General features: G+C 45.9%; 2 protein-coding genes across 2 annotated transcripts in view; both read right to left on the reverse strand.

Moving 5' to 3' along the window:
• Positions 1-7,357: 7,357 nt before the first annotated feature.
• Positions 7,358-35,378, reverse strand: LOC109864993 (cysteine-rich and transmembrane domain-containing protein 1). The gene is made up of 3 exons (XM_020453102.2): positions 35,086-35,378; positions 27,864-28,199; positions 7,358-10,345 (listed from the first exon to the last, which is right to left on the reverse strand). The coding sequence occupies exons 2-3, from the start codon at positions 28,177-28,179 to the stop codon at positions 10,242-10,244; spliced, it is 420 nt and encodes a 139-aa protein (XP_020308691.1). The 5' UTR covers positions 28,180-28,199; positions 35,086-35,378; the 3' UTR covers positions 7,358-10,241.
• Positions 35,379-65,363: 29,985 nt separating this feature from the next.
• The window catches only part of LOC109864995 (eukaryotic translation initiation factor 4E-binding protein 3-like), an 11,268-nt gene continuing 4,542 nt past the window's right edge, over positions 65,364-72,089 (reverse strand). Inside the window, exons 2-3 of the mRNA XM_020453103.2 lie at positions 67,917-68,093; positions 65,364-65,924 (exon numbers count right to left, since the gene is read on the reverse strand). Coding sequence (XP_020308692.1) covers positions 65,896-65,924; positions 67,917-68,093 — 206 coding nt within the window. The 3' untranslated portion in view covers positions 65,364-65,895. The remainder of the gene's footprint in view (positions 65,925-67,916; positions 68,094-72,089) is intronic.

Below are 72,089 nucleotides of genomic sequence, written 5' to 3' on the forward strand. Positions count from 1 at the left end.
GGCTTGGGCGAGTAGCTGCGGGGGGGGCGGAGCTGTTGGCCGAGGTTGGAGTAGCCAGGTGGAAGGCATGGCCAGCTGTTGAGAAATGCTTGTTGAAGTTTTCGATAATCATGGATTTATCGGTGGTGACCGTGTTACCTAGCCTCAGTGCAGTGGGCAGCTGGGAGGAGGTGCTCTTGTTCTCCATGGACTTCACAGTGTCCCAGAACTTTTTGGAGTTGGAGCTACAGGATGCAAACTTCTGCCTGAAGAAGCTGCTTGAAGAAGCTGACTTCCCTGAACAGTTGCATATCGCGGGGTCGAGGGCAGTCAGGTCTGGAGTGAACCAAGGGCTATATCTGTTCTTAGTTCTGCATTTTTTTGAACGGAGCATGCTTATCTAAAATGGTGAGGAAGTTACTTTTAAAGAATGACCAGGCATCCTCAACTGACGGGATGATGTCAATGTATACCCGGGCCAGGTCGATTAGAAAGGCCTGCTCACAGAAGTGTTTTAGGGAGCGTTTCACAGTGATGAGGGGTGGTCGTTTGACTGCGGCTCCGTAGCGGATACAGGCAATGAGGCAGTGATCTCTGAGATCCAGGTTGAAGACAGCAAAGGTGTATTTGGAGGGCCAGTTGGTCAGGATGACGTCTATGAGGGTGCCCTTGTTTACAGATTTAGGGTTGTACCTGGTGGGTTCCTTGATGATTTGTGTGAGATTGAGGGCATCTAGCTTAGATTGTAGGACTGCCGGGGTGTTAACATATCCCAGTTTAGGTCACCTAACAGAACAAACTCTGAAGCTAGATGGGGGGCGATCGATTCACAAATGGTGTCCAGGGCACAGCTGGGAGCTGAGGGGGGTCGGTAGCAGGCGGCAACAGTGAGAGACTTATTTCTGGAGAGAGTAATTTTCAAAATTAGTAGTTCGAACTGTTTGGGTATGGACCTGGAAAGTATGACATTACTTTGCAGGCTATCTCTGCAGTAAACTGCAACTCCTCCCCCTTTGGCAGTTCTATCTTGACGGAAAATGTTATAGTTGGGTATGGAAATCTCAGAATTTTTGGTGGCCTTCCTGAGCCAGGATTCAGACACGGCAAGGACATCAGGGTTAGCAGAGTGTGCTAAAGCAGTGAGTAAAACAAACTTAGGGAGGAGGCTTCTGATGTTGACATGCATGAAACCAAGGCTTTTTCGATCACAGAAGTCAACAAATGAGGGTGCCTGGGGACATGCAGGGCCTGGGTTTACCTCCACATCACCCACGGAACAGAGGAGGAGTAGAATGAGGGTGTGGCTAAAGGCTGTCAAAACTGGTCGCCTAGAGCGTTGGGGACAGAGAATAAAAGGAGCAGATTTCTGGGCATGGTAGAATATATTCAGGGCATAATGCGCAGACAGGGGTATGGTGGGGTGCGGGTGCAGCGGAGGTAAGCCCAGGCACTGGGTGATGATGAGAGAGGTTGTATCTCTGGACATGCTGGTTGTAATGGGTGAGGTCACCGCATGTGTGGGAGGTGGGACAAAGGAGGTATCAGGGGTATGAAGAGTGGAACTAGGGGCTCCATTGTAAACTAAAACAATTATAACTAACCTGAACAACAGTATACAAGGCATATTGACATTTGAGAGACATATTGACATTTGAGAGAGACATACAGCGAGGCATACAGTAATCACAGGTGTTGAATTGGGAGAGCTAGCTAAAACAGTAGCTAAAACAGTAGGTGAGACAACAACAGCTAATCTGCTAGCACAACAACAGCAGGTAAAATGGCGTTGACTAGGCAGGGAGGGTCGGATTAACTACACACAGAGCCTGAGTGCGGCTGGGGCCGACAGGTAAAACATAAACAAGCAGAATGGAATACTGTGATTAATGGACAGTCCAGCATGCATCAGCTATGTAGCCAAGTGATCAGTGTCCAGGGGGCAGCGGTGGATGGGGCAGGGAAGCTGGACTGGCGAGTACAATGACTAAATAGCTTGTAGCTAGTTAGCTGGTTAGCTTCTGGAGGTTCTTGAGTGTGTTCTAAAAATTAAAAATAATAGCGATTCCGTATCACATTGGGTGAGGCAGGTTACTGGAAGGTATAAACAAATAAAAATCGAAAAGAGATTGAAAGTAAATATGTGTCCAGTGAGTGTTTGGGACGCGTCGATTCAGACGGTTAGCAGGCCTGTGCTAACAAGCTAACATTTAGTAGGCCGGGGCTAAACAAGCTAGCAGTTAGCAGGCCGAATTAGCAAGCAAGGAGATAGCAAGGGCTAGAAAGTTAGCCTTTGGGGGGCGTCACGATGGGGTGAGTCTGTTTATGCCTCTTCATGCGGTGACATCGATAGACCGGTCGTGGGTCCGGATATTGTAGCCCAGGAGTATGCTTCGGTGGTAGCACAGGAGCTCTGGCCGGGCTAGCTTCAAGCTAAGTGGGTGGAAACGCTAGCCAGGAGTAATCATCCGGGGTTGCGGTTAGCTAGTTAGCTAGTTGTGAAGATCCAGTTGAAAATGTTCCGTTTGCGGTGGGAATCCGGTGGGAATCCTGGGATAAAAAATAATAATAGGTCCGTTATGCTCTGGATAGAGTTGCGTTGTTCGAACTGGCGAGAGCTTTCCGAGCTAAAGGTTAGCTGATGACCGGTTAGCTGAAGACCGCTAGCAATGGTTTGCTGACTGATAGCTGGTAGTTAGCTGGCTAGCTTCAGTTGAGGGGATCCGGATCCGAAGTAAATATAAATACTTCCGAAAAAATAGCAACATTGGGTGAGGCGGGTTGCAGGAGAGTATTTGGAAGTTGAGGGTTAGCAAAATGTTTTAAAAGATATGTTTAAAAAAATACGATATATACGATATATACAAGGGACACGACACGACAAGACGTCCGACTGCTACGCCATCTTGGAGATCAGTGGAAAAGATTAGTTGATGTCCTTGATGATCTTTTTGGCCTTCCTGTGACATCGGGTGCTCTAGGTGTCCTGAAGGGAGGGTAGTGTGCCCCCAGTAATGCGTTGGCCACCCTCTGGAGAGCGTTGTGGTTGCGGGTAGTGCAGTTGCCGTACCAGGCAGTGATACAGCTCGACAGGATGCTTTCAATTGTACATCTGTAAAAATGTTTTAGGTGACAAGCCAAATTTCTTTAGCCTCCTGAGGTTGAAGAGGCTCTGTTGCGCCTTCTTCACCTGGCTGTCTGTGTGGGTGGAACATTTCAGTTTGTCTGTGATGTGTACGCCAAGGAACTTAAAACTTTCCACCTTCTCCACTACCGTCCCATTGATGTGGATAGGGGGATGCTCACTCTGCTGTTTCCTGAAGTCCACGATCATCTCCTTTGTTTTGTTGACGTTGAGTGAAATGTTGTTTTCCTGACACCACACTCTGAGGGCCCTCACCTCCTCCCTGTAGGCTGTCTCGTCGTTGTTGGTAATAAAGCCTACCACTGTAGTGTTATCTACAAACATGATGATCAAGTTGGAGGCCTGCATGGCCATGCAGTCATGGGTGAGCAGGGAGTACAGGAGAGGGCTGAGAACGCACCCTTGTGGGACCCCAGTGTTGAGGATCAGCGAGGTGGAGATGTTGTTTCCTACCCTCACCACCTGGGGCTGGCCGATCAGAAAGTCCAGGACCCAGTTGCACAGGGCGGGGGTCTCGAGCTTAATGACCCAGGACCCAGGGTCTCAAGCTTAATGACGAGTTTGGAGGGTACTATGTTGTTAAATGCTGAGCTGTAGTCAATGAACAGCATACTTACATAGGTATTCCTCTTGTCCAGATGGGATAGGGAAGTGTGCAGTGTGATAGCAATTGTGTCGTCTGTGGACCTATTGGGGCGGTAATCAAATTGGAGTGGGTCTAGGGTGTCAGGTAGAGTGGAGGTGATATGGTCCTTGACTAGCCTCTCAAAGCACTTCATGATGACAGAAGTGAGTGCTACGGGGCGAGAGTCATTTAGTTCAGTTACCTTTCTTTGGAACAGGAACAATGGTGGCCATCTGCAAGGCATGTGGGCACAGCAGACTGGGATAGGGATTGACTGAATATGTGCGTAAACACACCAGTCAGCTGGTCTGCGCATGCTCTGAGGAAGCGGCTGGGGATGCTGTCTGGGCCGGCAGCCTTGCGAGGGTTAACACCTTTATATGTTTTAAATCACACTGGCCACAGTGAAGGAGAGCCCACAGGCTTTGGTAGTGGGCCATGTCAGTGGCACTGTATTGTCGTCAAAACAAGCAAAGAAGTTGTTTAATTTGTCTGGGAGCAAGACGTCGATGTCCGCGACGGGCCTGGTTTTCCTTTTGTAATCCGTGATTGACTGTAGACCCTGTCACATACGTCTCGTGTTTGAGCCGTTGAATTGCGACTCTACTTTGTCTCTATACTGACGCTTCGCTTGTTTGATTGCCTTGCGGATGGAATAGCTACACTGTTATTTGGTCATGTTTCCAGTCGTCTTGCCATGATTAAAAGCAGTTGTTCACGCTTTCAGTTTTGTGTGAATGCTGCCATCAATCCACAGTTTCTGGTTAGGAAGGGTTTTAATAGTCACAACATCGACGATGCACTTGCTAATAAACTCGCTCACAGAGTCAGCGTATTCATCAATGTTATTGTCTGAGGCTACCCGGAACATATCCCAGTCCACGTGATCGAAGCAATCTTGAAGCGTGGAATCCGATTAGCCAGACCAGCGTTGGACCTGAAAACGGGGGTTTCCTGTTTTAGTTTCTGTCTATAGGCTGGGAGCAACAAAATGGAGTCATGTTCAGATTTGCCGAAGGGAGGTCGGGGGAGGGCTTTGTATGCATTGCGGAAGTTAGAGTAGCAATGGCACAGAATGCTATCAGCCCCTGTCGCGCATTCGATATGCTGATAGAATTTAGGAAGCCTTGTTCTCAGAATAGCTTTGTAAAAATCCCCAGCTACAACAAATGCCGGATATATGGTTTCCAGTTTACATAGAGTCCAGTGAAGTTCTTTCAGGGGCGTTGAGGTATCCAGTTGTCGGGGATATACACAGCTGTGACTATAATTGAAGAGAATTCTCTTGGTAAATAATGCGGTTGGAATTTGATTGTAAGGAATTCTAGGTCAGGTGAACAAAAGGACTTGAGTTCCTGTATGCTGTTATGATCACACCTTTGCAATCACCTGTCTGCCTCCCCACTGGAGTCCAATCCCTGCTATCACCTGTCTGCCTCCCCACTGGAGTCCAATCCCTGCTATCACCTGTCTGCCTCCCCACTGGAGTCCAATCCCTGCTATCACCTGTCTGCCTCCCCACTGGATTCCAATCCCTGCTATCACCTGTCTGCCTCCCCACTGGAGTCCAATCCCTGCTATCACCTTTCTGCCTACACACTGGAGTCCAATCCCTGCTATCACCTTTCTGCCTACACACTGGACTCCAATCCCTGCTACCACCTTTCTGCCTACACACTGGAGTCCAATCCCTGCTATCACCTTTCTGCCTCCCCACTGGAGTCCAATCCCTGCTATCACCTGTCTGCCTCCTCACTGGAGTCCAATCCCTGCTATCACCTGTCTGCCTCCCCACTGGAGTCCAATCCCTGCTATCACCTTTCTGCCTACACGCTTCAGTTAAATCCCTGCAATCACCCATCTGTCTTCCCACTTGAGTTAAATCCCTGCTATCACCTTTCTGCCTACACACTGGAGTTCCATCCCTGCTATCACCGGTCTCCCTCCCTACTGGAGACTGGGATTTAATCCCTGCCTCCCCCAGCTGTCTGCCTCCAACTGGGGTTTCATCCCAGCATCCACCTCCTGTCTGCCTCCCCACTGGGAGTCAATCCCTGCGTCCACCTCCCCACTGGGGGTCAATCCCTGCAACCACCTCTGCTCTGCCTCTCCACTGGGGGTCAATCCCTGCGTCCACCTCCCCACTGGGGTTCAATCCCTGCTTCCACCTCCCCACAGAGGTTCAATCCCTGCATCCACCTCCCCACAGAGGTTCAATTCCTCCATCCACCTCCCCACTGGGGTTCAATCCCTGTGTCCACATAACAAGGCTACAGTTGAAGTCAGTAGTTTACATACACCTAGGTCGGAGTCATTAAAACTCGTTTTTCAACCAACTCCACAAATTTCTTGTTAACAAACTATAGTTTTGGCAAGTCGGTTAGGACATGACACAAGTAATTGTTCCAACAATTGTTTATCACAATTCCAGTGGGTCAGAAGTTTACATCGCACTAAATTGACTGTGCCTTTAAACAGCTTGGAACGTTCCAGGAAATTATGTCATGGCTTTAGAAGCTTCTGATAGGCTAATTGACATTGACTAAAATAATTGGAGGTGTACCTGGGGATGTATTTGAAGGCCTACCTTCAAACTCAATGCCTCTTTGCTTAACATCATGGGAAAATCAAAACAAATCAGTCAAGACCTCAGAAAACCACAATTGAAGACATCCACAAGTCTGATTCATCCTTGGGAGCAATTTCCAAACACCTGAAGGTACCACGTTCATCTGTACAAGCAATAGTACACAAGTTGGGATATGAACGTACAGTCACTGTAGGGATGATGTTGTCGATGCACTTATTGATGAAGCCGGTGACTGCGGTGGTATACTCCTCAAGGCCATTGGATGAATCCCAGAACATATTCCAGTCTGTGCTAGTAAAACAGTCCTGTAGTGTAGCATCCGCGTCATCTGACCACTTCCGTATTGAGCGAGTCACTTCCGTATTGAGCGAGGATTTAAGTTTTGCCTGCATTAAACTTACCGGCCACTAGGAGCGCCACTTCTGGATGAGCATTTTCTTGTTTGCTTTTGGCCTTACACAGCTCGTTGAGTGTGGTCTTAGTGTCAGCATCTGTTTGTGGTGGCTACAAATAATACAGATGAGAACTCTCTTGGTAGATAGTGTGATCTACAGCTTATCATGAGGTATTCTACATCAGGCGGGCAATACCTCGAGACATCTTTAATACTAGACATCGCGCACCAGCAGTTACTGACACACATACCCCCGCCTTACCTGACGTAACTGCTCTGTCCTGCCGATGCACGGAGAAGCCAGACCGCTCTGTTATCCATGCCGTCATTTATCCTCATCTACTGCTGTAGTCTAAATCACGGTGGTTACACAAGACTCCCCAGCCAAGGTCACAGCAGTCCAGTGTGACTCTCCAGCCAAGGTCACAGCAGTCCAGTGTGACTCTCCAGCCAAGGTCACAGCACTCCAGTGGTATAAATAGACTCAGATCTATCCTGGAACCAATTACCAACCATAGAGATCTATAACACACTCAACTTCTGCTACAGCAAGCACAGTAAAACACACAGACATACCCACAACTGACTGCCTGAAACACAGACCAGAGTGAAAGACACCAGACAATGTTGACTCTTTTTGGGGAATAATTTATTCTTAACGCAAGATTCTCATGTCAGGCAAAGGCATCTATGTAACAAACATTCACTTTTTTTATGTTTCATGTTCTCTCCTTCAAGGAATGAGAATATTAAAAATAACATAGCGATCAAATCATATTCATCCAGAATCTAGAAATTAAACAGGGAAAAACGTTGCAAGCATTGAACAATAGTACATGTACTCAAACATTAAAATGTTCATTGTCATCGTCTTTTAAAAAATGCATTCGATGCCAGCTCATAGGATTCATCCTAAAACAAACAGGAAACCACAGTAGCTGTTGTGCAAACATAACGGAGAGGACAGTTCAAGCTTCAGCATGGTACAGCGGGGGCAGGGGGTTGGCAAGGGCCACTGTAGCTTACTGGCATCCAATGGTCTAGGTAGCCATGACAGATACGGTGTAGAGAGTCATTTGTTAGGGTGGTATAGGGTTTAGGGAATATGGGGTGGTATGACTAGAGGTTTGTTTGGGAGGATGGAGGGAGGCAGGAGAAGTACCTTACAGAGGTAAGATGTTAAAGTGCCCAGGAGAGAGAGAGAGAGAGAGAGAGTGAGTGCATGGTGTGTGTGTGTGTGTTCGTTCGTGTATATGTGTGTCATCTACAGTAGAACGCCTGAGATATGAGTGCATATTGTGTGTGTGGTGTTTGAGAATGAATTTGTGTTCCACAAGAAGCAATATCTACAGTACAGTGCCTGAGATTTAGGGAAGGTATTGTAGCTAAACTGCTACAGAGGGGTTAGGTCAGGTGTAGGAGCACAAGGATAGATACATAGAGGTTATCAATATAATGCTACCATTGTTCAGGAGGTACAGGGGTTCAGGCTGGACGTTTGGAAGGAAAGCAGGAGTGTAAGGGGTAAGGCTGATAGTTAGGGGGAGAGAGAGGAATGCGGTGGACTAACAGGAAGTAAGGCCAGATGGAGGGACAGTGTAACAGATAGGTCAGGGTTAGGGGTTAAACCTTAGGGGTTAGAGGTTCAGATAAAATGAGGGACTTTTTTAATAACTTTCTTATTTTCCCCTAACCCTACCACAACTCCCCTAATTGAAGTAAACTAATGGACAACGATACTTAAGCTTCTACTTCCTGCCTATACATACTATCTACAATTTATGGACAATATATTTTACATTAGCATCCCAGCCTTCAGCTACACTCAACCCCTCCCATCTATATATAGATTTCCACTGTGCTGTGATGTTTCACAAAAGCTCTGAAACTTTATATTCTTAGTTCCTACAGATTGTAAATTACATTTAAGAGTATTATTACATTATTGATCAATTGACTATGACTTTTCAAATCACCCAGCAGTGCTATTTGCAGTTAGCTCCAGGTAAATGTTGCAATCTTTTTTGCCATTCCTGAACCTCCGACCAAAAACAAGCTACATCAGGACAGTACCAAAACAAGTGATCTAATGCCTCTGTCTCTTCACAGCAAAATCTGCAGAGCTGGGATGGTTGTATCCCCCATATATATGACATTATGTTGGTTGCAAGAATTGTGGATAATAATTTAAATTGAAAAACTCTTATGTTTAGAATCCGGCGTCATTTTGTGTATCAGTTCATAAACCAGGTATCATGGAATCAGTACATTGAACATCTCCCAACTATTTATCATCCTTTATGGTGCAGCTGTCATTTTTTTGGTCCTTAAATGAAACTGTTGTACTTTTTATTTATCACAATTTTCTTTAACCAATTTTGGTCTTTAATGCAGGGCCGACAGTCACGTTCCTTACCTCCCCTTTCCACAATGCTGCAATCAGTTGGTTTTAATTTTGAGTAGAGCAGATATTTCCATATTTTTTTGTTAACTGCATGTGTGACATAATTCCACCAGTCCTATTTATGATATCATTTACGAAGATTATAACATTTTTAAACCTTTTTTTTTATCTGCTAGAGAATTTTCTCCGGCTTGCCATTCAAAATAAGTTGGAATGTTTTTGCTCATATAATTGAATAAACAAGTTGTTAGGTGTAGGCAGGGCCATAAGGAAGTAAATAGGTAAACTGGGATATGACAAAAAAATTCAATCAGGGTAATTTTTCCACAAATAAACAGATGTCGTCCTTTCCATGGTAGCAAAATGATATCTAATTTGGCTAACTTTCTATAAATATATATTGTATCGAGATAATTTCTTTCTTTTGGGATATGTATACCAAGTATGTCCACTACATCATCGTCAGACCATTTTATTGGTAAACTACACGGTAATGTAAAAGTTGTCTTTTTTAGTGATCCAATACTAATAGTAATATGGTGCATTTATCATCATTCTGGTTTTAATCCAGAGGTTAGAAAAAGGTTCTACATCTCTAGGAGGCTGTGCAGGGATCCAAATTGCGTATTTAAAAGAAAACATGAATGATCAGCGTGCAACGACACCTTTGTTTTTAAGCCCTGTGTTTCTAGCCCCTTGATGTTATTGTTGGATCTGATTTGAACAGATAACATTTTGATGGCCATAATAAATAGATATGGCGATAGTGGACAACCTTGTTTTACTCCTCTTGACAGTTTAATACTTCCCGAGATGTAGCCATTATTTACTATTTTACACCTGGGGTTACTATACATAACTTTAAGCCATCTTATAAGAGACTCTCCAAATTTAAAATGGTCCAGGCATTTACATATAAATTCTGGTTGTACTTTATCAAAGGGCTTTTCAAAGTCCGCTATAAATATTAGGCCTGGTTTCCCAGATACTCATAGTGTTCTATTTCTCCCAGTACTTCTATTACAGATGAGAGGAACTATGGGTTAAGGGTTAGGAGGTAAAGGGTAAGGGTCAAAGCAGATAAGGGTAAATGTCAGGGGTCAGAGGTTATGTGAGCATGTCCCACAAGCAGCAGCAGCAGAGAGCCGTCCAACAGGCAGTCAGACACGTGTCTCCTGAATCATCTCTCCTTCTCTCCTCCACCACGTACACTAGAGGAAAGAGAGAGAGGAAAACATTCATTTAGTTAAACCTTTACAACTGGCAGTAAATAAAAATATGTTTTATCGTCACATATACCAGATAGGTGCAATGAAATTAGGGTTATTAGCCCTGCTCAAGGGCACAGACAGATTTTTCACCTTGTCGGCTTGGGAACTCAAACCAGCGACCTTTCGGTTAATGGCCAAACGCTCTAACCGCTAGGCTACCTGCCGCCCTTGGAACACACATACTTGGAATACACAAGTCACACACACTTAGCCCTAACAACCTACTCTTCTTGTTATCTTTGGTATATTTGCTGTTAATCATTAATGTGCACACACACACACCTTACAAAGGCTGCCATCTGGAGTGAGTCAGGTGTGTTACCTGAGAGGCAAGGTACTACCCCAGTACAAAAGGGTCTGCTCTCTAGCAACAGTTGCCAGGCAGTAAGTTCGCTGTGTTCATAACCAAGTGGAAAGGTGGTATTTACCAAATACGACTGGAAAGAAAACACTTGAAAGGAAAGGGGATACCTAGTCAGTTGTCCAACTGAATGTATTCAACTGAAATGTGTATTTGGCATTTAACCCAACCCCTCTGAATCAGAGAGGTGCAGAGGGCTGCCTTAATCGACATCCATGTCTTCGAATCGCTCTTGCTGCTGGTGAGTCCCTGATCCACCTCTACGCAGACGACACCATTCTGTATACTTCCGGCCCTTCTTTGGACACTGTGTTAACAACCCTCCAGGCAAGCTTCAATGCCATACAACTCTCCTTCCGTGGCCTCCAATTGCTCTTAAATACAAGTAAAACTAAATGCATGCTCTTCAACCGATCGCTACCTGCACCTACCCGCCTGTCCAACATCACTACTCTGGACGGCTCTGACTTAGAATACGTGGACAACTACAAATACTTAGGTGTCTGGTTAGACTGTAAACTCTCCTTCCAGACCCATATCAAACATCTCCAATCCAAAGTTAAATCTAGAATTGGCTTCCTATTTCGCAACAAAGCATCCTTCACTCATGCTGCCAAACATACCCTTGTAAAACTGACCATCCTACCAATCCTCGACTTTGGCGATGTCATTTACAAAATAGCCTCCAATACCCTACTCAACAAATTGGATGCAGTCTATCACAGTGCAATCCGTTTTATCACCAAAGCCCCATATACTACCCACCATTGCGACCTGTACGCTCTCGTTGGCTGGCCCTCGCTTCATACTCGTCGCCAAACCCACTGGCTCCATGTCATCTACAAGACCCTGCTAGGTAAAGTCCCCCCTTATCTCAGCTCGCTGGTCACCATAGCATCTCCCACCTGTAGCACACGCTCCAGCAGGTATATCTCTCTAGTAACCCCCAAAACCAATTCTTTCTTTGGCTGCCTCTCCTTCCAGTTCTCTGCTGCCAATGACTGGAACGAACTACAAAAATCTCTGAAACTGGAAACACTTATCTCCCTCACTAGCTTTAAGCACCAACTGTCAGAGCAGCTCACAGATTACTGCACCTGTACATAGCCCACCTATAATTTAGCCCAAACAACTACCTCTTTCCCAACTGTATTTAATTTTTATTTATTTATTTATTTTGCTCCTTTGCACCCCATTATTTTTTATTTCTACTTTGCACATTCTTCCATTGCAAAACTACCATTCCAGTATTTTACTTGCTATATTGTATTTACTTTGCCATCATGGCCTTTTTTGCCTTTACCTCCCTTCTCACCTCATTTGCTCACATTGTATATAGACTTGTTTATACTGCATTATTGACTGTATGTTTGTTTTTACTCCATGTGTAACTCTGTGTCGTTTTATCTGTCGAACTGCTTTGCTTTATCTTGGCCAGGTCGCAATTGTAAATGAGAACTTGTTCTCAACTTGCCTACCTGGTTAAATAAAGGTAAAATAAAATAAAATAAATAAAAAATGGCGCCCCTAACTGGTAATTACGAGTGGAAAACGAATTTATCATCCGGGGTTCTGACGCCACCTACTAAGGAAAGGACCTTGATAACAGCACTTTTGGCAGTTTAATGCAGAAAACATTTATAAAAAGCAATCTATTAATATGGTTTTGGAACACTATACTTTGTCTACAAGCATAATACTGTAGCTATACTTTTTTTAGTTTATGGTTTAGGCCGCTTGCTGGCAATTAGCCAATCAGCATTTCTCAACAAGTTCAAAGGTGACCCGATTCAGGAAGCTGGGCGTATGTCCCAAGTCACGACTTCACAGGAGAGCCTTTTCAACGTATTATTATTCTTTTTTTAATCAAAATATGTTTTTTGTCAGAAATGCCTTCTTGAACATCTGAACTTTCATGTGCCTTAAAATCAAACTTGTATGCCATCTGTAAATACGAATACAATTGTTAAGTTATGAGCCTAGTTGGTTTAGCCACAGAGAAAGCGAGCAACCTTCCCGCTGGCCATGATTGGCTGAGATAATGAGTGGGCTGGACATGCCGAGGGGTGAGTTTGAATTGGTCTGTGGTGTTACATCTTGTGTCTATAAAATAACCTGAAATATGTTGCTACTGCTCTCAATAACATTGCTGCCCTGAATTTATCAGGTGCTATCGACAAAGGTCAGTGGGAAAAAGTTGTGATGGACTACTTTCTGGACAACGATCGTGCCATGCTATGCTGACTCTCTCTCACTCTTAAAACAACACGTTTTGAAATCAGTGGAACACAACCGGCCAAACAAGCTGTGCAAACTAAACGGAAACACAGGATGTTTTATAAAAAGGGGTTGCAGTCTGTCGTGAAGCTTTCATCCATGTATACAGGTAAGAATTGAGCTACAGATTCAGATATTACACATTTCTAATTATGTCAGGAAGTTGTTTTCATTGCATACTAAAGCTTGCTGTTAGCTAGCCAGCTGGGGTTCGATGGCTGGCTTGCTAACTAACAATGACTCTAACATAAAGCTTTCATCCATGTATACAGTGTGGCATACGGCAGGGAGAGATGAGGGGAGTGGTTATTGAGGGGAGATATCTGGCAGCCGGTTGGCTCCACCCCCGGGCCTTATATGGACTTCCTGCCCCAACGAGGCAAGGCTGTCGCTCATTAAACCAGGGGGTGCTTGGGTATAAAGGAAGCAGCAGCCTGCACAACGGGGCAGAGTAGGAGAGAACCAAGAGTATTATGAAGAGTGTGACATTACCACCATCTGTGACATTACCACCATCTGTGACATTACCACCATCTGTGACATTACCACCATCTGTGACATTACCACCATCTGTGACATTACCACCATCTGTGACATTACCACCATCTGTGACATTACCACCATCTGTGACATTACCACCATCTGTGACATTACCACCATCTGTGACATTACCACCATCTGTGTACCGGACCCGAGTGTGAGGATTACCCCTGGAAAACAGAATGGACAAAGAGAATGGCTTGTGGACTGAGTTGATTGGTGAATTCCCCCCTTTCTCCTTGTACCAAAATTCCACATTTACATTCTATTTGTGATACTGGTGCATGTTTTGGTATTGAACTTGGTGATGTGGAAACCCTACACCCTTGAGCCTGCTACAACAGGTAAGAATCTAGCTACAGATTCAATGTCTGGCGGTGTTCGCCTTAGCAATCTCACTAGGATAAAGACCACCTCCATTCCTGTCATTACTGAAAGAGATCATGATACCTCACATCTCAAAATAGGGCTACTTAATGTTAGATCCCTTACTTCAAAGGCAATTATAGTCAATGAACTAATCACTGATCATAATCTTGATGTGATTGGCCTGACTGAAACATGGCTTAAGCCTGATGAATTTACTGTTTTAAATGAGGCCTCACCTCCTGGCTACACTAGTGACCATATCCCCCGTGCATCCCGCAAAGGCGGAGGTGTTGCTAACATTTACGATAGCAAATTTCAATTGACAAAAAAAAGACATTTTCGTGTTTTGAGCTTCTAGTCATGAAATCTATGCAGCCTACTCAATCACTTTTTATAGCTACTGTTTACAGGCCTCCTGGGCCATATACAGCGTTTCTCACTGAGTTCCCTGAATTCCTATCGGACCTTGTAGTCATAGCAGATAATATTCTAATCTTTGGTGACTTTAATATTCACATGGAAAAGTCCACAGACCTACTCCAAAAGGCTTTCGGAGCCATCATCGACTCAGTGGGTTTTGTCCAACATGTCTCTGGACCCACTCACTGTCACAGTCATACGCTGGACCTAGTTTTGTCCCATGGAATAAATGTGGTGGATCTTAATGTTTTTCCTCATAATCCTGGACTATCGGACCACCATTTTATTACGTTTGCAATTGCAACAAATAATCTGCTTAGACCCCAACCAAGGAACATCAAAAGTCATGCTATAAATTCACAGACAACACAAAGATTCCTTGATGCCCTTCCAGACTCCCTCTGCCTACCCAAGGACGCCAGAGGACAAAAATCAGTTAACCACCTAACTGAGGATCTCAATTTAACCTTGCGCAATACCCTAGATGCAGTTGCACCCCTAAAAACTAAAAAATGTCTCATAAGAAACTAGCTCCCTGGTACACAGAAAATACCCAAGCTCTGAAGCAAGCTTCCAGAAAATTGGAACGGAAATGGCGCCACACCAAACTGGAAGTCTTCCGACTAGCTTGGAAGGACGGTACCGTGCAGTACCGTAGAGCCCTTACTGCTGCTCGATCATCCTATTTTTCTAACTTAATTGAGGAAAATAAGAACAATCCGAAATTCCTTTTTAATACTGTCGCAAAGCTAACTAAAAAGCAGCATTCCCCAAGAGAGGATGACTTTCACTTTAGCAGTGATAAATTCATGAACTTCTTTGAGGAAAAGATTATGATTATTAGAAAGCAAATTACGGACTCCTCTTTAAACCTGCGTATTCCTCCAAACCTCAGTTGTCCTGAGTCTGCCTGCACAACTCTGCCAGGACCTAGGATCAAGAGAGACGCTCAAGTGTTTTAGTACTATATCTCTTGACACAATGATGAAAATAATCATGGCCTCTAAACCTTCAAGCTGCATACTGGACCCTATTCCAACTAAACTACTGAAAGAGCTGCTTCCTGTGCTTGGCCCTCCTATGTTGAACATAATAAACGGCTCTCTATCCACTGGATGTGTACCAAACTCACTAAAAGTGGCAGTAATAAAGCCTCTCTTGAAAAAGCCAAACCTTGACCCAGAAAATATAAAAAACTATCGGCCTATATCGAATCTTCCATTCCTCTCAAAAATTTTAGAGAAGGCTGTTGCGCAGCAACTCACTGCCTTCCTGAAGACAAACAATGTATACGAAATGCTTCAGTCTGGTTTTAGACCCCATCATAGCACTGAGACGGCACTTGTGAAGGTGGTAAATGACATTTTAATGGCATCGGACCGAGGCTCTGCATCTGTCCTCGTGCTCCTAGACCTTAGTGCTGCTTTTGATACCATCGATCACCACATTCTTTTGGAGAGATTGGAAACCCAAATTGGTCTACACGGACATGTTCTGGCCTGGTTTAGATCTTATCTGTCGGAAAGATATCAGTTTGTCTCTGTGAATGGTTTGTCCTCTGACAAATCAACTGTAAATTTCGGTGTTCCTCAAGGTTCCGTTTTAGGACCACTATTGTTTTCACTATATATTTTACCTCTTGGGGATGTTATTCGAAAACATAATGTTAACTTTCACTGCTATGCGGATGACACACAGCTGTACATTTCAATGAAACATGGTGAAGCCCCAAAATTGCCCTCGCTAGAAGCATGTGTTTCAGACATAAGGAAGTGGATGGCTGCAAACTTTCTACTATTAAACTCGGACAAAACAGAGATGCTTGTTCTAGGTCCCAAGAAACAAAGAGATCTTCTGTTGAATCTGACAATTAATCTTAATGGTTGTACAGTCGTCTCAAATAAAACTGTGAAGGACCTCGGCGTTACTCTGGACCCTGATCTCTCTTTTGAAGAACATATCAAGACCATTTCGAGGACAGCTTTTTTCCATCTACGTAACATTGCAAAAATCAGAAACTTTCTGTCCAAAACTGATGCAGAAAAATTTATCCATGCTTTTGTCACTTCTAGGTTAGACTACTGCAATGCTCTATTTTCCGGCTACCCGGATAAAGCACTAAATAAACTTCAGTTAGTGCTAAATACGGCTGCTAGAATCCTGACTAGAACCAAAAAATCTGATCACATTACTCCAGTGCTAGCCTCTCTACACTGGCTTCCTGTCAAAGCAAGGGCTGATTTCAATGTTTTACTGCTAACCTACAAAGCATTACATGGGCTTGCTCCTACCTATCTCTCTGATTTGGTCCTGCCGTACATACCTACACGTACGCTACGGTCACAAGACGCAGGCCTCCTAATTGTCCCTAGAATTTCTAAGCAAACAGCTGGAGGCAGGGCTTTCTCCTATAGAGCTCCATTTTTATGGAACGGTCTGCCTACCCATGTCAGAGACGCAAACTCGGTCTCAACCTTTAAGTCTTTACTGAAGACTCATCTCTTCAGTGGGTCATATGATTGAGTGTAGTCTGGCCCAGGAGTGGGAAGGTGAACGAAAAGGCTCTGGAGCAACGAACCGCCCTTGCTGTCTCTGCCTGGCCTGTTCCCCTCTTTCCACCGGGATTCTCTGCCTCTAACCCTATTACAGGGGCTGAGTCACTGGCTTGCTGGGGCTCTCTCATGCCGTCCCTGGAGGGGGTGCGTCACCTGAGTGGGTTGATTCACTGTTGTGGTCATCCTGTCTGGGTTGGCGCCCCCCCCCTTGGGTTGTGCCGTGGCGGAGATCTTTGTGGGCTATACTCAGCCTTGTCTCAGGATGGTAAGTTGGTGGTTGAAGATATCCCTCTAGTGGTGTGGGGGCTGTGCTTTGGCAAAGTGGGTGGGGTTATATCCTTCCTGTTTGGCCCTGTCCGGGGGTGTCCTCGGATGGGGCCACAGTGTCTCCTGACCCCTCCTGTCTCAGCCTCCAGTATTTATGCTGCAGTAGTTTGTGTCGGGGGGCTGGGGTCAGTTTGTTATATCTGGAGTACTTCTCCTGTCCTATTCAGTGTCCTGTGTGAATCTAAGTGTGCGTTCTCTAATTCTCTCCTTCTCTCTTTCTTTCTCTCTCTCGGAGGACCTGAGCCCTAGGACCATGCCCCAGGACTACCTGACATGATGACTCCTTGCTGTCCCCAGTCCACCTGGCCATGCTGCTGTTCCAGTTTCAACTGACCTGAGCCCTAGGACCATGCCCCAGGACTACCTGACATGATGACTCCTTGCTGTCCCCAGTCCACCTGGCCATGCTGCTGCTCCAGTTTCAACTTCCACCTGACTGTGCTGCTGCTCCAGTTTCAACTGTTCTGCCTTATTATTATTCGACCATGCTGGTCATTTATGAACATTTGAACATCTTGGCCATGTTCTGTTATAATCTCCACCCGGCACAGCCAGAAGAGGACTGGTCACCCCACATAGCCTGGTTCCTCTCTAGGTTTCTTCCTAGGTATTGGCCTTTCTAGGGAGTTTTTCCTAGCCACCGTGCTTCTACACCTGCATTGCTTGCTGTTTGGGGTTTTAGGCTGGGTTTCTGTACAGCACTTTGAGATATCAGCTGATGTACGAAGGGCTATATAAATAAATTTGATTTGATTTTGATTTGAATGTTATACATTTCTAATTTTGTCAGTTTTCAATGCTTGCTGTTAGCTAGCCAGCTGGAGTTGGATCGCTGGCTTGCTAACTAACAATGAACCAAACATTTAGGTTAACTTCAGCTTGTTATTACAATTGGTTTGTCAGTAGCCAACATTCCCTGTATGAACTGTCTAGTGATATCTCAGAAAGCATTATACAAATATTTTTGCCATTTTGCATCTATAGTATCTGGAATTTGTCTTTCAGCATTAAATCAGTAGAACATGCCTGACTCTCCTCCACCAGTCATCAAAAAGACAGCTGGCCCAAGCAAAGGCAGCAGCGCAGTCATCAACTACATGGACCATTTCATCACCAACTACAGAGTTGGGAAAATACGTGTGGACCTGAAGTGTGATAACTGCAGTGGCCAAAACAAGAGCAAGTTTGTGCTCTGGTATTGTGCCTGGTGGACCATGCACAAGCTCCACCACAATCTGGACCTCTACTTCCTGATCACACCAAGTGTGGTGCTCCAGCCTCATCAAGCAGCGCTTCAGAAAGACCAGAGTGAACACTGTCTGAGATTGCTGGTGTTGTGAAGGACAGCACTGTGACAGGGGTCAACATCCCACAGCATGTTGGACTGGAGGATGGTTGGACTGGAGGATGGTTGGACTGGAGGATGGTAGGACTGGAGGATGGTAGGACTGGAGGATGGTAGGACTGGAGGATGGTAGGACTGGAGGATGGTAGGACTGGAGGATGGTGGAAGGCTATGACTGGCAACACTTGCCTCTGTACTTCAGGCCGCTGCCACAGATCACGCAGTACCAGTACGAGGTTATTCTTATCTAAACTTGGGAGGTGAATTGCTGTTGTGCAGTGTTGCAGTGTCTTATTATTCCCTGTTTTCCAGCTTCGATGCTCTGGAGCCTGGTGTTGTAGTCAAGGAGTGTTCCGACTGTCGGGACCAGGTTTCAGCTGCAGCGCATCCTTCCATAGATGGTCTGCCTGTAAAAGCACCATCTGAACTGGACACAGCTAGACAAACGCATGTTTTTGAGGAGATCAGGGAGTTTTGCAATGAAGAGGCTATGGACATCACATGCCCTGCACCAAAGTCAAGGGCAGGACAGAACCAGGCTCTCTGAATATAGATTCCCTTGTTCATGCGTGGTTTGGACAGACCAGTTACCAGCACTATCTGCAATGCCTCTATTCACATAACTCTCTCCTAACACACACCATACGTTGCTGCTATTTGTTTGTTATCCTGCTGCTCAGCCATTTTACCCCTGATTGTATGCATATAACTACCTCGTCTCTCACCCATATCATTACTGTACATGCTGTATATTTTATTTAGTTTGACACCATCTTTCTGATTTTGCTACTATGCAAGTAACCATTTGGCTGTAACGTTTAACCTTCTGTAGAGTCCATCCACTTAGCAAAATGTTGAGATATATATGACTATTGATGTGTGGTCGTAACATCATGTGACTGTGTGAAGTGTCCGACACACGCATCTGTTTATGTACATGTGCACCTCACTCAGGTTTCAACTCATGTATGGAATACTGTAAGTGCAACAGTACATGAAATATGCACTGGTGTCAAGGCATTGGTGTAAAAAATATATGAATACTACTTAAGTAGTTTGTGGTATATATTTGTCTACATTTACTTCACTGCATTCATAAACAAAATTTACTTTTTTACTTACATTTCCCTTGACACCCAAAAGTACTTGTTACACATTCACTGTTCAAGAGAACATCCCTACTGCGTCTACTCTAGCCAACTCACTAAACACAAATGCTTAGTTTGTAAATTGGAGTTTGCACAATTTAGTTTTCTTCCCCTTTTGAAAATATCTGTCTGGTTTAAGGAATTTGGATTTCTACTTTTACTGACATGGGATGTGGCTGAGGGTCACAGCATTTAGTTCACATGACCCATCAATTTAGACAAGTGACATTTACCTGGAATTGGTCCTTATTGTCAGCTACCCCTTTTAGTCTTCATCTTTACTTCACTGTTTAGCGCGACCTCATGTGTGAATCCTTAGAGACGGGTGGGAACAGGACTTGTAGGTATCAAAGGCCCTTTTCTCAAGTGAGTTTACAAGTTGATCTACTTTCCCATTGTTCCTCAATTGCAGTGTAACATATACCATTTTGTAGCTCTGAGTCTCTACTTTTATTTTTTTGCTACATAAGACCAATTTCAGCTGGTCAGTCACAAGCGAGTGAATGCATCCAACTGGTAAATTCCCACCTCCCACTTGGTTATGAATGCAGCATTCAAGTCCCATTGCCTGGCGAATAGTGGACTGCCACTAAGAAACCACTGAGAAGGTATCATCCAGGTAAACAAATACAGGGCCTGACTAAAGTCTGGAAAGTTACCTTTCCGATTTAGACAACACCCCTTTATATGACAAGAACAAAAGCAGAAACTGATCTGGCTATCATGTGGTTAGCTACAACAACCTTCACCTTTAAGAACACACAATGGGACGCTGATATAAAATAACCGTGTACAGTGCATTCAGAACGTATTCAGACCCCTTGACTTTCTCCACGTTACAGCATTATTCTAAAATGGATTAAATAAAATGATTCAATCTACACACAACACCCCATAATGACAGAGCAAAAACAAGTTTAGATATTTTTGCTAATGTATAAAAATAAAAAACTATTTACATAAGTATTCAGATCCTTTGTTATGCGACTCGAAATTGAGTTCAGGTGCATCCTGTTTCTATTGATCATCCTTGAGATGTTTCTCCAACTTGAAGTCCACCATGAGGCCGAAGGAATTGTCCACAGAGCTCTGAGACAGGATTGTGTCGAGATCTGGGGAAATGTACCAAAACATTTCTGCAGCATTGAAGGTCTCCAAGATCACAGTGGCCTTCATCATTTTGAAACTGGTAGAAGAAGTTTAGAACCACCAAGACTCTTCCTAGAGCTGGCCGCCCGGCCAAACTGAGCAATCGAGGGAGAAGGGCCTTCGTCAGGGAGCTGACCAGAACCCGATGGTCACTCTGACAGAGCTCTAGAGATGGGAGAACCTTCCAGAAGAACAACCATCTCTTCAGCACTCCACCTTTATGGTAGAGTGGCCAGATGGAAGCCACTCCTCAGTAAAAGGCACATGACAGCCCACTTGGAGTTTGCCAAAAGGCACCTAAAGACTCTCAGACCATAAAAAACAAGATTCTCTGTTCTGATGAAACTAAGATTGAACTCTTTGGCCTGAATGCAAAGCGTCACGTCTGGAGGAAACATGGCACCATCCCTACGGTGAAGCATGATAGTGGAAGCATCATGCTGTGGGGATGTTTTCAGCAGCAGGGACTGTGAGACTAGTCAGGATCAAGGGAAAGACAAACGGAGCAAACAACAGAGAGATTCTTGGTGAAAACCTCCTCCAGAGCGCTCGGGATCTCAGACTGGGGCGAAGGTTCACCTTCCAACAGGATAACGACCCTAAGCACACAGCCAAGACAACGCAGGTGTGGCTTCAGGACAAGGCTCCGAATGTCCTTTAGTGGCCCAGCCAGAACTCGGTACTGAGTAAATGATTTGACTACTTAAAGTACCAGTCCAAAGTATGGACACACCTACTCATTTAAGGGTTTTTCTTTATTTTTACATTGTAGAATAATAATGAAGACATCAAAACTATGAAATAACACATATGGAATCATGTAATAACCCCCAAAAAGTGTTAAACAAATCAAAATATATTTTATATTTGAGATTCTTCAAAGTAGCCACCCTTTGCCTAGACAGATTGGCACACTTGCCATTCTCTCAACCAGCTTCATGAGGTAGTCAATGAACAGGTGTGCCTTGTTAAAAGTTCATTTGAGGAATTTCTTTCCTCTTAATGCATTTGAGCCAATCAGTTGTGTTGTGACAAGGTAGGGGGGGGGGTATACAGAATACAGCCCTATTTAGTAAAAGACCAAGTACATATTATGGCAAGAACAGCTCAAATAAGCAAAGAGACACAACAGTCAATCATTACTTCAAGACAAAGGTCAGTCAATCCGGAAAATTTCAATAACTTTTTTCTTCAACTGCAGTTTCTTTAACTGCAGTCAGAAAACCATCAAGCGCTATGATTATAACATGTATTTAATAACCAGTTCACCTGATTCACCTAGTCAAGGGCCTGAACCAGCTCACCTGATTCACCTAGTCAAGGGCCTGAACCAGCTCACCTGATTCACCTAGTCAAGGGCCTGAACCAGCTCACCTGATTCACCTAGTCAAGGGCCTGAACCAGCTCACCTGATTCACCTAGTCAAGGGCCTGAACCAGCTCACCTGATTCACCTAGTCAAGGGCCTGAACCAGCTCACCTGATTCACCTAGTCAAGGGCCTGAACCAGCTCACCTGATTCACCTAGTCAAGGGCCTGAACCAGCTCACCTGATTCACCTAGTCAAGGGCCTGAACCAGCTCACCTGATTCACCTAGTCAAGGGCCTGAACCAGCTCACCTGATTCACCTAGTCAAGGGCCTGAACCAGCTCACCTGATTCACCTAGTCAAGGGCCTGAACCAGCTCACCTGATTCACCTAGTCAAGGGCCTGAACCAGCTCACCTGATTCACCTAGTCAAGGGCCTGAACCAGCTCACCTGATTCACCTAGTCAAGGGCCTGAACCAGCTCACCTGATTCACCTAGTCAAGGGCCTGAACCAGCTCACCTGACTCACCTAGTCAAGGACCTGAACCAGCTCACCTGATTCACCTAGTCAATTGCCTGAACCAGCTCACCTGATTCACCTAGTCAAGGGCCTGAACCAGCTCACCTGATTCACCTAGTCAAGGGCCTGAACCAGCTCACCTGATTCACCTAGTCAAGGGCCTGAACCAGCTCACCTGATTCACCTAGTCAAGGGCCTGAACCAGCTCACCTGATTCACCTAGTCAAGGGCCTGAACCAGCTCACCTGATTCACCTAGTCAAGGGCCTGAACCAGCTCACCTGATTCACCTAGTCAAGGGCCTGAACCAGCTCACCTGATTCACCTAGTCAAGGGCCTGAACCAGCTCACCTGATTCACCTAGTCAAGGGCCTGAACCAGCTCACCTGATTCACCTAGTCAAGGGCCTGAATCAGCTCACCTGATTCACCTAGTCAAGGGCCTGAACCAGCTCACCTGATTCACCTAGTCAAGGGCCTGAACCAGCTCACCTGATTCACCTAGTCAAGGGCCCGAACCAGTTCACCTGATTCACCTAGTCAAGGGCCTGAACCAGTTCACCTGATTCACCTAGTCAAGGGCATGAACCAGTTCACCTGATTCACCTAGTCAAGGGCCTGAACAATCTCACCTGATTCACCTAGTCAAGGGCCTGAACCAGCTCACCTGATTCACCTAGTCAAGGGCCTGAACCAGCTCACCTGATTAACCTAGTCAAGGGCCTGAACCAGCCCACCTGATTCACCTAGTCAAGGGCCTGAACCAGCTCACCTGATTCACCTAGTCAAGGGCCTGAACCAGCTCACCTGATTGACTACAGCTCACCTGATTCACCTAGTCAAGGGCCCGAACCAGTTCACCTGATTCACCTCGTCAAGGGCCTGAACCAGTTCACTTGATTCACCTAGTCAAAGGCATGAACCAGCTCACCTGATTCACCTAGTCAAGGGCATGAACCAGCTCACCTGATTCCCCTAGTCAAGGGCCTGAACCAGCTCACCTGATTCACCTAGTCAAGGGCCTGAACCAGCTCACCTGATTCACCTAGTCAAGGGCCTGAACCAGCTCACCTGATTCCCCTAGTCAAGGGCCTGAACCAGCTCACCTGATTCACCTAGTCAAGGGCTTGATAATTAGTTGACAAGTTCAATCAGGTGTGCTAGCTCTGGAATATTTAATTTAATTAGGCAAGTCAGTTAAGAACAAATTCTTATTTATAATGACGGTCTACCCCTGGCCAAACCTGGATGACGCTGGGCCAATTGTGCGCTGCCCTATGGGACTACCAATCATGGCTGGTTGTGATAGAGCCTGGAATCAAACCAGGGTCTGTAGTGATGCCGCTAGCGCTAGCAGTGCCTTAGACCGCTGCACCACTCCCAAAGCACCTCCAGCATCTTTGCATTCAGAGAAGTCAAGGTAGGGCTGACCCCATTTAGTCGACTGGTTGATTATTTGGTCGATAGAGATTTCTTTAGTCAATCACAAGACATCCGTCTGTCTGAGTGGACTAATCCATTGTGGAGGCCACGGGGGTGGGACAGTCCATCACTCTAAGACACTGACATTCTATATGGTTATATTATGTTAAAATAATGGTGCAACACTAGTAAATCTAATATTATTTTATAACAAATGTGCTTTGTCCATCATTGGATACGGTCGCTGTCCACTGTTCTGAAACAATCTTCAGTGTGCCGTAGAACTGGCACCTTTACCTATGTGCATAATACCGAAGTTAACCAGCATATTGGGATTGAGAACAATGTGGCGGAGGGCACAGCAGAGACGAGGTGCATTAGACTAGGTGCATTAGACTAGGTGCATTAGACTAGGTATATTAGCCTAATTGTCTAAGACAGTTGAGGAGAGAGGAAACCCCCATTTAATGAAGTCTATAGTCAACTGTTAAATGTGCCTGGCTTCATAAATCCTCCATATACATACAGACATCTCCAGAAATAAGATAGATCCTGTTTCCTGTTTCCTGTTTGTTTAATAACGTACTGATTCTGTGAGCCTCATGCAGCAGCGAAATGTTGCATAAAGCAATTTCCCAGATTTGGCCGTTTTAATCTTTGCTCTGCTGTAATCAAGGCTTTACAATTATTTTTGTTAGAACAGTATTACTTACAATGTATTTAGTGTTATTTACACTGTTCCAAACAGGCAGAACAATGATACTGTAATCTAACAGCACCTGTTTGTCACACATAATATACACACAGCTCTCACAACTATACCCTCCTTTTTCTTGATCTCCTTATTGTTATTATGATAATAAATCATGTCATTATCATTAGTGGTCTTTGTATAGTATCCTTGTATAACCACACAGCTGTAGGCCTAAGAGCGTGTCCTGTTCAGTCTTAATACCGTAACTTACTTAGGCCTATATTTCAATATACAGACTACTGTATAGATCAATCAATCATTAATTTGTTATTGCCATCACACAGCATGAGACATTCATGCTTTCAAATACAATCAAGCATTTTAGTTTTAAATTAAATAACAAAGGGAGCTTTGAATAATTAGCCTAAACAATAAACTGCAATTGACGATGTAACTGTGTTTAGTCTGCTGTAATAAAAGGCTTATATATATATATTTTTTTTTATTTTTATTATTATTATTTTTTTTTAATTTTATTAGTATAGACGCTGGTACACCTGTGTCATTTACACTGTTTCAAATGAAGAAAAAAATATATATATATAAATATAATATTGTAATCTAACAGCAACTGTTTGGCACACTTAACACAAACAGTGCTTGCTTATATACCCTACTTTATCTGAATCTCCTGTAGTCTCCACAACTAAGTCAAATGTCTTCCTCATCTGACTTCTCCTTTCCCTCCTGAGCAACCAGTAAACATTCACCCATTTCAAGTTTTTATTTCACATCCTATGCGTTCATTTGCTGTCGACATTACTGTGTCCGGAGTTTGTCATAACCATTTTATTGATGTGATTATGATAGGTCAGGCCCTTTTTGTCACATGCATGCGATGCTTACATGTTTCATGTAAAGAGAGCAAGTGTTGAAGGAATGGGGTATGTTTTTTGTAAACAAATTAGGGATTTTGGTAATTTACTGTGCTGTGGTACCTTTTTGTCCACTGCAGTAGGGAGGAGAGTGAGACAACGTGTGCCAGTCACATAGGCACCTGCTATCATTTTCTTTTAACACATCAGGCTCTGAGTAATTTGTGCCTCTGAATTATTTAATCAAACAGTGTGCTTAAAGCATCAGACAAGCTCAGTGCATATGTAGTTGATTTTCTTCAAGCACATAGGGTGTCTGTCTACATACGGAAAAATACGTTTCAACATTTCGACCACCATTTTTATATTTTCAGGGAACAGCCCTAAGTCAAGGCAAACAATATCCTTATCCTTCCCTCTCTCTCCTCCTCCCTGTATTCTTCATCCCCTCTCTCTCCTCCTTACCCCTCTCCTCTCCTTCTCCCTTTATTCTTCCTCACCCCTCTCCTCTCCTCCTCCCTGTATTCTTCATCCCCTCTCCTCTCCTTCTCCCTTTATTCTTCCTCACCCCTCTCCTCTCCTCCTCCCTGTATTCTTCATCCCCTCTCTCTCCTCCTCACCCCTCTCCTCTCCTTCTCCCTGTATTCTTCCTCACCCCTCTCCTCTCCTCCTCCCTGTATTCTTTCTCCCCTCTCTCTCCTCCTCACCCCTCTCCTCTCCTTCTCCCTTTATTCTTCCTCACCCCTCTCCTCTCCTCCTCCCTGTATTCTTCATCCCCTCTCTCTCCTCCTCACCCCTCTCCTCTCCTTCTCCCTTTATTCTTCCTCCTCTCCTCCTCCCTGTATTCTTCCTCACCCCTCTCCTCTCCTTCTCCCTTTATTCTTCCTCCTCTCCTCTCCTCCTCCCTGTATTCTTCATCCCCTCTCTCTCCTCCTCACCCCTCTCCTCTCCTTCTCCCTTTATTCTTCCTCCTCTCCTCTCCTCCTCCCTGTATTCTTCCTCACCCCTCTCCTCTCCTTCTCCCTTTATTCTTCCTCCTCTCCTCTCCTCCTCCCTGTATTCTTCCTCACCCCTCTCCTCTCCTTCTCCCTTTATTCTTCCTCCTCTCCTCCTCCCTGTATTCTTCCTCACCCCTCTCCTCTCCTTCTCCCTTTATTCTTCCCCCTCTCCTCTCCTCCTCCCTGTATTCTTCCTCACCCCTCTCCTCCTCCCTGTATTCTTCATCCCCTCTCTCTCCTCCTCACCTTCTCCCTTTATTCTTCCTCCTCTCCTCTCCTCCTCCCTGTATTCTTCCTCACCCCTCTCCTCTCCTTCTCCCTGTATTCTTCCTCCTCTCCTCCTCCCTGTATTCTTCCTCACCCCTCTCCTCTCCTTCTCCCTGTATTCTTCCTCACCCCTCTCCTCTCCTTCTCCCTGTATTCTTCCTCACCCCCCTCCTCTCCTTCTCCCTGTATTCTTCCTCACCCCTCTCCTCTCCTTCTCCCTTTATTCTTCCTCACCCCTCTCCTCTCCTTCTCCCTGTATTCTTCCTCACCCCTCTCCTCTCCTTCTCCCTGTATTCTTCCTCACCCCTCTCCTCTCCTTCTCCCTTTATTCTTCCTCACCCCTCTCCTCTCCTCCTCCCTGTATTCTTCCTCACCCCTCTCCTCTCCTTCTCCCTGTATTCTTCCTCCTCTCCTCTCCCTGTATTCTTCCTCACCCCTCTCCTCTCCTTCTCCCTGTATTCTTCCTCCTCTCCTCTCCCTGTATTCTTCCTCAACCCTCTCCTCTCCTTCTCCCTGTATTCTTCCTCCTCTCCTCTCCTTCTCCCTGTATTCTTCCTCCTCTCCTCTCCTCTCCTTCTCCCTGTATTCTTCCTCACCCTCTCCTCTCCTTCTCCCTGTATTCTTCCTCCTCTCCTCTCCTTCTCCCTGTATTCTTCCTCACCCCTCTCCTCTCCTTCTCCCTGTATTTTTCCTCACCCCTCTCCTTCTCCATGTATTCTTCCTCCTCTCCTCTCCTCTCCTTCTCCCTGTATTCTTCCTCAACCCTCTCCTCTCCTCCTCCCTGTATTCTTCCTCCTCTCCTCCCTCTCCTTCTCCCTGTATTCTTCCTCCCCTCCTCTCTCCCTTCCTCACCCCTCTTCCACTCTCCTCATTCTCCCTCTCACCTGTGTTTTTAGGTGCCTCTCCATACATGGGTCCTGGGGGTGGTCCTCCTTGCCATCCAAACTGGGGCTGTCCAGGGTAGCCCTCCTGGTAGGGGCCTGCTTGTCCCTGGCCGGGGTAGGGTCCAGGCGGTCCCCCGGGGCCAGCAGGGTAGCCTGGGTTTTGAGGAGGGAATCCTCCAGGTTGCTCCATGTTTACAGGGTAACCCTGGGGAGGGTATCCCTGCTGGGGGTATCCCTGCTGGGGGTAACCCTGCTGGGGGTAACCCTGCTGGGGGTAACCAGGGGCCTGGTACGGAGGAGGCTGCTCAAAATTCATCTGCTATACAACAGAGACAACTGTAGAAAGAGAGGGGAAGGGAAGAGGTGAAAAGAGAGGGAGGGAGGGAGGTGTTTAACGTTTAATGTTTATTCTAATGCATAAACACAATTCCTTTTGTATTGCTCCTATAATGAAGCCAATAAAGCTATGTTGAGTGTAACCGAAGTTAAAATAAACAACAACATAATCACTAAATAACATCTTGACCCCTAGTTGTCATTGTACAATGTCACTGTTGTATGACCGTTTTCCCTGTGTAGGTCAAACGCATGGCCACATGCTTCCAGTTGTATTTCTAGAAACACACAGCTCTGTTCTTAACTAGTAGTCAGAGTCGTCATACCAGAGAAGTCTGTCAGCTAGCGGTTTCAACCCTTCTATGATGAAGTGTTTACACACACGTACGTCCAACCTATACATCTGTTAGCACCCTAAAGGAAGAAGTAAAGTACAAAGAAACGAGTACTGCACATCTTTCTCATGTCATCATACCAAGCCTGAGTGCATCGTGACTCACAAACCTGAACCTGATTGGTCTAACCTCTCTGCCCTCTATCCAGTTAACAATGGACTACAGTCACGGCAAGAAGAGAACACAGAGTCAATCATTCACACTTAAAATAGGAAGTAGCTACTAGCTGTGACCACTAGCTGTGTGAGAGAGAGTGAGAGAGTGAGGGAGAGAGAGAGAGTGAAAGAGCAAGAGAGAGAGTGACAAAAAAACAGAGCAAACTAGAATGCTATTTGGCCCTACACAGAGAGTACACAGCGGCAGAATACCTGACCACTGTGACTGACCCAAAATTAAGGAAAGCTTTGACTATGTACAGACTCAGTGAGCATAGCCTTGCTATTGAGAAAGGCCGCCGTAGGCAGACATGGCTCTCAAGAGAAGACAGGCTATGTGCTCACTGCCCACAAAATGAGGTGGAAACTGAGCTGCACTTCCTAACCTCCTGCCCAATGTATGACCATATTAGAGAGACATATTTCCCTCAGATTACACAGATCCACAAAGAATTAGAAAACAAGTCCAATTTTGAAAAACTCCCATATCTACAGGGTGAAATTCCACAGTGTGCCATCACAGCAGCAAGATTTGTGATCTGTTGCCACGAGAAAAGGGCAACCAGTGAAGAACAAACACCATTGTAAATACAACCCATATTTATGCTTAGTTATTTTCCCTTGTGTCCTTTAACCATTTGTACATTGTTACAACACTGTATATATATATATATATATATATATATGGATAATATGACATTTGTAATGTCTTTATTGTTTTACTGTTAATTTTTGTTGTTTTTCACTTTATATATTCACTTTGTATGTTGTCTACCTCACTTGCTTTGGCAATGTTAACACATGTTTCCCATGCCAATAAAGCCCCTTGAATTGAATTGAATTGAGTGAGAGAGCAAGAGAGAGAGAGTGAGAGAGCAAGAGAGCGATAGAGCGAGAGACATGCAGACTCTCTCTCTTGCTTCTCACTCGCTCTCGCTCTCACTCTCGCTCTCACTCTCGCTCTCACTCTCACTCTCGCTCTCACTCTCGCTCTCACTCTCTCTCTCACTCTCTCTCTCACTCTCTCTCTCTCTCTCTCTCACACTCTCTCACACTCTCTCACACTCTCTCACACTCTCTCACACTCTCTCACGCTATGTCTGTCAGACAGACAGACAGACAGACAGAGACAGAGCAAGCGAGAGGACTCAAGAAATACAGTCGTTGTAACAAGGTAGAGTACATGTAGAGCATTCTGCTGGTGTAGATTCTAGGCCTAGAAGACCATTAAGCCCTACATTAGGTCTGTTGAGTAGTGAAACACTGCCTCTCCTCCATCAGCTGGGAATGCCACAGCACAACAAACTGCGGGACAGAAGGAAAGTGGGCCAGTGAGACAGTGAGGCGTTGTCCTTCCATCCCCCATTCATCCATCGTTCGCTGGGCTATATTCACACACAGGGTTTACTGTAAACATCTAAAGCCCAGCTAACTTCTTTCTCAACCTCCCTCAACAATCAGAGCATTGTTTAGAGAACATCACCTGACCCAGATCACCTGACCCAGATCACCTGACCCATCTTTCTAAATTCTAAAGGAGTGGGACAACATTCCACAGACCACTATTAACAGCCTGATCAACACTATGCAAAGGAGATGTGTCACCCTGCATGAGGCAAATGGTGGAACTGACTGGTTCTGATCCACGCACCTACCTTCTTTTAAAGTTTCTGAGACCAACAGATGCATATCTGTATTCCCAGTCATGTGAAATCCATAGATTATAGCCTCATTTATTTATTCCAATTGACTGATTTCCTTATATGAACAAACTGACTCAGTAAAATCTTGCATGTTGTTATATATTTCTGTTCAGTGAAGCTACTTCACATGCTGATATTGATTTTGGTATTATTGTGTGTTGTTACGTTTACTAGCTAGCTAGGCGGCCTAATCGTGCTCTAATCTGTGTTATGAGTCGGCCTAATCGTGCTCTAATCTGTGTTATGAGTCGACCTAATCGTGCTCTAATCTGTGTTATGAGTCGGCCTAATCGTGCTCTAATCTGTGTTATGAGTCGGCCTAATCTTCCTCTAATCTGCGTTCTGAGTCGGCCTAATCATGCTCTAATCTGTGTGTTGCGAGTCGGCCTAATCTTCCTCTAATCTGTGTGTTGCGAGTCGGCCTAATTTTCCTATAATCTGTGTGTTGCGAGTCGGCCTAATCGTGCTCTAATCTGTGTGTTGCAAGTCGGCCTAATCGTGCTCTAATCTGTGTGTTGCGAGTCGGCCTAATCGTGCTCTAATCTGTGTGTTGCGAGTCGGCCTAATCGTGCTCTAATCTGTGTGTTGCGAGTCGGCCTAATCGTGCTCTAATCTGTGTTCTGAGTCGGCCTAATCTTCCTCTAATCTGTGTGTTGTGAGTCGGCCTAATCTTCCTCTAATCTGCGTTCTGAGTCGGCCTAATCATGCTCTAATCTGTGTGTTGTGAGTCGGCCTAATCTTCCTCTAATCTGTGTGTTGCGAGTCGGCCTAATTTTCCTATAATCTGTGTGTTGCGAGTCGGCCTAATCGTGCTCTAATCTGTGTGTTGCGAGTCGGCCTAATCTTCCTCTAATCTGTGTGTTGTGAGTCGGCCTAATCGTGCTCTAATCTGTGTGTTGTGAGTCGGCCTAATCGTGCTCTAATCTGTGTGTTGTGAGTCGGCCTAATCGTGCTCTAATCTGTGTGTTGTGAGTCGGCCTAATCGTGCTCTAATCTGTGTGTTGTGAGTCGGCCTAATCGTGCTCTAATCTGTGTGTTGTGAGTCGGCCTAATCGTGCTCTAATCTGTGTGTTGTGAGTCGGCCTAATCGTGCTCTAATCTGTGTGTTGTGAGTCGGCCTAATCGTGCTCTAATCTGTGTGTTGTGAGTCGGCCTAATAGTGCTCTAATCTGTGTGTTGTGAGTCGGCCTAATCGTGCTCTAATCTGTGTGTTGTGAGTCGGCCTAATCGTGCTCTAATCTGTGTGTTGTGAGTCGGCCTAATCGTGCTCTAATCTGTGTGTTGTGAGTCGGCCTAATCGTGCTCTAATCTGTGTGTTGTGAGTCGGCCTAATCGTGCTCTAATCTGTGTGTTGTGAGTCGGCCTAATCGTGCTCTAATCTGTGTGTTGTGAGTCGGCCTAATCGTGCTCTAATCTGTGTGTTGTGAGTCGGCCTAATCGTGCTCTAATCTGTGTGTTGTGAGTCGGCCTAATCGTGCTCTAATCTGTGTGCTGTGAGTCGGCCTAATCGTGCTCTAATCTGTGTGTTGTGAGTCGGCCTAATCGTGCTCTAATCTGTGTGTTGTGAGTCGGCCTAATCGTGCTCTAATCTGTGTGTTGTGAGTCGGCCTAATCGTGCTCTAATCTGTGTGTTGTGAGTCGGCCTACTCTTCTCCTGTTGGCTGTTGAAAATATAAAAAATCTCCACACATATTCTGGGTGTGCGTGTGCGTCTTGATTTTACTTGAAGGGTTATGAAACGATGACCAAACATGTCACCTGTACACACTGTTAACAGATGGCTGGTGAGGTAGTTGAGTAACCATGGTTACTCTCCTGAGCTGTGAGGAACAGATGCTCCTGTCGATTCTCAATAAGTACCTTCACTAACGCTAAAACCCCATTCACACACAGCGTTACCCTGGAGAACATTTGGTCCTGGGACCATAAGTACACACTGTAGTAATATTGTTACACAACAAACTCTCCTTCATAACTGACTGGTTTATCAGAAATGTTTGCTAACCTAACCTTCCTCTTCCTGTCCGAGATCCAGTTCAGTTGTGTTTGAGCTCTAGTGTGTGTTCGTCAGTTGGTCATTGATGGAAAAGGGCTGCCAGTGTCGAGGCACTGTACTGACCCATGACTGACATTGTTTCCACAACACACACACAGGCAGAGAGAAACTGCCTCATCACCGTCTCTCTCCACCTCTCTCACACACACAGCCTAGTGCAATAGTAGAAATGTTAGTAGCAATGATTGTTGAGCAAAATCACACTGCACTACAACAAAGAAGTAGGTCTGTCAACTAAAGTTATTCTACTGAATTCAAATATCACTAGAACTACAGCTGATCTGTAAGCCTAGCTAACTCAGGAGACAGGTAGCATCACTAAAACTACAGCTGATCTGTAACTCAGGAGACAGGTAGCATCACTAAAACTACAGCTGATCTCTAAGTCTAGCTAACTCAGGAGACAGGTAGCATCACTAAAACTACAGCTGATCTGTAACTCAGGAGACAGGTAGCATCACTAAAACTACAGCTGATCTGTAACTCAGGAGACAGGTAGCATCACTAAAACTACAGCTGATCTGTAAGTCTAGCTAACTCAGGAGACAGGTAGCATCACTAAAACTACAGCTGATCTGTAACTCAGGAGACAGGTAGCATCACTAGAACTACAGCTGATCTGTAACTCAGGAGACAGGTAGCATCACTAGAAATACAGCTGATCTGTAACTCAGGAGACAGGTAGCATCACTAAAACTACAGCTGATCTGTAAGTCTAGCTAACTCAGGAGACAGGTAGCATCACTAGAAATACAGCTGATCTGTAACTCAGGAGACAGATCATTTCATTTCATGAAGTGAAATGTCTGTAGTGGTACAAACAGCTAGGCCTTCAGTTGTATAGTCAGGGGTCTCTCCCACATAGGGACTTTGTACAGTGTATGGTTCCAGGTTTACACAGAGTGAGGGTATGGTTCCAGTATATGGTGAAAGGATGGAACATACTTCTCAAACACACTAAGATCCCAGTCCTAAATGAGTAAATGTCCAGGGTTATAATAGTCAACTAGGCCTAATAGAACCGCAGCCGGCTGGGGCATAGATCATTCATCAAAATGAAATGGAAAGAACTGAGATGATATTTCAACATTGTGCGGTTGATAGTCTATAATACTCCCTCAATTAGGTTTATTTTTCCTGCCACGTCCTTTATAGGGTACATTTATGAGGGGATTTTGCTGTGTAAAATAGGCTATTAGGCTATTCTTCTTCACTGGCGTCTCATGTTAGACTACAGTGTTGTTGTGGCGTCTCGTATAAACCTACAGTGTTGTTGTGGCGTCTCGTATAAACCTACAGTGTTGTTGTGGCATCTCGTGTTAGCCTACAGTGTTGTTGTGGTGTCACATGTTAGCCTACAGTGTTGTTGTGGTGTCACATGTTAGCCTACAGTGTTGTTGTGGCGTCTCATGTTAGCCTAGTGTTGTTGTGGCGTCTCGTATAAGCCTACAGTGTTGTTGTGGCGTCTCGTATAAGCCTACAGTGTTGTTGTGGCGTCTCGTGTTAGCCTACAGTGTTGTTGTGGCGTCTCGTATAAGCCTACAGTGTTGTTGTGGCGTCTCGTATAAGCCTACAGTGTTGTTGTGGCGTCTCGTATAAGCCTACAGTGTTGTTGTGGCGTCTCGTATAAGCCTACAGTGTTGTTGTGGCGTCTCGTATAAGCCTACAGTATTGTTGTGGCGTCTCGTATAAGCCTACAGTGTTGTTGTGGCGTCTTGTATAAGCCTACAGTGTTGTTGTGGCGTATCATGTTAGCCTACAGTGTTGTTGTGGCGTCTCATGTTAGCCTACAGTGTTGTTGTGGCGTCTCATGTTAGCCTACAGTGTTGTTGTGGCGTCTCATGTTAGCCTACAGTGTTGTTGTGGCGCCTCATGTTAGCCTACCCTGTTGTTGTGGCGTCTCATGTTAGCCTACAGTGTTGTTGTGGCGTCTCATGTTAGCCTACAGTGTTGTTGTGGCGTCTCATGTTAGCCTACAGTGTTGTTGTGGCGTCTCATGTTAGCCTACAGTGTTGTTGTGGCGTCTCATGTTAGCCTACAGTGTTGTTGTGGCGTCTCATGTTAGCCTACAGTGTTGTTGTGGCGTCTCATGTTAGCCTACAGTGTTGTTGTGGCGTCTCATGTTAGCCTACAGTGTTGTTGTGGCGTCTCGTATAAGCCTACAGTGTTGTTGTATTGATGCCATATCAATGGAACAAAATAACACTTTACTCGGATCTTTGGCTTTATTAACAACTAGCTACTTGATTAAAAACCATATATCAGTTGATTTGCTGCGATAGGCCACTTTCAAAATATTAGGCTAAATAGAAATCAATGTATCACGAATTACATCATAGCTAATGATTTGTCTTACACGACTTTATCTCCCTTTCTATTATGTCAAATGTATTGTTGGATACAACGTATCTGGAGAAAGAGACCCAGCTGCGTGCTCGCCTCAATAAGACAAGGATGGAATACAACCATCACCTGCACAGGGCCAAACCCCAAGAACAACGCTGTCGAGTTGCAATTTTCCAACAGTCCGCAACTTAGAGACAGACATATGGACCACAATAAAATATTATCACCTACCTTATGAGAAATTATATGCCTTTTCAACAGAAAGTCCAACTCCTCTTTACAAAAAACCTATTCGGCAGGATCTTTATTGCTTATTGCTTTTCTTCAATTTTTTTTTACCGCACTGAACAACCGTCTCGTCTTATAACTCAGTGCGCATCTCTCTGTTGTGTGGGAACCGTGACGTCACCCCGATGGTGGCGCGAGGGGTTTGCGTAGAAAAACCATGTTCGAAACGACATTAACCGCGTTTCACTGGTTGGCTGTGGTGAACTATCGTTGTTTACACGGACCAATCAGAGCGAAGAGCGGTGAGAGTCTGGTGAATGGAATTCATCGAAAGTGAAGACTACTGACCATCTGACTTGATTGGTCATTAATTATACATCACAGAAAGATGTGACGAGATACACAGAAATAAGACATTTGAATGAGTCTTATCAGTTGAGCAAGCAATATTTATCCACATATAGTGTCTTCGATGAGATTGGTTAATATATTGTTTTATCATAAGATATATTGGCTGTAGAAAAACTGTAGAAAAATGACAATTGGACTAATACAGTCTACTTTACTTGCTTATAAAAGTCCTAAAAAACACAGACGTGAAATTGTGTTTATCTTTATACTACTTAATAAATAGATTAAAGATAAAACTAGTGTTTCATAGGCTAACGCGTCATAGGTCCTGACATGGCCCCTCACACACATAACACTGTATCTACAAATCAAATAATTTTATAATAGGTTTAATGTAATGAACAACAGAGTACCACAACAAAGGCCACAGTACATTTCCATGACAGATGCAACTCCTTCTTCTCACCAGCAGAGGTCAGTGTCACTCAGCTGTGTGACTGAGGTGTGACAAAAAATACATGGAGCAGCACAAGCGCTCCATCTCCAATGTCCCTATCGTCGAACTGTGCACACACACACACACACACACACACACACACACACACACACACACACACACACACACACACACACACACACACACACACACACACACACACACACACACACACACACACACACACACACACACACACACACACTGGTAGGAGACAGGATGGTGAAACACAGTCGCATTCCATGTGGCATCAGACAGACAGCTATGTGACATATGGCAGCTGTAAAAGGCAATAGCAAATTATAGCAGGCCCAGAGAGACCACAGCCCCTTTCCCCTAGCACTATCTTTATTCTAGCTCCTAGCCCATAAACCCCAGCCCTGGCGTAACCCTATCTCTACTCTAGACCCTAATCCCCTAACCCTATCTCTACTCTAGACCCTAATCCCCTAACACTATCTCTACTCTAGACCCTAACCCCTAACACTATTTATACTCTAGCCTCTAGCCCCTAACCTCTAACCTTTAACCCCTAACATAATCGCTACTCTAGACCCTAACCCCTAACACTATCTCTACTCTAGACCCTAATCCCCTAACCCTATCTCTACTCTAGACCCCAACCCCTAACCCTATCTCTACTCTATCCCCTAACCCCTAACACTATCTCTACTCTAGACCCCAACCCCTAACCCTATCTCTACTCTAGCCTCTAGCCCCTAACCTCTAACCCCTAAAACTATCTCTACTCTAGACCCTAAACCCTAACCCTCTCTCTACTCTAGCCTCTAGCCCCTAACCTCTAACCCAACACAGTGTCTCCTGACCCCTCCTGTCTCAGCCTCCAGTATTTATGCTGCAGTAGTTTATGTGTCGGGGGGCTAGGGTCAGTTTGTTATATCTGGAGTACTTCTCCTGTCCTATCCGGTGTCCTGTGTGAATTTAAGTATGCCCTCTCTAATTCTCTCTTTCTCTCTTTCTTTCTCTCTCTCGGAGGACCTGAGCCCTAGGACCATGCCTCAGGACTACCTGGCATAATGACTCCTTGCTGTCCCCAGTCCACCTGGCCATGCTGCTGCTCCAGTTTCAACTGTTCTACCTGTGATTATTATTATTTGACCATGCTGGTCATTTATGAACATTTGAACATCTTGGCCATGTTCTGTTATAATCTCCACCCGGCACAGCCAGAAGAGGACTGGCCACCCCACATAGCCTGGTCCCTCTCTAGGTTACTTCCTAGGTTTTGGCCTTTCTAGGAAGTTTTTCCTAGCCACCGTGCTTCTCCACCTGCATTGCTTGCTGTTTGGGGTTTTAGGCTGGGTTTCTGTACAGCACTTTGAGATATCGGCTGATGTACGAAAGGGCTATATAAATACATTTGATTTGATTTAACACTAGTTATACTCTAGCCCCTAACCCCTAACACTATCGCTACTCTAACCTCTAACCCCTAACCCTATCGCTACTCTAGCCCCTAACCCCTAACACTATCACTACTCTAACCTCTAATCCCTAACACTATCGCTACTCTAGACCCTAACCCCTAACACTATCGCTACTCTAGACCCTAACCCCTAACCTATCGCTACTCTAGACCCTAACCCCTAACACTATCGCTACTCTAACCTCTAACCCCTAACACTATCGCTACTCTAGACCCTAACCCCTAACACTATCGCTACTCTAGACCCTAACCCCTAACACTATCGCTACTCTAGACCCTAACCCCTAACCTATCTCTATTCTAGACCCTAACCCCTAACACTAGCTCTACTCTAGACCCTAACCCCTAACACTATCGCTACTCTAGCCCCTAACCCCTAACCTATCTCTACTCTTGACCCTAACGCCTAACCCTATCTCTACTCTAGCCTCTAGCCCCTAACCTTTAACCCCTAACACTATCGCCTACTCTAGACCCTAACCCCTAACCTATCTCTACTCTAGACCCTAACCCCTAACACTAGCTCTACTCTAGCCTCTAAACTCTAACCCCTAATGCTATCTAGCCTCTAAACTCTAACCCCTAACACTATCTCAACTCTAGACCTTAACCCATAACCCTATCTCTACTCTAGCCTCTAGCTCCTAACCTCTAACCACTAACACAAGCTCTACTCTAGCCCCTAACGCTATCTCTACTCTAGCCCCTAACCCCTAACACTTACTCAACTCTAGATCCTAACCCCTAACACTAGCTCTACTCTAACCTCTAACCCCTAACACTATCTCAACTCTAGATCCTAACCCCTAACACTAGCTCTACTCTAACCTCTAACCCCTAACACTATCGCTACACTAGACCCTAACCCCAAACCCTATCTCTACTCTAGACCCTAACGCCTAACCCTATCTCTACTCTAGCCTCTAGCCCCTAACCTCTAACCCCTAACACTATCGCTACTCTAGACCCTAACCCCTAACCCTATCTCTACTCTAGACCCTAACGCCTAACCCTATCTCTACTCTAGCCTCTAGCCCCAACCTCTAACCCCTAACCCTATCTCTACCCTAGCCCGTAACCCCTAACCCTATCTCTACTCTAGCCTCTAGCCCCTAACCTCTAACCCCTAACACTATCGCTACTCTAGACCCTAACACTATCTCTACTTTAGCCCCTAACCCCTAACACTATCTCTTCTCTAGACCTTAACCCCTAACACTATCTCTACTCTAGACCCTTATCCCTAGCACTATATTTACTCTAGACCCTAACCCCTAGCTCCTAGAATTATCTCTACTCTAGCCCATATCTCCTAGAAATATCTCTACTCTAGCCCATATCTCCTAGAATTATCTCTACTCTAGCCCCTAACCCATAGCCCCATCTCTACTCTATCCCCTAGCCCCATCTCTACTCTAGCCCCTAACCCGTAGCCCCGTAGCCCCATCTCTACTCTATCCCCTAGCACTATCTCTACTCTAGCCCCTAGCTCCTAGAACCATCTCTACTCTAGCCCCTAGCTCCTAGAACCATCTCTACTCTAGCTTTGCCCCGGTGATGCATTGTGCAGACCTCACTACCCTCTGGAGAGCCTTGCGGTTGTGGGCGGAGCAGTTGCCGTACCAGGCGGTGATACAGCCCGACAGGATGCTCTCGATTGTGCATCTGTAGAATTTTGTGAGTGCTTTTGGTGACAAGCCAAATTTCTTCAGCCTCCTGAGGTTGAAGAGGCGCTGCTGCGCCTTCTTCACCACGCTGTCTGTGTGGGTGGGCCATTTCAGTTTGTCCCTGATGTGTACGCCGAGGAACTGCCAACATACTGACTCAACTCCAGCCACTTTAATAATGGAAATTGATGTAAATTGATGTAAAAATGTATCACTAGCCACTTTAAACAATGTCACTTAATTTAATGTTTGCATACCCTACATTACTCATCTCATATGTATATGTATATACTGTACTCTATATCATCTACTGCATCTTGCCATCTTTATGTAATACATGCATAACTAGCCACTTTAAACTATACCACTTTATGTTTATATACCCTACATTACTCATCTCATATGTAAATACTGTACTCGATACCATCTACTGCATCTTGCCTATGCCGCTCTGTACCAGCACTCATTCATATATCTTTATGTACTTATTCTTTATCCCTTTACACTTGTGTGTATAAGGTAGTAGTTGTGGAATTTTTAGGTTAGATTACTCATTGGTTATTACTGCATTGTCGGAACTAGAAGCACAGGCATTTCGCTACGCTCACATTAACAACTACTAACCATGTGTATGTGACAAATAAAATTTGATTTAGCTCCTAGTTCCTAGTCCCATCTCTACTCTAGCCCCTAGTCCCATCTCTACTCTAGCCCCTAGCCCCATCTATACTCTAGCCCCTAGCCCCATCTCTACTCTAGCCCCATCTCTACTCTAGCCCCATCTCTACTCTAGCCCCTAGCCCCATCTCTACTCTAGCCCCTAGCCCCATCTCTACTCTAGCCCCTAGCCCCATCTCTACTCTAGCCCCGAGCCCCATCTTTACTCTAGCCCCTAGCCCCATCTCTACTCTAACCCCTAGCCCCATCTCTACTCTAGCCCCTAGCCCCATCTGTAATCTAGCCCCTAGCCCCATCTCTACTCTAGCCTCTATCCCCATTTCTACTCTAGCCTCTAGTCCCATCTCTACTCTAGCCCCTAGCCCCATCTCTACTCTAGCCCCTAGCCCCATCTCTACTCTAGCCCCTAGCCCCATCTCTACTCTAGCCCCTAGCCCCATCTCTACTCTAGCCCCTAGCCCCATCTCTACTCTAGCCCCTAGCCCCATCTCTACTTTAGTCCCTAGCCCCATCTCTACTCTAGCCTCTAGCCCCATCTCTACTCTAGCCCCTAGCCCCATCTCTACTCTAGCCCCAAGCCCCATCTCTACTCTAGCCCCTAGCCCCATCTCTACTTTAGTCCCTAGCCCCATCTCTACTCTAGCCCTAGCCCCATCTCTACTCTAGCCCCATCCCTACTCTAGCCCCTAGCCCCATGTCTACTCTAGCACCTAGTCCCATCTCTACTCTAGCCCCTAGCCCCATCTCTACTCTAGCCCCGAGCCCCTAGCCCCATCTCTACTCTAACCCCTAGCCCCATCTCTACTCTAGCCCCTAGCCCCATCTGTACTCTAGCCCCTAGCTCCATCTGTACTCTAGCCCCTAGCCCCATCTCTACTCTAGCCTCTATCCCCATTTCTACTCTAGCCTCTAGTCCCATCTCTACTCTAGCCCTTAGCCCCATCTCTACTCTAGCCCCTAGCCCCATCTCTACTCTAGCCCCTAGCCCCATCTCTACTCTAGTCCCTAGCCCCATCTCTACTCTAGCCCTTAGCCCCATCTCTACTCTAGCCCCTAGCCCCATCTCTACTCTAGCCCCCTAGCCCCATATCTACTCTAGCCCCATCTCTATTCTAGCCCCTAGCCCCATCTCTACTCTAGCCCCTAACCCCATCTCTACTCTAGCCTCTAGCCCCATCTCTACTCTAGCCCCTAGCCCCATCTCTACTCTAGCCCCTAGCCCCATCTCTACTCTAGCCCCATCTCTACTCTAGCCCCATCTCTACTCTAGCCTCTAGCCCCATCTCTACTCTAGCCCCTAGACCCATCTCTACTCTAGCCCCATCTCTGCTCTAGCACCTAGCCCCATCTCTACTCTAGCCCCTAGCCCCATCTCTACTCTAGCCTCTAGCCCCATCTCTACTCTAGCCCCTAGCCCCATCTCTACTCTAGCCCCTAGCCCCATCTCTACTCTAGCCCCTATACCCATCTCTACTCTAGCCCCTAGCCCCATCTCTACTCTAGCCCCATCTCTTCTAGCCCCTAGCCCCATCTCTACTCTTGCCTCTAGCCTCTAGCCCCATCTCTACTCTAGCCCCTAGCCCCATCTCCCCTCTAGCCCCTAGCCCCATCTCTACTCTAGCCTCTAGCCTCTAGCCCCATCTCTACTCTAGCCCCTAGCCCCATCTCTACTCTAGGCCCTAGCCCCATCTCTTCTCTAGCCCCTAGCCCATCTCTACTCTAGCCCCATCTCTACTCTAGCCCCTAGCCCCATCTCTACTCCAGCCTCTAGCCTCTAGCCCCATCTCTACTCTAGCCCCTAGCCCCATCTCTACTCTAGCCCCTAGCCCCATCTCTACTCTAGGCCCTAGCCCCATCTCTTCTCTAGCCCCTAGCCCATCTCTACTCTAGCCCCATCTCTACTCTAGCCCCTAGCCCCATCTCTACTCCAGCCTCTAGCCTCTAGCCCCATCTCTACTCTAGCCCCTAGCCCCATCTCTACTCTAGCCCCTAGCCCCATCTCTTCTCTAGCCCCTAGCCCCATCTCTACTCTAGCCCCATCTCTACTCTAGCCCCTAGCCCCATCTCTACTCCAGCCTCTAGCCTCTAGCCTCATCTCTACTCTAGCCCCTAGCCCCATCTCTACTCTAGCCCCTAGACCCAACTCTACTCTAGCCCCTAGCACCTAGCCCCATCTCTACTCTAGCCTCTAGCCCCATCTCTACTCTAGCCCCTAGCTCCATCTCTACTCTAGCCCCTAGCCCCATCTCTACTCTAGCCCCTAGCCCCATCTCTACTCTAGCCCCTAGACCCAACTCTACTCTAGCCCCTAGCACCTAGCCCCATCTCTACTCTAGCCTCTAGCCCCATCTCTACTCTAGCCCCATCTCTACTCTAGCCCCTAGCCCCATCTCTACTCTAGCCCCTAGCCCCATCTCTTCTCTAGCCCCTAGCCCCATCTCTACTATAGCCCCTAGCCCCATCTCTACTCCAGCCTCTAGCCTCTAGCCCCATCTCTACTCTAGCCCCTAGCCCCATCTCTACTCTAGCCCCTAGCCCCATCTTTACTCTAGCCCCTAGCTCCATCTGTACTCTAGCCCCTAGCCCCATCTCTACTATAGCCTCTATCCCCATTTCTACTCTAGCCTCTAGTCCCATCTCTACTCTAGCCCTTAGCCCCATCTCTACTCTAGTCCCTAGCCCCATCTCTACTCTAGTCCCTAGCCCCATCTCTACTCTAGCCCTTAGCCCCATCTCTACTCTAGCCCCTAGCCCCATCTCTACTCTAGCCCCCTAGCCCCATATCTACTCTAGCCCCATCTCTATTCTAGCCCCTAGCCCCATCTCTACTCTAGCCCCTAGCCCCATCTCTACTCTAGCCTCTAGCCCCATCTCTACTCTAGCCCCTAGCCCCATCTCTACTCTAGCCCCTAGCCCCATCTCTACTCTAGCCCCATCTCTACTCTAGCCTCTAGCCCCATCTCTACTCTAGCCCCTAGCCCCATCTCTACTCTAGCCCCTAGCCCCATCTCTTCTCTAGCCCCTAGCCCCATCTCTACTCTAGCCCCTAGCCCCATCTCTACTCCAGCCTCTAGCCTCTAGCCCCATCTCTACTCTAGCCCCTAGCCCCATCTCTACTCTAGCCCCTAGACCCAACTCTACTCTAGCCCCTAGACCCAACTCTACTCTAGCCCCTGCTGTCTTTGGTCCATACACAGGTGTTCTAATCCAAAGCCATAAATAGCAGATTCACTAGATAACAGGTGGACTCATCTGCACCGGAGGTGAACACGTACTGAAATACTTAATGACAGAAGTGACATTGTAGTCCATGAAACACCATGACCCTCACCAGATCAACCCACATGACATAATGTATGAGGCATTAGAGGACGTTAGAACATTACTGAAGCAATCCACCCTTTGGCTTGCTATTTCGTTTGTTCTTATTTAATCTGCGAGGGCAACATGTTCTTTCATGATAGTCAAACATCAACGGCCTACATACTGTATACTGAACAACAACACACGCAACATGTAACAATTTCTAAGGTTTTACTGAGATAGAGTTCATAGAAGGAAATCAGTCAATTTAAATACAATTATTAGGTCCTAATCTATGGATTTCACATGACTGGGAATACAGATATGTATCTGTTGGTCACAGACACCTTAAAAAGGAGGTAGGGGTGTGGATCAAAAAAACAGTCAGGATCTGGTGTGACCACCATTTGCCTCATGCAGTGTGACACATCTCCTTCACATAGAGTTGATCAGGCTGTTGATTGTGGCCTGTGGAATGTTGTCCCACTCTTCTTCAATGGCTGTGCAAAGTTGCTGGATATTGGTGGGAACTGTAACACATTGTTGTACACATAGATCCAGGGCATCCCAAACATGCTCAATAGATTACATGTTTGGTGAGTGTGCAGGCATAGAATACAGTTCCTTCAGAAAGTAGTCATGGAAGAACTGGGACATTTTCAGCTTCCAGGAATTGTGTACAGATCCTTGTGACATGGGGCCGTGCATTATCATGCTGAAACATGAGGTGATGGCAGCGGATGAATGGCACGACAATGGGCCTCAGGATCTCATCACAGTATCTCTGTGAGTTGAAATTACCATCGATACATTTAATTGTGTTCATTGTCCGTAGCTTATACCTGCCCATACAATAACCCCACCGCCACCATGCGGACCTTATGTTCACAACGTTGTCATCAGCAAACCGCTCACCCACACAACGCCATACACACGGTCTGCAGTTGTGAGGCTGGTTGGACGTATTGCCAAATTCTCTAAGATAAAGTTTGAGGTGGCTTATGGTGGAGAAATGAACATTAAATTATCTGGCAACAGCTCTGGTGGACATTCCTGCAGTCAGCATGCCAACTGCACATTTAACAGTGGCCTTTAATTGTCCCAAGCATAAGGTGCACCTGTGTAATGATCATGCTGTTTAATCAGCTTCTTAATATGCCACACCTGTCAGGTGGATGGATTATCTCGGCAAATGAGAAATTCTCACTAACAGGGATGTAAAGAAATGTACGCACAAAATTAGAGAAATAAGCTTTTTGTGCGTAAGGAACGTTTCTGGGATCTTTTATTTCAGCTCATGAAACATGGGACCAACACTTTACATGTTGCCTTTATATTTTTGTTCAGTGTAGTTTACAAAATAATCAGCATTTCATAATTAGTCTCAATGTTTTTGACCCATTTTGACCCATCTGTGTTGCTCTGGTTTATTGCATGATGCAATGCAATTGCCTTGTCCGGAGATAACTGATACTGGGGCGGCAGGGTAGCCTAGTGGTTGGAGCGTTAGACTAGTAAAGGTTGCAAGTTCAAATCCCCGAGCTGACAAGGTACAAATCTGTCGTTCTGCCCCTGAACAGGCAGTTAACCCACTGTTCCTAGGCCGTCATTGAAAAGAATTTTTTTGAAAAGAATTTGTTTTTAACTGACTTGTCTAGTTAAATTTAAAAAATGATCCATTTGATGGGAAAGATCCATATTTAGTTGCCTTAGTGTCTGTCCCAGTAGTTCCAACCTAGGCTCTTCCCGAAGCCGCTGTATGAGACTGGGCAAGCAGGACTAATAAAACCCAAGCCTGTCTATTTCTACCCAGGCAGACCCCGGCTACATCCCAAATGGCACCCTATTGCCTATTTAGTTTACTACTTCTGAGGGCCCATAGGGCTTTGGTCAAAAGTAGGGCACTATGTAGGGAATAGGGTGCTATTTGGAATGAACCCTAGTCATCTGTTGGTCTGAAAGAGAAGGTGGGACAGCAGAGGAATCATGGAAATGAAGTATTGGATATTCTTACAGGGAAACATGCTGGTGTGTGTACGTGTGTTTGTGTCAGTGGGTCTGCTATTTGAGTAGCTGTTTATCCTGTCGCCAAGGCGACACAGCGGCATCAACATTGAGTGTGTGCATGTCTGTGTCTATGCCTGTGTGTGCCTGTGTGTGCATGTCTGCGTATACTGAGAAGACGTACGAAAATAGCACATCGTCCATTCCGACTCTACAGGCAACCGGAGGAGGGTAGGGTTGTGTGTATGTGTGTGTGTGTGTGTGTGTGTGTGTGGGGAGGGGGGGGTGGGGGGGGGGTGGGGGTGGGGGGGGTGAAGGGGCTATGGAAAAGGTCAATAGGACAAGTTTTCTAACGTTCAAGAACATATTTGGTGTGTGGTGTATTTTGTGTTGTGTGTGGAAATATGTATCTATTTATGGCATTGTCCACAACAACTTTCCCCCTATTAACACTGTACTGTAGAACAACAACTTTCCCCCTATTAACACTGTACTGTAGAACAACAACTTTCCCCCTATTAACACTGTACTGTAGAACAACAACTTTCCCCCTATTAACACTGTACTGTAGAACAACAACTTTCCCCCTATTAACACTGTACTGTAGAACAACAACTTTCCCCCTATTAACACTGTATTGTAGAACAACAACTTTCCCCCTATTAACGCTGTACTGTAGAACAACAACTTTCCCCCTATTAACGCTGTACTGTAGAACAACAACTTTCCCCCTATTAACGCTGTACTGTAGAACAACAACTTTCCCCCTATTAACGCTGTACTGTAGAACAACAACTTTCCCCTATTAACGCTGTACTGTAGAACAACAACTTTCCCCCTATTAACGCTGTACTGTAGAACAACAACTTCCCCCTATTAACGCTGTACTGTAGAACAACAACTTCCCCCTATTAACGCTGTACTGTAGAACAACAACTTTCCCCCTATTAACGCTGTACTGTAGAACAACAACTTCCCCCTATTAACACTGTACTGTAGAACAACAACTTTCCCCCTATTAACACTGTACTGTAGAACAACAACTTTCCCCCTATTAACACTGTACTGTAGAACAACAACTTTCCCCCTATTAACACTGTACTGTAGAACAACAACTTTCCCCCTATTAACACTGTACTGTAGAACAACAACTTTCCCCCTATTAACACTGTACTGTAGAACAACAACTTTCCCCCTATTAACACTGTACTGTAGAACAACAACTTTCCCCCTATTAACACTGTATTGTAGAACAACAACTTTCCCCCTATTAACGCTGTACTGTAGAACAACAACTTTCCCCCTATTAACGCTGTACTGTAGAACAACAACTTTCCCCCTATTAACGCTGTACTGTAGAACAACAACTTTCCCCCTATTAACGCTGTACTGTAGAACAACAACTTTCCCCCTATTAACGCTGTACTGTAGAACAACAACTTTCCCCCTATTAACACTGTATTGTAGAACAACAACTTCCCCCTATTAACGCTGTACTGTAGAACAACAACTTTCCCCCTATTAACGCTGTACTGTAGAACAACAACTTCCCCCTATTAACACTGTACTGTAGAACAACAACTTTCCCCCTATTAACACTGTACTGTAGAACAACAACTTTCCCCCTATACACTGTACTGTAGAACAACAACTTTCCCCCTATTAACACTGTACTGTAGAACAACAACTTTCCCCCTATTAACACTGTACTGTAGAACAACAACTTTCCCCCTATTAACACTGTATTGTAGAACAACAACTTTCCCCCTATTAACGCTGTACTGTAGAACAACAACTTTCCCCCTATTAACGCTGTACTGTAGAACAACAACTTTCCCCCTATTAACGCTGTACTGTAGAACAACAACTTTCCCCCTATTAACGCTGTACTGTAGAACAACAACTTTCCCCCTATTAACGCTGTACTGTAGAACAACAACTTTCCCCCTATTAACACTGTATTGTAGAACAACAACTTCCCCCTATTAACGCTGTACTGTAGAACAACAACTTTCCCCCTATTAACGCTGTACTGTAGAACAACAACTTCCCCCTATTAACACTGTACTGTAGAACAACAACTTTCCCCCTATTAACACTGTACTGTAGAACAACAACTTTCCCCCTATTAACACTGTACTGTAGAACAACAACTTTCCCCCTATTAACACTGTACTGTAGAACAACAACTTTCCCACTATTAACACTGACATTGGCAGTTGATTAGACACACCCTGTTCCTGTTCTCTCTGTCTGCATGCCGTCTGGTAAAGATAGCCTTATCAGTAGTCTCATAGTGTGGACAAAACAAGATGACCATTGTACTAGTTCAGCTCTCTCCCATAGGTCTCATCTTGTCATCCCATGTATATCGACAGTAACCTTTCAAGTCCACTGATATGAGTGTATCAAACTGTACCTGTACCTTTTCACGTGAGTTGTTTTGAGATCCTACGTGATGTAGTGTGAGTGTGTGTGTTGGTGTCGTGTGTGATCCTGCACCTTGTGGATGTGAGCTTTAGGGTTATGTTCAGGGTTAGAGTACGTGCGTGTTGTAAGCTAGCTACATAAATAGATACAGAGTGAATGTCAGAGTGAAGGTTCAGATATGAAGGTTCAGATATCCATGTTTGTGTGCGTGTGAGAGTGTATGTTTGTGTGTGAGAGTGTGAGAGTGTATGTTTGTGTGCGTGTGAGAGTGTAATTTTGTGTGCGTGTGAGAGTGTATGTTTGTGTGTGTGTGTGTGTGTGTGTGTGTGTGTGTGTGTGTGTGTGTGTGTGTGTGTTTACCACATCCAGGATTCAGTCCAAGGTACATGTAGAGAAGTGCATTGCACTTGACTTTTAAAGGTTTATCATTCATCCTCTGCGTGAACCGTGAATGGGATCTCTGCGAACGTTGGGAACATTGTCTTTAATAGGAGCATTGTCAACAGTGTAACGTGCTTCTCTACAGGTCTGGACCTATAGCCGGGAGCAGTGGGCTATCCTGTTTCTCTTGGGCCCGTGAAATGCTCAACAAATTGTGTGAGGAGTTGGATTGGGCGGATTTCACCATTCCCTTCTCAGACCGGTGTATTGGGCAGTTCAATGTTACAGTCTATCAGGTTGCATAATCCTTGTAATGTTACGGGGAAAATACAACTAATGGGACGCAGAATTAAATGTATATCACACTCGCACAAATGCGACCGGTTATTTTTCGTATTTGCATTTCATTTCTTTCAATAGCAAATGTGAGTGAACTGCTGACCCTTCAGAGCCCACTGAATGTCCATCTTATGTTCTCTAAAGTTAGCTGGACACAATTAGTGTTCACCTTTCCACAACACACAGAGTGGAAAAGGGATTTGTCCATGTGTTTACGTACAGGTGACAGTCGGCTAACTCAGCATCACAACAAACAGGAGGGGGGGGCAGACACGGGGCAGCTTCGTCCAATAATTACAGTGCCTTGCGAAAGTATTTGGCCCCCTTGAACTTTGCGACCTTTTGCCACATTTCAGGCTTCAAACATAAAGATATAAAACTGTATTTTTTTGTGAAGAATCATCAACAAGTGGGACACAATCATGAAGTGGAACGACATTTATTGGACATTTCAAACTTTTTTAACAAATCAAAAACTGAAAAATTGGGCGTGCAAAATTATTCAGCCCCTTTACTTTCAGTGCAGCAAACTCTCTCCAGAAGTTCAGTGAGTATCTCTGAATGATCCAATGTTGACCTAAATGACTAATGATGATAAATACAATCCACCTGTGTGTAATCAAGTCTCCGTATAAATGCACCTGCACTGTGATAGTCTCAGAGGTACGTTAAAAGCGCAGAGAGCATCATGAAGAACAAGGAACACACCAGGCAGGTCCGAGATACTGTTGTGAAGAAGTTTAAAGCCGGATTTGGATACAAAAAGATTTCCCAAGCTTTAAACATCCCAAGGAGCACTGTGCAAGCGATAATATTGAAATGGAAGGAGTATCAGACCACTGCAAATCTACCAAGACCTGGCCGTCCCTCTAAACTTTCAGCTCATACAAGGAGAAGACTGATCAGAGATGCAGCCAAGAGGCCCATGATCACTCTGGATGGACTGCAGAGATCTACAGCTGAGGTGGGAGACTCTGTCCATAGGACAACAATCAGTCGTATATTGCACAAATCTGGCCTTTATGGAAGAGTGGCAAGAAGAAAGCCATTTCTTAATGATATCCATAAAAAGTGTCGTTTAAAGTTTGCCACAAGCCACCTGGGAGACACACCAAACATGTGGAAGAAGGTGCTCTGGTCAGATGAAACCAAAATGGAACTTTTTGGCAACAATGCAAAACGTTATGTTTGGCGTAAAAGCAACACAGCTCAACACCCTGAACACACCATCCCCACTGTCAAACATGGTGGTGGCAGCATCATGGTTTGGGCCTGCTTTTCTTCAGCAGGGACAGGGAAGATGGTTAAAATTGATGGGAAGATGGATGGAGCCAAATACAGGACCATTCTGGAAGAAAACCTGAATGAGTCTGCAAAAGACCTGAGACTGGGACGGAGATGTGCCTTCCAACAAGACAATGATCCAAAACATAAAGCAAAATATACAATGGAATGGTTCAAAAATAAACATATCCAGGTGTTAGAATGGCCAAGTCAAAGTCCAGACCTGAATCCAATCGAGAATCTGTGGAAGGAACTGAAAACTGCTGTTCACAAATGCTCTCCATCCAACCTCACTGAGCTCGAGCTGTTTTGCAAGGAGGAATGGGAAAAAATGTCAGTCTCTCGATGTGCAAAACTGATACAGACATACCCCAAGCGACTTACAGCTGTAATCGCAGCAAAAGGTGGCGCTACAAAGTATTAACTTAAGGGGGCTAAATAATTTTGCACGCCCAATTTTTCAGTTTTTGATTTGTTCGAAAAGTTTGAAATATCCAATAAATGTCGTTCCACTTCATGATTGTGTCCCACTTGTTGTTGATTCTTGACAAAAAAATACAGTTTTATATATTTATGTTTGAAGCCTGAAATGTGGCAAAAGGTCGCAACGTTCAAGGGGGCCGAATACTTTCGCAAGGCACTGTATGTATTCATATCAGTTGACACAAACTCTGTACGTCTGTGTGTTGCAGATCGAGAATCGGGATGGTAGATTTACTCAGTGGATTTATTTATTATTACAATGTAAATACTTTAAAAATATATATATATAAAAAAAGATTAAATAAAAATCAGGCCCTATTAATTTCTGCGTAATTTTAACTGGGATCTCATACCTGCTTACATTGACAGGAAACAGCTGTCCACTCCTACCTAACCCATGAGGACCTGACTCACACACACACACACACACACAATCTGTGTCAACTACCATAAGATGATATTGTATGTGAAGGCTAACCTGGTCTAGACCTGTATCATACTGTATATGGAGACTAGCCTGGTCTAGACCTGTATCATACTGTATATGGAGACTAGCCTGGTCTAGACCTGTATCATACTGTATATGGAGACTAGCCTGGTCTGGACCTGTATCATACCGTATATGGAAACTAGCCTGGTCTAGACCTGTATCATACTGTATATGGAGACTAGCCTGGTCTAGACCTGTATCATACTGTATATGGAGACTAGCCTGGTCTAGACCTGTATCATACTGTATATGGAAACTAGCCTGGTCTAGACCTGTATCATACTGTATATGGAAACTAGCCTGGTCTAGACCTATATCATACCGTATATGGAGACTAGCCTGGTCTAGACCTGTATCATACTGTATATGGAGACTAGCCTGGTCTAGACCTGTATCATACTGTATATGGAGACTAGCCTGGTCTAGACCTATATTATACTGTATATAGAGACTAGCCTGGCCTAGACCTGTATCACACTGTATGTGGAGGCTAGCCTGGTCTAGACCTATATCATACTGTATATGGAGACTAGCCTGGTCTAGACCTATATCATACTGTATATGGAGACTAGCCTGGTCTAGACCTGTATCACACTGTATGTGGAGGCTAGCCTGGTCTAGACCTGTATCATACTGTATATGGAGACTAGCCTGGTCTAGACCTATATCGTGAATAATGAGTGACAAGGTTAGGTTAGCAGGGAAGGTTAGCATTTTCTGTGTGGGAGGGGGGGGGGGGTATAATATTCATGCCTGTAACTTTCTCACTCATCATTAATCATGATTCCTTCAGGAATATCCGCGATCATGGTACCATTTGCATTAATGTAGAAGTGTTTAGAAACATTATATTCTTATTTACAATAAAAGTGACTACAAAATGACACAATACATTATGTACCATTCATTTATATTGGGCACAACATAATCTGAAACAAAACAAACAGCAAATGCATACAGCAAACTTCTAAAGTCACAACTTGATATAGTCATTGCATGCTATGAATATGGGACCAAATATTTAACTTTTTAGTACACAAGTGAATTTGTCCCAATTCTTTTGGTCCCCTAAAATGGGAGGACTATGTACAAAAAGTGCTGTAATTTCTAAACAGTTCACCCAATATGAATGAAAACATCCTCAAATTAAAGCTGACAGTCCTGACAGTCCACACGTTAACCTCAAACCAGAAGTGCTGGAGTACAGAGCCAAAACAAAGCATGTGTCACTGTCCCAATGCTTTTGGAGCTCACTGTGGGTTGACTGGTGAGCTTAATGTCGCTCGTTTCAGTGGTTTCAGAGTCCCGCAATAAGAGCTAAGATGCTAATATTGGTCGTGTTCGGTGAGTGTCACTGAGTAGGCTGATACTCCGTTTCATGTACAGTGCATAGAAGAACACCCCCAATGAAATTCTGATTTCAAACACATCCACAGTGCCATTTCAACATATTTGACATTTTTGGGGGTCAAATGAACTAATAATTGTATTTTATTGGATTTATATAACAACATTTTCAACCTGGTTTAGCATTATCCAGTCCATTTGTGGCATGATTACACTATTTTTATTTGTTTGCATCAATTTCAATGGGGGACTTTTATTTTGAAGGCAAACCTTTGATTCCACTATAGTTTCTTATTTTTTTATTAACAACAAATAATACAGTCATACTTTACAACAGTATACCAAAAAAAGACCAACTTTATACACAGGTATACAGACTTTATACACAGGTATACAGACTTTATACACAGGTATACAGACTTTATACACAGGTATACAGACTTTATACACAGGTATACAGACTTTATACACAGGTATACAGACTTTATACACAGGTATACAGACTTTATACACAGGTATACAGACTTTATACACAGGTATACAGACTTTATACACAGGTATACAGACTTTATACACAGGTATACAGACTTTATACACAGGTATACAGACTTTATACACAGGTATACAGATTTCACAGGTATACAGACTTTATACACAGGTATACAGACTTTATACACAGGTATACAGACTTTATACACAGGTATACAGACTTTATACACAGGTATACAGATTTCACAGGTATACAGACTTTATACACAGGTATACAGACTTTATACACAGGTATACAGACTTTATACACAGGTATACAGACTTTATACACAGGTATACAGACTTTATACACAGGTATACAGACTTTATACACAGGTATACAGACTTTATACCAGGTATACATACTTTATACACAGGTATACAGACTTTATACACAGGTATACAGACTTTATACACAGGTATACAGACTTTATACACAGGTATACAGACTTTATACACAGGTATACAGACTTTATACACAGGTATACAGACTTTATACACAGGTATACAGACTTTATACACAGGTATACAGACTTTATACACAGGTATACAGACTTTATACACAGGTATACAGACTTCAACCAGAAATACATAATCCTTCCAAGGCATTTAGGGTTGGCTTTACATTTGTTTTGTTTATGGAGCATTTAAAAGTCATTTTTAAGTTCCATTTGAAGAAGTAAGAATCTTGGCTTTTCTTTAGCCCACTTACATTTATGTATAAAATATTTACAGATCATAAGACTTCTGTTCTGAATAAATGACTTAAACTTTCATTTTCAATTTGAAAAAAAAACACACTTTCATCATCGACATACATTTAAAATCTTGATATATCCTGGTTAACTGGACAAATAAAGGGAATCATTTTAAAAGACACCACAGACTTTGTTAGAGACACAAATACTTTATGTAGAATTCCAGTATACTCTGCAGGAGGAAAAGCAAGCTTGATACTATATCATATTAATTGAATTACAAGTGTACATTTTTCTCCTTGATGCACACACACCATCTAATAGGAAGATAAAACGGAATTCTTCATTCCTCTCAAACATCATTTCCCTGTACAAGTCTTATAAAGTACTGTGTGTCTTTAAGTGTTGCTTGGGGAACATCCAATGTCGTTGCGGTACACACGGAGTGTACAAAACAATATTGAGTTGAACCGTCCACCCACAAATTCTAAATGTATTAAATATTGTTTTCTCTTACCCATCTGCACACAATACCTCATACTGACAAAGTGAAAACATGTTTTTACAAACGTTTACAAATATATTGAAAATGAAATAAACACATATATACAAAAGTATAGTGGATTCTGCTATTTCAGCCACAACCGTTGCTGACAGGTGTATAACATCGAGTACACAGCCATGCAATCTCCATAGAAACATTGGCAGTAGAATGACCTTACTGAAGAGCTCAGTGACTTTGAACGTGGCACCATCATAGGATGCCACCTTTCCAACAAGTCAGTTCATCAAATTTCTGGTCAACTGTAAGTGTTGTTATTGTGAAGCGGAAACGTCTAGAAGCAACAACGGCTCAGCCAGGAAATGGTAGGCCACAAGCTCACAGACCGCGACCGCTGAATGCTGAAGCACGTAGCATGAAAAAAATAATCTGTGTTAAGCCTTCCTAGAAGAGTGGAGGCTGTTATAGCAGCAAAGGGGGAACCAACTCCATATTAATGCACATGATTTTGAAATTAGATGTTCAACGAGCAGGTGTCCACATACACTACATGACCAAAAACATCTAATTTACACAAGTATTCACAGCCCTGAATCAAAGGTGTTAGAATCACCTGTTACAGTGATTACAGCTGGGAGTCTTTCTGGGTAAGTCTCTAAAGCTTTGTACACCTGGATTGTACAATATTTGCAAGCACTGTCAAGTTGGTTGTTGATCAGACAGCCATGTTCAAGTCTTGCCATTGTGTGGCCTAGATACAGTCAAAACTGTAACTCGGCCACTCAGGAACATTCAATATAGTCTCGGTAAGCAACTTCAGTGTTTTTTTGGCCATAAATTTGTCTCCCACTGTCTGTTGGAAAGCAGACTAAAACCAAAGTTTCCTCTAGGATTTTGCCTGTGCTTAGCTCTATTCCATTTATTTTTATCCTAAAAAACTTCCTAGTCATTGTCAATGACAAGCATACCCATAACATGATTCAGCCACCACCATGCTTGAAAATATGAAGAGTGGTACTCAGTGACGTGTTTTGTTGGATTTGCCCCAAACATAGTGCTTTTATTGAGGACATTTAGGACAATTTCTTTGCAATTTTATTTTAGGGCCTTATTGCCTAAAGACTTTACAGCTTTTCATTTTTAATGAAAAAAACATAATTCCACTATGACATTTTTGGGTGCTGTGTGTAGGCCAGTGACAAAATAAATCTTGATCGTATAGATTTTTTATTCAGGATTTGTGAAAAAAATCAAGGGGTGTGAGTTCTGAATAATAAAGACAAGATTAAAAAAACTAAAGTTTATTTTTCCAGAAGTGGTTTGACAACAGCATTATCAACAATGATTAAATAATGCTGTCCCTAGAGGTGCTGTCCCTAGAGGTGCTGTTCCTAGAGGTGCTGTTCCTAGAGGTGCTGTCCCTAGAGGTGCTGTTCCTAGAGGTGCTGTCCCTAGAGGTGCTGTTCCAATTCTAGGACAATACAGCGGTTTTCCAAGTGCAACTTTTGAGGAATTTGTAGCCTCAATTCAGCTTGAAGGAATTTACATTTTTTTATACTCTAAATGTAATAACATATTTAAGAAAACTCTGCCAAGGAGTTCCTATTACTTCTGCTAGAATGTACTGGAATGCAGCCCTGGGACAAGTGAACTGGAACCACGTTGTTGTTGTTGTCTGGCAAATACTGTATATGTAATAAGGTGAAAGAAGTATCATATAAACTCAGAGTACCCGGTAAAGCCCTTCACTGTACACATATTTAAAATGGTTATTGATGACCAATGTGTGTCGTGGTTGTGACCCAGAAACTGACTGCTCTCATGTCAGAAGATGCTGGTTTAGAATCCTTTGAGGGAAACCACTTTTAATGTTTATTTGGAAGACTGACATTTTTTATTTTGACCCAACTGATATGCCCCCCGATTTCATTTTCATTTTGCTTATTTTTCTTGGAAGATTCTTTATTGGCTCAGAACAAACCACTCTTTCATTTGTTAAGATAACGTTACGTTTATGTACTTTGGTCCGTATACATTTCTGTTGTTGTACTTTCGTATTATTGTTCATCTTTTCAGTCTGGTAATAGGAGGGTAGCAGAGTCTGGCTGGCCTCATATCTTTCAGCTCAAGATGATCTGTGTATCCACTGTAGCCCTGAACCAGACCCAGTTACTGGACACTGTCCACTGGGTTGTGCTTCCAATTCATCTGGGTGTCTTCAGAACCCTTCTAGGTGCTGTAGCTCTGAACCAGACCCAGTTACTGGACACTGTCCACTGGGTTGTGCTTCCAGTTCACCTGGGTGTCTCCAGAACCCTTCTAGGTGCTGTAGCCCTGAACCAGACCCAGTTACTGGACACTGTCCCCTGGGTTGTGCTTCCAATTCACCTGGGTGTCTCCAGAACCCTTCTAGGTGCTGTAGCCCTGAACCAGACCCAGTTACTGGACACTGTCCACTGGGTTGTGCTTCCAGTTCACCTGGGTGTCTCCAGAACCCTTCTAGGTGCTGTAGCCCTGAACCAGACCCAGTTACTGGACACTGTCCACTGGGTTGTGCTTCCAATTCACCTGGGTGTCTTCAGAACCCTTCTAGGTGCTGTAGCTCTGAACCAGACCCAGTTACTGGACACTGTCCACTGGGTTGTGCTTCCAGTTCACCTGGGTGTCTCCAGAACCCTTCTAGGTGCTGTAGCCCTGAACCAGACCCAGTTACTGGACACTGTCCACTGGGTTGTGCTTCCAATTCACCTGGGTGTCTCCAGAACCCTTCTAGGTGCTGTAGCCCTGAACCAGACCCAGTTACTGGACACTGTCCACTGGGTTGTGCTTCCAGTTCACCTGGGTGTCTCCAGAACCCTTCTAGGTGCTGTAGCCCTGAACCAGACCCAGTTACTGGACAATGTCCACTGGGTTGTGCTTCCAATTCACCTGGGTGTCTTCAGAACCCTTCTAGGTGCTGCCAGGTGGGGTCATTCATGTATGAGTGGTATGAATGGTGACTCGACTGTATAAGCATCTGCAATGTCGTGTTTATGACAGTTTGATGCTGTTATAACATACAGTTCAAATAAAGAGTTAGCTACCAAATATCCTTATTATACATGATTTAATAAAGACCCAAAACCGATACCCTGAACTGATCTATCATCAGTGCTGACTTTTTTTCATTTGGTAAGAATGAGCGCAGTTTCCTTTTTAGGGAAAAAACATGTTGTTCCCCCACTAATTGGAGCCATAAGTTGGGCAGTAGATCCTAAACATTATTCCATGACTCTATAGTAAGCTGCTGCTACAGCCTGCTCCAGGGGACATCCAGGGTTTCATGTTCACCTGCTAAACTTCTGTTTAGATGGGAGGCGTGGACGAGTGTGTGAGAGGTGGCGTGGACGAGTGTGTGAGAGAGAGTGGTGGCGTGGTCGAGAGAGAGAGAGAGTGGTGGCGTGGTCGAGAGAGAGAGAGAGTGGTGGCGTGGTCGAGAGAGAGGTGACGTGGTCGAGAGAGAGCGAGAGAGCGAGTGGTGGCGTGGTCGAGAGAGAGCGAGAGAGAGCGAGTGGTGACGTGGTCGAGAGAGAGAGTGGTGACGTGGTCGAGAGAGAGAGTGGTGACGTGGTCGAGAGCGAGAGTGGTGACGTGGTCGAGAGAGAGAGTGGTCGAGAGAGAGAGTGGTCGAGAGAGAGAGAGAGAGAGAGTGGTGACGTGGTCGAGAGAGAGAGTGGTGGTGTGGTCGAGAGAGAGAGTGGTGGCGTGGTCGAGAGAGAGAGAGAGAGAGTGGTGGCGTGGTCGAGAGAGAGGTGACGTGGTCGAGAGAGAGCGAGAGAGAGAGTGGTGGCGTGGTCGAGAGAGAGAGAGAGTGGTGACGTGGTCGAGAGAGAGCGAGAGAGAGCGAGTGGTGGCGTGGTCGAGAGAGAGCGAGAGAGAGCGAGTGGTGACGTGGTCGAGAGAGAGAGTGGTCGAGAGAGAGAGAGAGAGAGAGAGAGTGGTGACGTGGTCGAGAGAGAGAGTGGTGGCGTGGTCGAGAGAGAGAGTGGTGGCGTGGTCGAGAGAGAGAGTGGTGGCGTGGTCGAGAGAGAGAGTGGTGACGTGGTCGAGAGAGAGAGTGGTGGCGTGGTCGAGAGAGAGAGTGGTGACGTGGTCGAGAGAGAGTGGTGACGTGGTCGAGAGAGAGAGTGGTGACGTGGTCGAGAGAGAGAGGTGACGTGGTCGAGAGAGAGTGGTGGCGTGGTCGAGAGAGAGTGGTGGCGTGGTCGAGAGAGAGGTGACGTGGTCGAGAGAGAGCGAGAGAGAGAGTGGTGACGTGGTCGAGAGAGAGGTGACGTGGTCGAGAGAGAGCGAGAGAGAGAGTGGTGACGTGGTCGAGAGAGAGAGTGGTCGAGAGAGAGAGAGAGAGTGGTGGCGTGGTCGAGAGAGAGTGGTGGCGTGGTCGAGAGAGAGAGTGGTGGCGTGGTCGAGAGAGAGAGTGGTGGCGTGGTCGAGAGAGAGAGTGGTGGCGTGGTCGAGAGAGAGAGTGGTGGCGTGGTCGAGAGAGAGAGTGGTGGCGTGGTCGAGAGAGAGAGTGGTGACGTGGTCGAGAGAGAGAGTGGTGACGTGGTCGAGAGAGAGAGAGTGGTGACGTGGTCGAGAGAGAGAGAGTGGTGACGTGGTCGAGAGAGAGAGAGTGGTGACGTGGTCGAGAGAGAGAGAGTGGTGACGTGGTCGAGAGAGAGAGAGTGGTGACGTGGTCGAGAGAGAGAGAGAGGTGACGTGGTCGAGAGAGAGAGAGAGGTGACGTGGTCGAGAGAGAGCGAGAGAGAGAGCGGTGACGTGGTCGAGAGAGAGCGAGAGAGAGAGCGGTGACGTGGTCGAGAGAGAGCGAGAGAGAGAGCGGTGACGTGGTCGAGAGAGAGCGAGAGAGAGAGTGGTGACGTGGTCGAGAGAGAGCGAGAGTGGTGACGTGGTCGAGAGAGAGCGAGAGTGGTGACGTGGTCGAGAGAGAGCGAGAGTGGTGACGTGGTCGAGAGAGAGCGAGAGTGGTGACGTGGTCGAGAGAGAGCGAGAGTGGTGACGTGGTCGAGAGAGAGCGAGAGTGGTGACGTGGTCGAGAGAGAGAGAGAGTGGTGACGTGGTCGAGAGAGAGAGAGAGTGGTGACGTGGTCGAGAGAGAGAGAGAGTGGTGACGTGGTCTCGAGAGAGAGAGAGTGGTGACGTGGTCGAGAGAGAGAGAGAGAGTGGTGACGTGGTCGAGAGAGAGAGAGAGAGTGGTGACGTGGTCGAGAGAGAGAGAGAGAGTGGTGACGTGGTCGAGAGAGAGAGAGTGGTGACGTGGTCGAGAGAGAGAGAGAGTGGTGACGTGGTCGAGAGAGAGAGTGGTGGCTGGTCGAGAGAGAGAGAGAGTGGTGGCGTGGTCGAGCGAGAGAGAGAGTGGTGACGTGGTCGAGAGAGAGCGAGAGCGAGAGAGCGAGAGAGAGAGTGGTGACGTGGTCGAGAGAGAGCGAGAGAGAGAGTGGTGGCGTGGTCGAGAGAGAGAGTGGTGACGTGGTCGAGAGAGAGCGAGAGAGTGGTGACGTGGTCGAGAGAGAGCGAGAGAGAGTGGTGACGTGGTCGAGAGAGAGAGGTGACGTGGTCGAGAGAGAGGTGACGTGGTCGAGAGAGAGGTGACGTGGTCGAGAGAGAGTGGTGACGTGGTCGAGAGAGAGAGAGTGGTGACGTGGTCGAGAGAGAGAGAGAGAGTGGTGGCGTGGTCGAGAGAGAGAGAGAGAGTGGTGGCGTGGTCGAGAGAGAGAGTGGTGGCGTGGTCGAGAGAGAGCGAGAGAGTGGTGGGGTGGTCGAGAGAGAGCGAGAGAGTGGTGACGTGGTCGAGAGAGAGCGAGAGAGAGAGTGGTGGCGTGGTCGAGAGAGAGAGAGAGTGGTGGCGTGGTCGAGAGAGAGAGAGAGTGGTGACGTGGTCGAGAGAGAGAGAGAGTGGTGACGTGGTCGAGAGAGAGAGAGAGTGGTGACGTGGTCGAGAGAGAGAGTGAGTGGTGACGTGGTCGAGAGAGAGAGTGAGTGGTGACGTGGTCGAGAGAGAGAGTGAGTGGTGACGTGGTCGAGAGAGAGAGTGAGAGTGGTGGCGTGGTCGAGAGAGAGAGTGAAAGTGGTGGCGTGGTCGAGAGAGAGAGTGAAAGTGGTGGCGTGGTCGAGAGAGAGAGAGAGAGTGGTGGCGTGGTCGAGAGAGAGAGAGAGTGGTGGCGTGGTCGAGAGAGAGAGAGTGGTGACGTGGTCGAGAGAGAGCGAGAGAGAGTGGTGGCGTGGTCGAGAGAGAGCGAGAGAGAGCGAGAGGTGGCGTGGTCGAGAGAGAGCGAGAGAGAGCGAGAGGTGGCGTGGTCGAGAGAGAGCGAGAGAGTGGTGGCGTGGTCGAGAGAGCGCGAGAGAGTGGTGACGTGGTCGAGAGTGGTGACGTGGTCGAGAGAGAGTGGTGGCGTGGTCAAGAGAGAGAGAGTGGTGACGTGGTCGAGAGAGAGCGAGAGAGAGTGGTGGCGTGGTCGAGAGAGAGCGAGAGAGAGAGTGGTGGCGTGGTCGAGAGAGAGCGAGAGAGAGAGTGGTGGCGTGGTCGAGAGAGAGCGAGAGAGTGGTGGCGTGGTCGAGAGAGAGCGAGAGAGTGGTGGCGTGGTCGAGAGAGAGCGAGAGAGTGGTGGCGTGGTCGAGAGAGAGCGAGAGAGTGGTGGCGTGGTCGAGAGAGAGCGGTGGCGTGGTCGAGAGAGAGCGAGAGAGTGGTGGCGTGGTCGAGAGAGAGCGAGAGAGTGGTGGCGTGGTCGAGAGAGAGCGAGAGAGTGGTGGCGTGGTCGAGAGAGAGCGAGAGAGTGGTGGCGTGGTCGAGAGAGAGCGAGAGAGTGGTGACGTGGTCGAGAGAGAGAGAGAGTGGTGACGTGGTCGAGAGAGAGCGAGTGGTGACGTGGTCGAGAGAGAGCGAGAGAGTGGTGGCGTGGTCGAGAGAGAGCGAGAGAGTGGTGGCGTGGGGTCGAGAGAGAGCGAGAGAGTGGTGGCGTGGTCGAGAGAGAGAGTGGTGGCGTGGTCGAGAGAGAGAGTGGTGGCGTGGTCGAGAGAGAGCGAGAGAGTGGTGGCGTGGTCGAGAGAGAGCGAGAGAGTGGTGGCGTGGTCGAGAGAGAGCGAGCGAGCGAGTGGTGGCGTGGTCGAGAGAGAGCGAGCGGTGGCGTGGTCGAGAGAGAGCGAGCGAGAGAGTGGTGGCGTGGTCGAGAGAGAGCGAGAGAGTGGTGGCGTGGTCGAGAGAGAGCGAGAGAGTGGTGGCGTGGTCGAGAGAGAGCGAGAGTGGTGGCGTGGTCGAGAGAGAGCGAGAGAGTGGTGGCGTGGTCGAGAGAGAGCGAGAGAGTGGTGGCGTGGTCGAGAGAGAGCGAGAGAGTGGTGGCGTGGTCGAGAGAGAGCGAGAGAGTGGTGGCGTGGTCGAGAGAGAGCGAGAGTGGTGGCGTGGTCGAGAGAGAGCGAGAGAGTGGTGGCGTGGTCGAGAGAGAGCGAGAGAGTGGTGGCGTGGTCGAGAGAGAGCGAGAGAGTGGTGGCGTGGTCGAGAGAGAGCGAGAGTGAGTGTGGTGGCGAGAGCGAGAGAGAGCGAGAGAGTGGTGGCGTGGTCGAGAGAGAGCGAGAGAGTGGTGGCGTGGGGTCGAGAGAGAGCGAGAGAGTGGTGACGTGGTCGAGAGAGAGAGTGGTGGCGTGGTCGAGAGAGAGAGTGGTGGCGTGGTCGAGAGAGAGAGAGGTGGCGTGGTCGAGAGAGAGAGTGGTGGCGTGGTCGAGAGAGAGAGAGAGAGAGTGTGGTCGAGAGAGAGAGAGAGTGAGTGTGGTCGAGAGAGAGAGAGAGAGAGTGAGTGTGGTGGCGTGGTCGAGAGAGAGAGAGAGAGAGTGAGTGTGGTGGCGTGGTCGAGAGAGAGAGAGAGTGAGTGTGGTGGCGTGGTCGAGAGAGAGAGAGTGAGTGTGAGTGTGGTGGCGTGGTCGAGAGAGAGAGAGAGAGTGAGTGTGGTGGTCGAGAGAGAGAGAGTGAGTGTGGTGGCGTGGTCGAGAGAGAGAGAGTGAGTGTGGTCGAGAGAGAGAGAGTGAGTGTGGTCGAGAGAGAGAGAGTGTGGTGGCGTGGTCGAGAGAGAGAGAGAGAGAGAGAGTGAGTGTGGTGGCGAGAGCGAGAGAGAGCGAGAGTGGTGGCGTGGTCGAGAGAGAGCGAGAGAGTGGTGGCGTGGGGTCGAGAGAGAGCGAGAGAGTGGTGACGTGGTCGAGAGAGAGAGTGGTGGCGTGGTCGAGAGAGAGTGGTGGCGTGGTCGAGAGAGAGAGAGGTGGCGTGGTCGAGAGAGAGAGTGGTGGCGTGGTCGAGAGAGAGAGAGAGAGAGTGTGGTCGAGAGAGAGAGAGAGTGAGTGTGGTCGAGAGAGAGAGAGTGAGTGTGGTGGCGTGGTCGAGAGAGAGAGAGAGAGAGTGAGTGTGGTGGCGTGGTCGAGAGAGAGAGAGAGAGTGAGTGTGGTGGCGTGGTCGAGAGAGAGAGAGTGAGAGAGTGTGGTGGCGTGGTCGAGAGAGAGAGAGTGAGTGTGAGTGTGGTGGCGTGGTCGAGAGAGAGAGAGAGAGTGAGTGTGGTGGCGTGGTCGAGAGAGAGAGAGTGAGTGTGAGTGTGGTGGCGTGGTCGAGAGAGAGAGAGTGAGTGTGGTCGAGAGAGAGAGAGTGTGGTGGCGTGGTCGAGAGAGAGAGTGAGTGTGAGTGTGGTGGCGTGGTCGAGAGAGAGAGAGTGAGAGAGTGTGGTGGCGTGGTCGAGAGAGAGAGAGTGAGAGAGTGTGGTGGCGTGGTCGAGAGAGAGAGAGTGAGTGTGAGTGTGGTGGCGTGGTCGAGAGAGAGAGAGTGAGTGTGAGTGTGGTGGCGTGGTCGAGAGAGAGAGAGAGAGAGAGTGTGGTGGCGTGGTCGAGAGAGAGAGAGTGAGTGTGAGTGTGGTGGCGTGGTCGAGAGAGAGAGAGTGAGTGTGAGTGTGGTGGCGTGGTCGAGAGAGAGAGAGTGAGTGTGAGTGTGGTGGCGTGGTCGAGAGAGAGAGAGTGAGTGTGAGTGTGGTGGCGTGGTCGAGAGAGAGAGAGTGAGTGTGAGTGTGGTGGCGTGGTCGAGAGAGAGAGAGTGAGTGTGAGTGTGGTGGCGTGGTCGAGAGAGAGAGAGTGAGTGTGAGTGTGGTGGCGTGGTCGAGAGAGAGAGAGTGAGTGTGAGTGTGGTGGCGTGGTCGAGAGAGTGAGTGTGAGTGTGGTGGCGTGGTCGAGAGAGTGAGTGTGAGTGTGGTGGCGTGGTCGAGAGAGTGAGTGTGAGTGTGGTGGCGTGGTCGAGAGAGTGAGTGTGAGTGTGGTGGCGTGGTCGAGAGAGTGAGTGTGAGTGTGGTGGCGTGGTCGAGAGAGAGAGAGTGAGTGTGAGTGTGGTGGCGTGGTCGAGAGAGAGAGAGTGAGTGTGAGTGTGGTGGCGTGGTCGAGAGAGAGAGAGAGTGAGTGTGAGTGTGGTGGCGTGGTCGAGAGAGAGAGAGAGTGAGTGTGGTGGCGTGGTCGAGAGAGAGAGAGAGTGAGTGTGAGTGTGGTGGCGTGGTCGAGAGAGAGAGAGAGTGAGTGTGAGTGTGGTGGCGTGGTCGAGAGAGAGAGAGAGAGTGAGTGTGAGTGTGGTGGCGTGGTCGAGAGAGAGAGAGAGAGTGAGTGTGAGTGTGGTGGCGTGGTCGAGAGAGAGAGAGAGTGAGTGTGAGTGTGGTGGCGTGGTCGAGAGAGAGAGAGTGAGTGTGAGTGTGGTGGCGTGGTCGAGAGAGAGAGAGTGAGTGTGGTGGCGTGGTCGAGAGAGAGAGAGTGAGTGTGAGTGTGGTGGCGTGGTCGAGAGAGAGAGAGAGAGAGAGAGAGAGTGAGCGTGGTCGAGAGAGAGAGAGTGAGTGTGAGTGTGGTGGCGTGGTCGAGAGAGAGAGAGTGAGTGTGAGTGTGGTGGCGTGGTCGAGAGAGAGAGAGTGAGTGTGGTGGCGTGGTCGAGAGAGAGAGTGAGTGTGGTGGCGTGGTCAAGAGAGAGAGAGTGGTGGCGTGGTCGAGAGAGAGAGAGAGTGGTGGCGTGGTCGAGAGAGAGAGAGAGTGGTGGCGTGGTCGAGAGAGAGAGAGAGTGGTGGCGTGGTCGAGAGAGAGAGAGTGGTGGCGTGGTCGAGAGAGAGAGAGTGGTGGCGTGGTCGAGAGAGAGAGAGAGTGGTGGCGTGGTCGAGAGAGAGAGTGGTGGCGTGGTCGAGAGAGAGAGTGGTGGCGTGGTCGAGAGCGAGAGACAGAGGTGTAGCCAGCCAGTACTGTAGTGATTACTCACTGCAGCCCAACATTGTACAGTGGGTACATTATGTCAACATTGTCGAGTAAGTTCTACCAAACAAAAGCTAGAGGGGCTCCTAAATACGATGCATTCATTGGTCTGTTATGCATTTCCACTCAAGGAAACCTAAATGTCAATGGTCTGGTCTGTGTAGTGTACGCAATGTAATGACTACTCAGTAAGGTCTACTTTATACACTGGGTTCATTGTATCAACATTGTGGAGTTAAGTTTTGTTTTAATGGCAGACGTTTGGAAACCATTCAAGAAAATGTGTAGGCTACACGTGTAGTATTTCAAATGATTTTAACACATTGTACCAAAACTAAAATGTATGAAATCCATGTTACCTGCTTTAACTTTCTACTTTTCTACGATGACGTAATACCTTCAGTTCAGATGGTTTAGCTGCTACGTCATCAAAACGATGCTCGCGCTTCAAAAGGGGCAGAAGGTCGTGATTCTGAACAGTCAGATACCGTCGCTAGCAACAAATCACTGCCATTGTACGTGGCTTGTTCAGGTCGTTTGAGCTTGTTGACACCACGTCTTGTTTTGACTAATGTCACGTCTACGCTAATACAACAACCGGAACTATGTATTTAAGAGACCAGTGTTCATTGTGCAACTTAATTTGTTTTAAATAAACATTGGATGATAACATGTAAACTGTGTTCAATCTAAGCCAACCTCATCCGTTTTTGCAGCATAGTTTTACGCGCTTCAGTTTTGTTTCTCAACAACCAAAGCGTCTATTGGTGCTTTGCTGCTGGTTTGTGCGAAGACTGTATTAGCTAGGTTTCCATCCAAACTTGCACTCGCAAATATAGAGCAGGTATATTATTGTGGACAAAAGAGCAAGATTATTTTTTTAATTGTCAAACAGCTGCCAAGCATAGATGATCATGTCACCAGAGTAAGACCCTCGATATTTATTGAAAAGAGCATCACCGTGCACCTTCACCTCCCTGTGAAGTTCAAAACGCATTTCATACGTAACCTATAGACTGCATGGTTTCATAAAGTCGTAGTGGTTGAACCACACAATAGAGGGATTCCAATTTATATCCATATTTAATATTTCCACCGCCATTTCTTGCATTATTCATTTTACAGACAAAGATCCCACCTTGTATCCCGTATTGTCTGAATTAGCTGTTTCCATCAGGCCTGTTGTGTTTAATCATCATGTTTGATGGAAACATGGTTGTAGATTGTTATGTTGATTAGACTAGGGTAATGCTGAGGGCACATAGTGGAGACAGACATGGCTACATACATTAACCCGGTCAGAACATGCTGAGGCACCAGACTAGCAATCAGAACATGCATATCATAGTATAAGTACAGTCATGGGAGTCTCTATTTACATCTGAAAATGAAAGCCAGCCATCAGTATAGTCCTCATTTCATTCAATCCTTTGAAGAGAGCGAGGCAGATCATGTTGTTTTGTGTATTTAAAGTGATGACATGGTGAACTTGCTGTACTGACATATGGCTTTCTGGCACAGTGAAAATAGGGACCACATGAGGAAACAACAACAACATGACTGAACTCAAGGTTAGGTTTTATACAGATTTTTATTTTGAACTTTGATACATTCAGTTCCTCCTCCACAGGTAGATGCATGGAAGAGCCTGTCCAACAGTCACCCCCAACCTTTAACCTTATGCCAGGGTCAGACGTGGTGACCCCTCATAGGCTCAGCAGCAACTCTGCAGTCTTGACCAACCCCTCCGTCCCTGTATGTTTCATGTAAAATCTCGTACATCTCTCTCCTTTTAAAAAATACAAAGTACCGTACTCTTATGTACAAATCAAAAACAGTCCAAACAAATGTATTGCTTCTTCCAACCTTGCAGCTCAGACACTAATCTGCAACCATTGACGCATTCTGGTGCTAAAAATAATACTAACACAGGGATCGACATGTCCCCATTCTCTTTATTTTGGGGGGTTTCCTCAACAACAAAAAGGTTTTAAAAAAGGAAGTTGAAGAAGGTGAATGTGACGCATGCTGGTTGTAAAGGACCAATCAGACGTCATAATAGAAGATAAAACAGTTCTCTCCACAGGAGGCAATGAGCTGCTGCTCAGATGTCCATCTCAAACTGGCTGTCATCTACAGAGGGAGAGAGAAATGGAGAGGAGAGGGAGGGAGAGGAGAGGGAGGGGGAGAAAGAGGGTGGGGAAGAGAAGAGACATGAACAAATCCTTCATTACTTGTATCAGTCGGGGGGGGGGGGGGGGGGCGTGACAGTGTTGTGTTCATCCTTCTTACAAATGTGTTTTTGTCAACTCCAGACAGACGAGACAACAAATCTCCCAGAGCAGACACAATCACCAAACCCTTCTATTTGTCTGTCTGGGGGAGAGAAAAGAGGTCATCTTTAATGTCCATCATCTTTAGCCTCACAGAGAGCGGGAGAGAGACAGACAGAGGGGTCAGAGGATGGTGAGTCTTCTCTCCACAAAAACAGTCATCTCATGACCAATAGAAACAGCCAAACCTCAGACCACTCCCTCTCTCCTGTTGAAACACACTCCATTTAACTGTTTATCTAGTATCCATGTGCTGACCTCAACATACTCCGATAACCAGCCTGATACTTAATGACACGGTCTGCAACTAGCCCACAGCTCAACATCACAGTAGTGTGTCGTCAGCTGTAAAACAAAACCGTGCCCTAGGACAACAGATAACCAGCTGATACGTAGCGATATCTACAGTCAAGTACCAGGTAAGATACACACTGATATAAACAGATATCTGCAGAGTTTTGGGTAGGGCAACATTGCAATGTTCTATGGGCAATTCCACAGAGATGGAATTGCACTGAGACTCAGATTTTCCACTTAAAATGTATGCCAAACCAGAACATGGATTTAAACTCTGTAACGGAATTACATCATGGATCCCTGATCTGAACTACACAATTATGGATCCAAATGTCTCTGTTCATGGTGACGTATCCTAAAAAAGGTAGAAATATGCACTATTATTCTACACACGGACTTATCTTAAAATGAGCTCTGCCCCCAAACAAGACCAGATCTGAACTATAGTACTTATATTTACCGGACTCTACTCTGCTGTACTGTCCAAATGTGTGAACCCAACTGTTCTTTGTGACTACCATAATTACCACATTGTAACCAATTCAATTGCAGAAATTCCATTTACTGATTTGGTAATGGAATATCAAGTTTTAATCACACAATAACACAATGTGATATCTGTAAAAATACTACCTAATTGATAAGTCTACCTTCACTTGTTACTTCTGTGAGCTTTCATCATCCTCCCTCATGAGGGAGAGAAGATACCTGGGTATTTGGTAACGGAATTTCAAAGCACAAGGCAAAGTCTCAAACTTACAACAGGCAGAAAAAAATGAGCCAATGCGAAATAGAAGTGTTGATATTAGTTGACAAGAGGTTTTCACGTCAACATTGTGTTTAGAGGCATTTCTAATATCTTAAGACTTTAATGGTAGATGTTTCTAAGACACCTTGTCCATCTGTTTTAGGATGGACAGTTTAAGACACATTTTATTTGCCTTAATTACTCAAATATAGACCCAGCTTTCATTTGACATACTCCTATGAACTTCACATGTTGGTGCTCGTGGCTCCTTTTACCTAATGTGAAAAGGCTACTTCTAGGCAGGAAGCCTTGTTCTATAGTAAGTGAACAGGGCCAGGACTTGGAAGGCTAGGTCCCGACTGACATGTATTACATCACTTTGGGTCCAAGGCTGCAGTGGCCTAGTTTCACAGTACTGTCAAGGGGCTAAGACCTAGTGACGTTCCACACACAGGAATAACATTAGGTGACCATGTCCGACAGACAGATGGACAGGAATAACAGAAGGTGATAATGCCTGCAAAAATGCTGCTCTGGTCTTCTACTCCCCCTCATCCACTTCTTAAAACACTAGGTTCCACGAAGACAAGGAAATAACATATAGGTGGTTGAATGGACATATAGGTAGGTGCATAATCAACATTATCATATAGGTGGTTGAACGGAGTTCTACCTGTGTGTACATGTTCATATGCATGTTTGTCAGTGTGTACACAGTACGCATGTCTAGTGTGTGCATATTCCTACCTCCCAGGTCCTTCTCCTCCTCCTCCAGCTCCTCTTTAAGTTCCTGTAGTTTGCCCAGAGGGTGCAGAGCGGGCACCGTCACCCCTGGGATCTGGGGCAGGCAGCATGGAGGAGTCCGGGCAATGGGAGAGTTCCGACAGTCCAGGAGGAACTTCCTGTCGTAGATGATGCGTGTTCCTGTTGGGGGGGGGGGGGGGGGGGGGGGGATTTTAAACAATTTCACCAAATTGGACTATTTTGTGTATGTCCATTACATGATATCCTAATAAAAATAAATTACAGGTTGTAGTGCAACAAAATAGGAAAAAACACTAAGGGGGATGAATACTTTTGCAAAGCACTGTAGGTCCTGGATGTCAGGAAGCTTGGCCTCAGCGATGTACTGAGCCGTATGCACTACCCTCCGTAGCAACCAGTCAGTGCATGCCCTCCGTAGCAACCGGTCAGTGCAATCCCAGAACATATTCCAGTCTCTGCTAGCAAAACAGTCCTGCAGTCGCATCACCTGACCGCTTCCGTATTGAGCGAGTCACTGGTAATTCCTGCTATAGATTTAGCTTGTAATCAGAAGGATAGAATTATGGTCAGATTTGCCAAATTGAGGGCGAGCTTTGTATGCATCTGTGTGAAGTAACAGTGGTCAATAGTTTTTTTCTCTCCTCTGGTTGCATGTGACATGCTGGTAGAAATGAGGTTAAACGGATTTAAGTTTGCCTGCATTAAAGCCCTGGCCACTAGGAGTGCCGCTTCTGGATGAGCATTTTCTTGAGTGCGGTCATAGTGCCAGCATCAGTTTGTGGTGGTAAATAGACAGCTACGAATAATAGTGTGGTCTACAGCTTATCATGAGGTATTCTACTTCAGGCGGGCAATACCTTGAGACTTCTTTAATATTAGACATTGCACAACAGCAGTTACTGACACACCCTCACCCCTCGTCTTACCAGACGTAGCTGCTCTGTCCTGCTGATGCGCGGGGAAGCCAGCCAGCTCTATATTATCCATGTCGTCGTTCAGCCACGTATCAGTGAAACACAAGGTTACAGTTTTGAATGTCCCGTTGGTAGGATAGTCTTAATCGTAGATCGTCCAGTTTGTTTTTCAATTATTGTATTATTGGCCAACGTGCAAAGGTTAGTCGTGGTTTACCTACTCGTCAACAAATTCTTACAAGGCACCTGCCCTCCTCCCCCTTTAATTCAAACAGATGACGCCAATTTGATCCTTGGCTCGACAAAGCAATATATCCTTCCGAGTCAGACACAAGAAAAAAAATATTTGTCCAGTTCGAGGGGAGTAATCGCTGTTCTGATATCCAGAAGCTCTTTTCGGTCATAAGAAACGGTAGCAGCAACATTATGTACAAAATTAGTAACAGTTGAAGTCGGAAGTTTACATACACTTAGGATGGAGTCATTAGAACTTGTTTGTCAACCACTTCACAAATTTCTTGTTGACAAACTATAGTTAAGGCAAGTCGGTTAGGACATGTACTTTGCGCATGACAAGTAATTTTTCCAACAATTATTTACAGACCGTAACCCTATTTCACTGTATCACAATTTCAGTGGGTCAAACGTTTACATACACTAAGTTGACTGTGCCTTTATTGGAAAATGCCAGAAAATTATATCATGGCTTTAGTGGCTTCTGATAGGCTAATTGACATGGAGTCAATTGGAGGTGTACCTGTGGATGTGTTTCAAGGCCTACCTTCAAACTCAGTGCCTCTTTGCTAGACATCATGGGAAAATCAAAAGAAAATTCAGCCAAGACCTCAGAAAACAAAAATTGTAGACATCCACAAGTCTGATTCATCTTTGGGAGCAATTTCCAAATGCCTGAAGGTACCACGTTCATCTGTACAAACAATAGTACGCAAGTATAAACACTATGGGACCACACAGCTGTCATACCGCTCAGGAAGGAGACGCGTTCTGCCTCCTAGAGATGAACGTACTTGTGTGAAAAGTGCAAATCAATCCCAGAACAGCAAAGGACCTTGTGAAGATGCTGGAGGAAACAGGTACAAAAGTATCTATGTCCACAGTAAAACAAGTCCTATATCGACATAACATGAAAGGCCGCTCAGCAAGGAAGAAGCCACTGCTCCAAAACGGCCATAAAAAGCCAGACTACAGTCTGCAACTGCACATGGGGACAAAGATCATTGTTTTTGGAGAAATGTCCTCCGGTCTGAGGAGGATTACAGCATCATGGGGGTGGCAGGATCATGTTGTGGGGGTGCTTTGCTGCAGGAGGGACTGGTGGACTTCACAAAATAGATGGCATCATGAGGTAGGAAAATTATGTGGCTATATTGAAGCAATATCTCAAGACATTAAAGCTTGGTCGCAAATGGGTCTTCCAGATGGACAATGACCCCAAGCATACTTTCATTTTGCCACAACTTTGGCTTAAGGACAACAAAGTCAGTGTATTGGAGTGGCCATCACAAAGCCCTGACCTCAATCCTATAGAAAGTTTGTGGGCAGAACTGAAAAAAGCGTGTGCGATCAAGGAGGCCTACAAACCTGACTCCGTTACACCAGCAGGAGGAATGGGCCAAAATTCACCCAACTTATTGTGGAAAGCTACCCAAAATGTTTGACCAAAGTTAAACAATTTAAAGGCAATGATACGGAATACTAATTGAGTGTATGTAAACTTCTGACCCACTGGGAATGTGATGAAATAAATAAAAGCTGAAAAAAATATTATTCTGACATTTCACATTCTTAAAATAAAAGTGGTGATCCGAACGGACCTAAAACAGGAAATTTTTACTAGGAATAAATGTCAGGAATATGTAAAACTGAGTTTAAATGCATTTGGCTAAGGTGTATGTAAACTTCAGACTTCAACTGTAAAAACAATGTGGGATAAAAAAATAAATAGCACAGTTGGTTAGCAGTCTGTAAAACGTCAGTCATCCCCTCCAGCGCCATTATAGCCATGTTGGTCAGGTGCATGTGATGTATAAATGAGTCACAAAGAGAGCACGGGTCGGGGTAATGTTTTCCTAAACAAATTAGGGATTTTGGCCAACTTTTCAGCAACACGGACAGCGCGATAAACACTGTTCTGTTGATGTTGTGGTCTCTGTAGCAGGGTAAGACACACACAACGGGTGCTCGTCACAGCCAGTCACTGTCAATTTGTTTTTTAACACAGCACAGCAAGTCTGAGGCTCAGTGCATATAGCTGATACGACTAAAACACAGGATGTATCAATATGTAAAAATATATGTTCACCAATCAATTGATCTGAAGAACAGACAACAGTCGGTCGACCACAAATTTTATTTTAGTCAGGGACATCCCTAAAATTGACTCATGTACCATAACATCTGTTGGAGATTAGTTAAACTCAAGCACATTATTCAGTGTACAAAAATTGATGATTTAGTTCCTGTTTATCCCCTTGAAAACCAGCAATGAATCGTTTGATGTCAAAGCTGCACAAATACAAGTGTATCTGGAAGAAACTGGGACTGCACCCCTGACCCTGAGGCCCTCCCTGGCCTTAGGGTCAGAGCTGTTGGATGCATACCAAACACACGGTTTTCAGCCCAAGGAGAGGAGATGGAGGGAGGGGAGAAGAGGAGTCAGTAGGCCATTGTGAGTAAGGGAAGAGAGGAAAACAGGAGGAAACAGAGGAGAGAAGTTGTGGGTTGGCAGTAGTAAGCCAGTTCTAGGAAAGTAGAGAACATAAACAAGTTCTCCTAGAACCAGGAAGTGGTGACAGGAGGCAGACCAGAAACATGTGGTCCCCACCAAACACAGAGCGCTCCGTGTGGCCTGTACCGGGCGCTCCGTGTGGCCTGCACCGGGCGCTCCGTGTCGCACGCTGCAGAGTTTTCCCTACATTATGTTTGCTTAGGTGGCTTGACGAGGCCTCCTGTGGTGATACCCCATTCATGAGGTTGCCTGGTTGAGTGGTGGTTATGTCATCTCTTCCACAACAGGCCTAGACCATTTGGAATACAGTATGTAAAAGGAAACTGGACATGCCACTCCATACAAAGTTTGTCTGCATGTCTACAGTAGAGACTGTTTGGTAAACAACTAGGCTCTGACAGGTTGCTGACAGACTGATGTCATCCCTGAATTGCAACAGAACATTGATAAACAGTCGTTATAGATATTATATCATCCTGATGAACTGAAGTT

Source organism: Oncorhynchus kisutch, linkage group LG19 (assembly GCF_002021735.2).
Source record: "Oncorhynchus kisutch isolate 150728-3 linkage group LG19, Okis_V2, whole genome shotgun sequence".
In the NCBI taxonomy this organism is placed as follows: Eukaryota; Metazoa; Chordata; class Actinopteri; order Salmoniformes; family Salmonidae; genus Oncorhynchus; species Oncorhynchus kisutch.

Coding starts and splice junctions, on each gene's coding strand:
- LOC109864993 (XM_020453102.2), bottom strand. CDS start 28,179: ATGAATTTTGAGCAGCCTCCTCCGTACCAGGCCCCTGGTTACCCCCAG. Junction 10,346..27,863: donor AGAGGCACCTAAAAACACAG/GTGAGAGGGAGA, acceptor TCTTTCCTCTAG/TGTACGTGGTGGAGGAGAGA.